The 61403-nt window shown below is 35.9% G+C and overlaps 7 protein-coding genes and 1 pseudogene across 7 annotated transcripts; 6 read left to right on the top strand and 2 right to left on the bottom strand.

The window, feature by feature from the left end:
* The first annotated feature begins 1460 nt into the window (after window positions 1-1460).
* On the top strand, window positions 1461-10473 carry LOC106388159 (F-box/kelch-repeat protein At2g43445). The gene is made up of 3 exons (XM_013828165.3): window positions 1461-2275; window positions 2358-9453; window positions 9521-10473. Exons 1-2 carry the CDS (start codon window positions 1816-1818, stop codon window positions 3206-3208), a joined length of 1311 nt encoding a protein of 436 aa, XP_013683619.1. The 5' UTR covers window positions 1461-1815; the 3' UTR covers window positions 3209-9453; window positions 9521-10473.
* Window positions 8994-9514, top strand: LOC106388158 (F-box/kelch-repeat protein At2g43270-like). Its single transcript, XM_048752619.1, has one exon. The coding sequence runs from the start codon at window positions 8994-8996 to the stop codon at window positions 9468-9470; it is 477 nt and encodes a 158-aa protein (XP_048608576.1). The 3' UTR covers window positions 9471-9514.
* LOC125582933 (F-box/LRR-repeat protein At2g43260-like) lies at window positions 9552-10229 on the top strand. Its single transcript, XM_048749396.1, has one exon. The coding sequence runs from the start codon at window positions 9552-9554 to the stop codon at window positions 10227-10229; it is 678 nt and encodes a 225-aa protein (XP_048605353.1).
* A 10405-nt stretch (window positions 10474-20878) lies between the features above and the next one.
* Window positions 20879-22104, top strand: LOC106388157 (abscisic acid receptor PYL6). Its single transcript, XM_013828161.3, has one exon. It carries the CDS (start codon window positions 21142-21144, stop codon window positions 21781-21783), a length of 642 nt encoding a protein of 213 aa, XP_013683615.2. The 5' UTR covers window positions 20879-21141; the 3' UTR covers window positions 21784-22104.
* A 2822-nt stretch (window positions 22105-24926) lies between these two features.
* LOC125584306 (exopolygalacturonase-like) lies at window positions 24927-28390 on the bottom strand. The gene has a single exon (XM_048752617.1). It carries the CDS (start codon window positions 26579-26581, stop codon window positions 26030-26032), a length of 552 nt encoding a protein of 183 aa, XP_048608574.1. The 5' UTR covers window positions 26582-28390; the 3' UTR covers window positions 24927-26029.
* On the bottom strand, window positions 26714-27359 carry LOC106386224 (exopolygalacturonase-like). Its single transcript, XM_048749395.1, has 3 exons — window positions 27213-27359; window positions 26818-27129; window positions 26714-26719 (listed from the first exon to the last, which is right to left on the bottom strand). Exons 1-3 carry the CDS (start codon window positions 27357-27359, stop codon window positions 26714-26716), a joined length of 465 nt encoding a protein of 154 aa, XP_048605352.1.
* A 5001-nt stretch (window positions 28391-33391) lies between the features above and the next one.
* On the top strand, window positions 33392-36360 carry LOC106356695 (annotated as a pseudogene).
* A 2023-nt stretch (window positions 36361-38383) lies between these two features.
* LOC106388155 (probable methyltransferase PMT23) lies at window positions 38384-42051 on the top strand. Its single transcript, XM_013828160.3, has 8 exons — window positions 38384-38945; window positions 40039-40188; window positions 40279-40549; window positions 40618-40728; window positions 40804-40972; window positions 41054-41293; window positions 41388-41582; window positions 41723-42051. Exons 1-8 carry the CDS (start codon window positions 38517-38519, stop codon window positions 41919-41921), a joined length of 1764 nt encoding a protein of 587 aa, XP_013683614.1. The 5' UTR covers window positions 38384-38516; the 3' UTR covers window positions 41922-42051.
* The last annotated feature ends 19352 nt before the right edge of the window (window positions 42052-61403 follow it).

Below are 61403 nucleotides of genomic sequence, written 5' to 3'. Positions count from 1 at the left end.
TTAAAGTATTTTGAATAAAAAATATTTTGGTAATTCAATTTTTTCGAGTAATTTGGTTTATAAATAGTAGACTTAGGATATTTGTTTTTTTTTGTCAACAGGATATTTGGTTACTTATAAATTAAATAAAATTCCTATTTGTAGGTATTTAATTTGTATTTTAAAATTTATGTACCTATTTGGTTCTCGGTTTCAGTTTTTTACTCTAAAGAATAAAGATATAGGATTTACTCAGATATTTATGAAATTTATTTAAAATTTGATTTTATGTTTTTCAGTTTGATATGGTTTCCGTTCACAGTTCTAGATAAATGGGCATAGACCTATACACTATTTTATATAGAAATTAAATTAAAAGATTTTATTTAATTTCAATCTAGTTGTCTAATTAGAGCAAGCCTTTAATGTTCATACGTATCTCAGTTGTCTAAGACGTACGTTGATATCTGCTTCCTGTCCAAAGAGGCGCAGTTGTCTACACAAACCAATAAGCTTCTGCCTTGCCTCTTTCTCCTATTGATTTTTTCACATCAAGAAAACGATTATAGCTAGTACTAAAAACACATTGCTAAGAAATTTAAAAAAAACTTGTAAAATATAGTCAGGGCCTGCCCTGAAGCAAGTGTTTTTAGGAACCACATTAGATTAACAATTTAAGATAGGTTTGGGCATTCTAATCCTCGGGTCGGATTCGGATCGGATCTTGTCGAGTTCGGATCTTTCGGGTCTTAGATATTCAGATCCAATAGGATAATTAGAATTTGTCAATTCGAGTTCGGTTTGGGTCGTGTCGGGTCCCCGATCGGTTCGGATCTTAGATAGTTGGCTCCAATAGGATAATTAGAATGTTTTGGTTCGGATTTGGTTCAAATATAGGTTGGGTTCGGTTCGGGTCCAGTCCAAAAAATATCCAAAAACACCAAAAATACCTGAAAATATTTAAATACCCGAAAAATATCCGAAAATTTACCCAAAATCTGACCGAAAACTCAAAACCATACCCGAAAAATGTCCAAAATTTTATTAGATTATCGGAATTATATTTTTGAAATTCTTAAAGTTTACCCGAAACCCAAAACTATACTCAAATCCGAAACTTAAAAGAAAATACATGTAATACCGAAAATATACTGAAACACTCATATATCCCTAATATATACAAGAAGTTTCGGGTATTCTAGGTACTCATTGGATTTCGGGTTCAGGTCGGGTTGGATCCAAGATCTGCGGGTCCTCCACAACAAGATCCAATAGGGTAAAAAGATCGGTTTGGTTCCTATCCACACCGAGATTTTCTGGTCGGGTCTTCGTGTTTGGGTAAAATGTCCAGCCCTAATTTATGGGGCATCGAAATTGTCAAAAGTTGTATATAGTCCGGTGATTCTGCTGTAGAATATTTGGTTAAAAGAGAACAGTTCGAGCTATTAGGAGCGCTAATTATTTATTTTGCTTTCGACAGTGCAAAGTACTGGAACAGGCCTGAATTTAGTCTATGTTCAAAAACGCGGGTGCCACCCTGCTAATCACTGTTCGGACACCTTTCGACGAGAGGATTTTGACATAATCGGCCAATATCTTTTACAACACAATAGCTTTACTGATCTTTACTTTTTGCAACGGAAAAGAAAAGATGTTATAGGCGGCGTGGCGTGATGGGCTTATTTGGGTAGATTCTGATTTTTCTTCTTTTTTTTTCTGGGAGTAGGCGATATGTGTATAATTCAATTTAAATACATAACTCTAAAAGAAATCATAGATCAAGAAAAAAGAGAGAGAGAAATTTAGGAAAAAAGAAAAAAAACCCTCGGCCTATCGATGAAAGAGCTAGGTTTGGATCTGGAGGAAGAAGTTCTTCTTCGACTGCCGCTGAAATCCATCCTCAAATTCAAAAGCGTCTCAAAGCAGTGGAGATCATTACTTGAGTCGAGGAGCTTCTCGGAGAGGAGGAGGCATATCACTATCCAAAAAAATCAAAAGAAGATGCAATTCGTGGCCGCTTTGCTCTTAAATTATCCAAAGTTGGTAGTGGACGACGACGAAGAGGTCGAGATGATCTATCTAGACTGTAATTTCCCCAAATCACTATCGTCGAAGGAGCGCGAAGGGCTCTATATGTACAGTGATTTCTCCAGACGACCGTCGCTGTCCTGTGACGGTCTGGTTTGCATGCCCGTGCCAGGCTGGATCAACGTTTTGAATCCTTCCACCGGAGAGTTCCTTAGATTCCCTTCCGGCAGAGATCCAAAGATGACCGACGTCCTCGTAGATGGATCCAGTAAGTGTCTATTTATAACTAAAACAAACTCTGATAATTGACTTATATCAAAGTAATTTGGGGGGAAAAATTGAAATTGCAGGAAGGGGTTTTGAAGTGTTTCCTGGATACTGGAGGATGGGATTCGGTAGGGACATAGTTAATGGGAACTATAAGGTAGTGAGGATGTGCTTCCAGCGTAACTATAGTTACTGCGAGATTCTTGAAATAAACATTGGGGTATGGAGGAAACTGAAGCGTAAGCCTCTTTTCTATGTGGGAGAGAGACTGAAGTCGGCGTTTGTGAATGGATCCATCTACTGGTTAGAAGTAGATAGTTATTACCAGACTCAGAAGATACTTGCTTTGGATCTACACACAGAAGAGTTTCGTAGCGTAAAGACACCACCTAGATTCTGCAAGTCAGGGCAGATAGCTAACCTTGAAGACCGTCTAGTCATAGCCGTAGCGCATACTGGGAATCCTGACTTTAAGTTTGGCATATGGAGCATGGATGCACAAGAAGAAACATGGAGCATCACTTACTCATTTCCTCTATCCTCTTCCACCTGTAGCAGTTACGTATCTAGATGTAGTGCCTGGTGGCATTGGTGCATGCCACTGGCGGTTTCCAAGCGAGGTAATCTCTACTTTTACGATAATGAGAAGAAGTTGCATAAATATTGTTCGGATACCGGCTTAGTCTGTGGCATAGGTACTTATAGTGGCATCCGTATTGTTGCTCCTTTTGTCGAAAATTTACTCCCAATTCGAGGTTCAGTTTCTTCTGGACAGGAAATTAGGACATTTGGATTTCGGAATCTAGACAAGCCCGAAACTTCCAATTGTTTTAGGCAAATCAAATTGTCAGTCTCGGATGTTTTGCGAGAGGAATGGCTTGGTATCACCACAACTATTGTGGCTGTTGTGGCCCTCGTAGTCCTTCTCAAGTAATGTTTGTACTCTTTTTTTTGTAAAACTATTTCTATTGACATTTAGAGGCTTGCATGATTGCATCTATGTTTAAAACAATGATTTAAATTTTATTATTTATTTGATTATTGTGTAGTTGTAGGTAATAGCCTTGATTGCTTACATCTCAACTTAATGCGTGTTTCTTTCAAAGTAATTCGACTTAAAACCCAAACGGATCATTTTTTGAGTACTTATTTAATCCTAAAAGATGCGTCCATTGCAAAGTAATTTCGCAAAGTGAAATGGTATACAACTAGAGTTGGTTTTAGGAAGCAGTTGTTCCGAGAAGCTGTTCTGGGTCGGATAGTAGTAGTGTCTTATACCGATGCCTAAAGCATACAAATAGTGTAAGTTTGGAGAAAGCTCTCGGTGTCCAATGTACAGCTATAATCCTCGAGAGACACCATCCCCTTGCGAAGAAAGCTTACCAGCCTTCGTTGTTGAGATGAACAACCAATAAAAGAGCTCCTTTGTACGCTTGATGGCAGCATATGTACCCCCTCCATTATCCATGATAAACAGTTCCAAAGAGGTACTAGAACCTAATTCCTTGAGTTCTTTTTCCTAGTCGTCAATTTTAATCAATTTTAATGGCCTGATACAATTTGTTTCATCTTTACTCCAGTATGCTATTTTTACAAAATTCATTCAACAAATACCAAATAAAAACAAAAACCGAGAACATCTAAAAAAGGATATTGAACTGAAAGTCATAACTTGGTTATCAGAACATAATATAATCCTTCTGGTACAGTGATAGAACAATAATTTGTTTTACGGAAGTCATCTCTTAGAATCCCCGGAACACTAAGGGCAGCCCCATCGCTAAAAACCTGCCAAAGGTTCTAAAAAAATAAAAGAATTAATATTTTAATAAAAAATTTAAATTTAAATTTTCTGTAAATACAAAATCCAACAAACAGACGACAGTTGTAGAACTTAGTATCTAAACACCTCTCTGCACCTCTCTGCAGACAACTCCTCTTTCTTCTCTCACCTGCTTTTAATTTTTTACCGATTTTTTTTAATAAGACATATTCTCCTTAGAGCATCCATTGGTGGGACCATAAATAATGATAAATCTGTATATATTTTGCTTTTCCATTGGTGAACCTAAAGATACGGTTTATAGAAATAAAATAAAATATTTTTTTTTAAGTTTTTATTCAATACAATTAAAATTCATGAACATACAAAGTTTTATATATTTTTTTGAGCAAATAACATATTCAGAGTTAAAACATACAAAATTTTTTTTTTGTTTTTTTGAGAAAATAACATATTCAGAGTTAAAACATACAAACATACAATTAAAATATTTTTTTTAGAACAAATTAAAACATACAAAGATTTTTTTTTCTTTTCAGAACAAATAAACATGGAAAGATTTTTTTTAATTTTTTTTGAACATATAACATACAAAGGTTTTTTTTTTTTGAATAAATAACATACAAAGATTATTCATCATGATTACCATGTTTTTTCCATACATTTTCAACTAAATCAGCTTTCAAACGACCATGTATCTGTGGATCACGAATTTGATTCTGAATCCCAAGCATATTAGGGATATTCACACTTTCTCTCCTTTTCACCTTCGAACTTCTGCTTGACTCTCCTGCTTCGAAGTCAGATGTATCATACTGAGTGTATCCGTCGCGTTCGTTCTCTACTACCATATTGTGCAGTATGACACAAGTTCTCATAATCCTTCCTATCCCGTTCTCTTTCGATATAAGCTCGTCTCTTCGGTTTGTTGGCTTGACCATCAATTATTGAGTTGAAGGTATGATCAAATTGTTGGTCGAGCATTTCTTCTAAAGCTTCGTTTAACATTTCAACTACGGCATCAGACGATGAGGAAGACATTTTTGAGTTGGCTTGACCATCAATTATTGAGTTGAAGGTATGATCAAATTGTTGGTCGAACATTTCTTCTAAAGCTTCGTTTAACATTTCATCTACGGCATCAGACGATGAGGAAGACATTTTTTTTTTTCAGAAGAGAAATGAATGTTGTTCACGAAAAAAAAATTATATATATAGAGACACAATTTGGAAATTTGGTTACGTGTTTTGGAAATTTGGTTAAGTGTAAAAGGTAAAGTGTTTGGAAATTTGGTTGTGTTTTGGAAAGAAAGGTAGAGATAGAACAAGTTTGTAGACTCAAGAGAGACAATTTGAAGAGGTAGAGAGACAATTTGAAGAAGTAGAGAGACAATTTTTAAGAGAAGAAGTTGAGTTTGTTGCACATTTGAGCAATAAAAGAAATACATAGTTTATATAGAGCATCCCATTACATAACCATGAATGAAAAAAAAACAAAGTGTAGAAACAAACAAAATTCTACACTTTGCCCGTGAAACAAAGATACAGAAACATAAGTTCAGAACAATACAAGAGGACATAGCAACCCGTGACCAAGTACACAAGTAGACAGAAACATAAAGACAGTAGTTAGGTAGAACCTGTGACCTGCAGAACCAACTAGTAGACAAGTACAACCCGTGACCTGCAAAACAAAACAGATCAAAGCATTTCATGTTAGTAAAAAAGTGTAGAAACAAACATAAGTAAACCAGTAAACAAGTAAACAAGTACTCAAGTAAACAAGTAAAGAATCAACTAAACAAGTTAACAAGCAAAAGAAGCAAGAAAACAAGTTAACAAGCAACTAAACATTGTCTCGCACAAGTTAAACAAGTTGTAAATTCAAAAAAATAAAGCCACTGACCAGATCAAAGCATTTGAGAAACTAGTTTGTTTTTCAGTGACACTTCTATATCATATAAAGTATCTTTTTTGGCAAGGAGACGATCAAGGAGTTTCTTCTGTTTGGATATGTTCTCTTTCACAACTAGCAAGCTCTGTAATTGATCATAAACTACTTCTTTCCCATGCTTATTGCATTTCGCTGCTTTGCAAGCCTTAACACCAGGAGGCCTAACCTCTTCCAAGTCAGGCACCATCTCCGCAGGTTCCTTCCTTTTGTCCTTTGCACCATCTTTGCAAGCCAATTTGATCTCCATTTTTGATCAAACCTAAGTTCCCTCCACGCATGTTCAAGGGTGAACTTGGCCTGGTTGTCATTGAAGAAGATGTCATGGGCAGTCTTCATGACATCATTATCATTTTCTCCACTAGCTTGCGCCTTCAAAGCGGCCTCATAGCTTCCGACAAACTTGCACACCTGCTCATTCACTCTTCCCCACTTCTGCTTACAGTGACTTGCCTCTCTCGGAGGGAAGCCACTGAGCTGAGGGCTTGAGTTGAAATACTCTTCTATTCTCTTCCAAAACGCAACTGCCTTCTGCTGATTACTCACTATGGGATCCTTGCTGGTGTTCAACCAAGCACTGATGAGCACAATGTCTTCTTTTTGTGTCCACTTTCTCCTTTTCACTGGTTTGGGAGATTCAGAGCTCTGGCTACTAAACCTAGGAACCTCAGAAGACTCTACCTCTATTGTTTGACAGCTCTGGGAAGTTAATAGGTTAACAAACCCGAGAGAGTTTAGGGAAAAATGATCCATTTTGGTTTTGGTTGGTGTTTTTAAGTTGGTTTGTGTTTTCAGAAGTGGATTTCCTATGTTTTTAAACTAGTTTTTGCGTTGATAGGAGAGAAAAATTAAACATACTCTAATTTATACAAGTATGCCAATTCAGACTTACCTCGTAGTTTTTGCAGGTGAAGAAGCGCTTCCCAGGAAGAGTGTCATAGTCCTCCTTTCCCCGAACCTCGTCAATGATTCTCTCACCACACAGACACCTTGTCGGAATCCCGTATTGTGAATCGGCCACATATCCTAGCATGTTGATGTACTCCTTATGCCTTTTTCTCTCTGTTCTCTCTTCTGCGGGATCCATCTGTACCAGAAATCGACATGGTTAGAACATAAAGACGAAACAAATAACATGCAACGAACCCTAAATCGAACCCGCATGACGAATTACAACCGAAAATCGAAACCCCCAAATCGATTTAGAACCCTACTTCGAAACCCCCAAATCGATTTCGAATCGAATCCCCGAGACCGTGAATCTACTCGATTTCGAATCCCCTAAACCGTGAATCTACTCGATACTGACCTGAGCTCGTGGATGAGACAGTCCGTCGTCGATTAGATGGAGAAAATCTCCGGCAGTCGGCATCGTTAGAGAAATCGCCTCTCTCTGTGAGAAACCCTAACTTTTTCGGAGAGGAGAGAAAATGAAGTGAAACACGCTCAACCCGTGTTTCTTCCTCGTCTATCTGAAATGGCGTGGCTAATGGGTGATTGACACATGGCTTGAACCCCTATCATACGGGTTCAGAGCTGGTTCAACGAAATTAACCCATTTTCTCTTTTTTTCTTCGTTTCGGGCCTAAAAACCCGAGTCCATGAACCCCTTTACAACCGCTAATGCGGATGCTCTTAGAACTCCTCGTTGGACTTGCTCTAAGGCCCTTTGATGTGAGTTCAGCAATGGCGGTGGCTCAAAAGTTAAACATACTATCTGCTTAAAAATAAGGTAAAATAAACATGCAAGAGCTGACAATTGCATTTTATCTGCAGAGACCTGACGCCACTGTCCGCAGCCTCAAAGTCAAATACATGTGTGTGTGTTTCTTTTTTAAATGCCAGTTGTGAATCCCTGTTAGCTCTGAATCAATTTTTTTAATGGCTTTTTGGACTTGGATAGGACAAGACTGTAAAACGCATAACCGGTCATCATGATGGGTTGTACAAACTCATACCAGGATTCAAAGTCACAACCTCTTTGGGTCTAACAAAATAAAAAAAATTCTTACAAAATCGGAAAGCTGGAGAACTAATTACAAACTAGATAGTCCTCCGGTCGGATTCGGACCGGATCTTGTCGGGTTCGGGTTTTAGATATTCAGATCCAATAGGATAATTAGAATTTGTCAATTCGAGTTCGGTTCGGGTCATGTCGGGTCTCCAATTGGTTCGGATCTTAGATAGTTGGCTCCAATAGGATAATTAGAATGTTTTGGTTCGGATTTGGTTCAAATCTAGGTCGGGTTCGGTTCAGGTCCAGTCCAAAAAATATCTAAAAACACCAAAAATACTTGAAAATATTTAAATACCCATAAAATATCCGAAAATTTACCCAAAATCTGAACGGAAACTCAAAACCATACCCGAAAAATGTCCAAAATTTTATTAGATTATCGGAATTATATTTTTGAAATTCTTAAAGTTTACCCGAAACCCAAACCATACCCAAATCCGAAACTTAAAAGAAAATACTTGTGATACCGAAAATATACTGAAACACTCATATATCCCTAATAATATATACAAAAAGTTTCGGGAATTCTAGATACTCATCGGATTTCTGGTTCAGGTCGGGTTGGATCCAAGATCTATGGGTCCTCCACAACAAGACTCAATAGGGTAAAAATATCGGTTTGGTTCCTATCGAGAACATAGATTTTTCCTGAATTTAGTCTATGTTCGAAAACGGTGCCTATGCTAATCACTGTTCGGACACCTTCCGACAGAGAGGATTTTGACATAATCGGCCAATATCTTTACAACACAATAGCTTTACTTTTTGCAACGGAAAAAAAAAGATGTTATAGGCGGCGTGGCCTGATGGGCTTATTTGGGTAGATTCTGATTTTTCTTCTTTTTTTTTTCTGGGAGTAGGCGACATGTGTATAATTCAATTTAAATACATAACTCTAAAATAAACCATAGATCAAGAAAAGAGAGAGAGGAAAAAAGAAAAAAAAAAAAAAAACCCTCGGCCTATCGATGAAAGAGCTAGGTTTGGATCTGGAGGAAGAAGTTCTTCTTCGACTGCCGCTGAAATCCATCCTCAAATTCAAAAGCGTCTCAAAACAGTGGAGATCATTACTTGAGTCGAGGAGCTTCTCGGAGAGGAGGCGTTTCACTATCCAAAAAAATCAAAAGAAGATGCAATTCGTGTCCGCTGGCGCTTTGCTCTTAAACTATCCAAAAGGTTCCTTAGTGGACGACGACGAAGAGGTCGAGATGATCTATCTAAACTGTGATTTCCCCAACGTGCTAACGCCGAAGGAGGTTGAAGGGCCCTATATCGACAGTGATTTTTCCAGACGACCGTCGCTGTCCTGTAACGGTCTGGTTTGCATGCCCGTGCCAGGCTGGATCATGAATCCTTCCACCGGAGAGTTCCTCAGATTCCCTTCCGGCAGAGATCCAAAGATGACCGACATCATCGGCGATGTATCCAGTAAGTCTAAAATTTGAAAATTGACTAATATCAAAGTAATTATTATATATATGTATTGAAATTGCAGGAAGTTTGAAGTGTTTCCTGGATACTGGAGGATGGGATTCGGTAGGGACATAGTTAATGGGAACTATAAGGTAGTGAGGATGTGCTTCCAGCGTAACTATAGTTACTGCGAGATTCTTGAAATAAACATTGGGGTATGGAGGAAACTGAAGCGTAAGCCTCTTTTCTATGTGGGAGAGAGACTGAAGTCGGCGTTTGTGAATGGATCCATCTACTGGTTAGTAGTAGATAGTTATTACCAGACTCAGAAGATACTTGCTTTGGATCTACACACAGAAGAGTTTCGTAGCGTAAAGACACCACCTAGATTCTGCAAGTCAGGGCAGATAGCTAACCTTGAAGACCGTCTAGTCATAGCCGTAGCGCATACTGGGAATCCTGACTTTAAGTTTGGCATATGGAGCATGGATGCACAAGAAGAAACATGGAGCATAACTTACTCTTTTCCTCTATCCTCTTCCACCCGTAGCAGTTACGTATCTAGATGTAGTGACTGGTGGCATTGGTGCATGCCACTGGCGGTTTCCAAGCGAGGGAATATCTACTTTTACGATAATGAGAAGAAGTTGCATAAATACTGTTCGGATACAGGCTTAGTCCGTGGCGTAACTTTTGGCTGCATTGTAGCTCCTTTTGTCGAAAATTTACTCCGATTCGAGGTTCAGCTTCTTCTGGACAGGAGATTAGGACATTTGGATTTCGGAATCTAGACAAGCCCGACACTTCCAGTTTTAGACAAATCAAATTGTCAGTCTCGGATGTTTTGCGAGAGGAATGGCCTAGTATCAGCATAACTGTTGTGGCTGTTGTGGCCCTTTTAGTCTTTCTCAAGTGATTTGTAGTTCTTTTTTGTAAAACTGTTTCTATTGACATTTAGAGGCTTGCATCTAGGGATGTTATGTAGGGTTTTTAATGCTAAAAGCGTCCATTGCAATGTTAAGACTTTTGCCTAAATGGTTCCGAGGAGCTGTTCTGGGGTCGGATAGAATTAGTGTCTTCTGTCCAGTACCTAAAGAAAAGACAAATAATGGAAGTTTGGAGAACGACTCGGTGTCCAATGTACACCTATATTCCTCAAGACACCATCCCATTCCCTTGCCAAAGAAAGCTTACCAATATTCCTTATACAGATGAACAACCAATAACACAGCTCCTTTGTTCGCTTGATCGCAACATCTTTACTAAGTTTTTATGAGCAGAAAGGTTTGAGGGCAAAGTGATAACACACGCGGATGAATCACAATTTCAACATCATCAGAAAGAAACAAAAGTTGCCATGACTGTTTTATTTTTTGAGTAATCAGTAGGAAAAAGGTAACACTCTACCATAAATAATCGTTCTTACACATGTTGCCACTCATAAATTTAGATAATTGGTAGGAATGAATTTAACGTATTTTACACACACACACAAAGAAATGAGGGTTCCTTGAAAATCTCTCAGTGTATGGCGCTATTTAAGTCTCAAATGCATATGGACTAGGTAGACGAGATGGCCTTCCTTTGAAGCTAAATGATACTTGCTGATGTTAACAGTTCGTAGAATTGGGTAGTTAATGTGGGACACGTACGTTCGAATATAATCCATTTTTCTCTTTGTGTTAATACATACAAAGTTTCAGTCTTTGGATACATATGAAGTTTCTAACTTTGGTTGTAGAAAAACTTTGATCCGTGTTTTCATCTTCGGATACAAATAACCTTTGAAATATAAAGTTTTTATTTTAGTACCTTCTGTAACTATGTTCACTTTGAAAGTTTGCTTTTCAAAAATTAAATCTCTGCGGTCGATTGCTTGGCTTAATTTAATTCTTTACTAGTATTTATTTATTGACGTAACTGTTGTCTTATAAGATTGGATCAAGAGTGGAGTATATCGTCTGCAGGATTTCCTCAGGTTGTCTTAGATTGCACAAGCAATGAGGTAAGAAAACAAGTGTGAATATATTATATCTATCTATATTTTACTATTTTCTACAAAAGCAAATGGGATATTTGAAAATGCCATTGGGACATCGTTTCTATATTATAAAAAGGGGTTTAACTAATCTTTTATGGTTTACAAAATCGTTTTTCTTGCCCAAGTCTTGAAGATCTTAAAAGCATGTTGGAAAATAAAGAAAACAAGTTGGCAAACTGTTCATTAATTATCCAAAAACAATTGGTGGGTATGGGATTTGGCTATTGCTCCTCCACAATTTTCTCTTTGACAATGCGCCCTTCTGCAGAAGAATGAGATGCAACTCTTTTGGACAGTTTCTCTTTTCACTTTTGGTTCATATGTTTTGTTATATCTTGTATATCACGTTGTATTGTGCTTCACTCCTTATTGAAGTTGAGTTTCTTTGAATTAAAAGTATTTTCATGATTATTTTCTACAATTTTTGATAAACAAACAAAAGACCGGTTTTAACATCAACGATATATGTGTAACTTAAGTTTGTAGTAATTTTTTTGAGAAAAATACCACAATGTAAAATAACAAATAAATAACTACGTTCCAAAAGCATCATATAGAAATTCCATAAGTTTGTACTATGAACGGTAATCTTCATATATTTCTTATAGAAGAGTGGCTACAGCATGATTATATACAGATACGACTAATACCCTAGGAGCTCTGTATTTATATATGTTACCATAAGTGTATTATGAGAATATTACAGACTTGATAGAGAGGGATCTAGTATCCTTAACACGCCCCCTCAAGATGGAGAGGGTTCAGCCACTCCAATCTTGTTTCGTAGTTCAGTATATCTTTGACGAGGAAGCGGCTTTGTTAGTGCATCAGCCAACTGGTCTTTTGTATTGACGTGAGACACTCTGAGCATTCCATGTTGTATCTGGCCGCGGATGAAGTGGTAATCAAGAGCAACATGTTTCATACGAGAATGAAACACCGGATTGGCACAAAGAAAAGTAGCACCGAGATTGTCACAGTATATGACTGGAGGAGAGATTAAGACGATACCCAGTTCAGTGAGCAAGTTGCAAATCCATCTGATCTCTGCTGATGTGTTTGCCACCGATCTGTATTCCGCTTCTGTACTTGAACGGGCAACTCCAGATTGCTTCTTTGCAGTCCACGAAACAGGTGACTTTCCGAGATAGACAATGTGAGCATTTGTAGAGATGAAATCATCGGCATCGCCTGCCCAGTCAGCATCAGAAAAGGCATGGAGACTGAGAACATTCCGAGCTGAGAAGTAAATGCCATGAGAGGGAGTAGCTGCAAGATATCTCAGAATTCTTTTTGCTGCCTGCCAGTGAAGATCAGTGGGTCGATGCATGAACTGAGAAAGTCGGTTAACAGCATAAGCGATGTCAAGGCGTGTAAACTGTAGGTACTGAAGACTTCCAATGAGTTTCCTATACTCCTTTGGATCATCAATGACAGTGCCAGACCTCAATGTTAGCTTGGGAGCAGAAGCCATGGGCGTACAGACAGGGTTGGCATCTTCCATCTTGTACTGATGTAGGAGATCAAGGATGTACTTCCGTTGAGATAGGTGAAGGCCACTGCTGGTTCGACGAGCTTCAATGCCAAGAAAATAATTGAGTTCCTCCGGGTCTTTAACTGAAAAACGTGAGGCAAGAAGGGTCAGAATCCGCGTGATGGCCGCCTTGTTATTCCCAGTTATGAGAATATCATCAACATAAACTAGCAAATACACTAGTTCTTTCCCATTGTTATAGATGAAGAGAGACGTGTCCGCTAGTGAGTTTTTGAAGCCAAGACTGAGGAGAAAGGTTTGAAGTTCTTCGTACCAAGCACGGGGTGCTTGTTTGAGTCCATAGACAGCTTTCCGAAGACGACAAACATGGGATGGTTTGTCTCGATCAATGAAGCCGGGTGGTTGCTCCATGTAAACTTCCTCTTTCAGAGTTCCTTGAAGGAAGGCATTATTGACATCTAGTTGTTGGATAGGCCATGATCGAGAGACTGCAATATCCAGGATAAGACGGATTGTGGTCGCCTTTATGACCGGACTGAATGTAGAAGTATAATCACGCCCAAACTGCTGTGTGTAGCCTTTGGCAACGAGGCGGGATTTACAGCACTTATGACTCCCATCTGCAAAGAACTTATTAGTATAAATCCAGCGACAACCAATGATATTTTGATGTGCTTGACGAGGAACGAGCTCATAGGTCTGGTTGCGAGCAAACGCATCCAGTTCAGTTGACATAGAGCCTCTCCACCTCTTATCAAGTAACGCTTGGTTCACCGTCCTTGGTTCAAGAGGGTAGTTGTTGGTGTATCTAGCTGAGAGGTTGACTTTGGTTTTTGGTTTGGAGATGTTATTCTTTTGACGGGTGGTCATGGGATGTTTATTTGCTATTATCGGGGCTGGTTCTGGAGGAAGGGAGGAAGACGACGAGGGTTGAGAAGATGGATTTGTGGTTGGGCCTAAAGGGTTTGTGGTTAGGTTTTCAGGTTGGGCCTGAGATGGTTGTGGGCTTCGTTGGTTTGGATTTGGAGAAGAATTATTTTGGGTGTATGGGCTTGGGTTGGTTTGGTTTAAAGGAAGAGGGCCGGTTTGATTTGAAAGATTAGAGTTAGGGATCATACCTGATTGTGTTTCACGAACAACGCCACCGTCTGAGTTCTCCGATGTCACCGGCGGTGGAGAAGCTATCCTCGGGGTCCCCAGAGATGGCACAGTAGAGTCAGCGAGTGGCGGTCTGAGGGGAATAAGAGAGTGCAAAGGTTCATTTTGCTGAGGTGAGTTGGGTTCGGAGGAAGCTCGGGGTTTTGAAGATCGTGGAAAGGGGAAGACTTGTTCATCGAACTGAACGTGTCTGGAGACATAGATTCTCCCTGTTGTCGGCTGGAGACATAAATAGGCACTCTGAGATGTGGAGTATCCCAAGAAGACACACGGAGTAGAACGGTTGTCAAGTTTATGAGTGCTATAAGGGCGAAGCCAGGGAAAGCATAAACAACCAAAGATCTTCTGCTTGTCATAGTTAGGAGTGGTTCCAAACAGCTTTGCAAATGGAGATGTCATGTTTAAAACCGGAGTTGGGAGACGATTTATGAGATAAACGGCGGTGGAGAACGCATACGTCCAGTAGCTGCGAGGCATTCCTGCGTGAGATAAGAGAGAGAGTCCGGTCTCAACGATGTGGCGGTGCTTGCGTTCAGACACTCCATTGTGTTCAGGGGTATGGGGGGGGAGAAGTGAGATGAGATATGCCGGCTGCAGAGAGGAAGGACTTGAGAGCCAGGTACTCTCCACCATTGTCTGAGTATAAAGTACCGATTTTGAGGTTGAACTTATTCTCCACAAGAGGTTTAAAAGCAGTGAAAACCTCACGGACTTGGGACTTGGTTTTCAAGGGGTAGAGCCACGAGTACCGTGTAAAATGATCAACAAAGACTACATAATATTTGTAGTTGTCGACAGAGATCATAGGAGACATCCAGACATCAGTGAAAATATATTCAAGAGGTTTGTTTGAGGAGATTGAGGTTTGAGAAAAAGGTAGTTTATGGGATTTATTAATAGAACAATCTGGGCACAACGAAGGCTGTGAAGAAGAATGCAACACTGGAATAGAAAACTTTGAAACAATAGTTTTTAAAGTAGATAAAGAGGGGTGGCCCAAGCGATCATGCCAGTCTTTAAGAGTAGGTGTAGGTTTGGTGGAGACGAAAAAGGATTCAAGGGTGGAAGGGGAAGCTGGCCACTCGTATAACTCATTCTTGGTTCTGCCGTGGAGCAATGGGGCACCCGAGGATAGATCCTTCACCTGAAAGTGAGCAGGGAAAAATTCAACGGAGACTTTGTTAGTGTTACACAACCGATATACTGAGATAAGGTTCTTGTGAATGTTAGGAACACAGAGAACATTAGTTAAAGACAAGGGTTTAGAGGAAGAGGGAAAAGATAGTGAACCAGTGTGCGTTATTGGCAGAGGAGAGCCATCGCCTATGAGCACAGCATCGTTGCCATTGTACGGTGAGTGCAGAGCAAGGTTGTCAAGATCGTTCGTCATATGGTGAGTGGCCCCACTGTCGAGAAGCCAGGAGTTGTTCAGAGTGGTTGCACCAAGAGCAAGGTTCGCACGTGGTTGCCATGGTGGATAGGCGTTGTTGACGGAGACGCTACCAGTAGAAGAACCATGACCATGAAGCTGAGGACACCTGCGTGCGCTATGGCCCTGAACTCCACAGATTTGACAACGCCCCTAGTATCCTCCTTGTGAACCTTTTTGATACTTGTTGTTGTTGTTGCCATGCTTGTGTTGTTGATTGCGGTTCCACTGTTGATTGTTCTGAGGCATGTGCGGCTGATTGTAACGAGAGTTTGGCGGCTGTGTGGAAGCAACATTAGCAGTGACAGGAATAGCTGCAGGTTCCTTCAAGGAGGTGAGGAGCTTAGCTTCCTTGTTGAGAAGCTTCTCATGAATTTCCGTCACAATAGGTGTGATGCACGTCCTTCTAACTGATCCACAATTGACTTGTATTCTTCAGGAAGACCACCAAGGATGTATTCAACTTGATCTTCATGCTCAATAGGTTTCCCAAGGAGTGCAAGTTGATCAAATCTCGTAACAAACCCTTGCAGGTACTCATCAATAGTCTTTGTACCTTTTGTTCAGCCCTTGATTTGGAGTTTGATCTGCTGGATATGACCCCTTGTAGGTTTGGCATATGTGGAGGAGAGAGTGGACCAGATCTCAGCAGCTGTCTTCGCAGTGGATACAATAGGTTGGATAGTGGGCGTAATGGCACCTATTAGACCACTGAAAATAAGACGATCTTGACGGGTCCAAGTAGTGAACTTGGGATTCGGTGTGGTGACTCCGTCGTTGACAACAGTGGGCGCTGGCGGTGGAGCGGAGCCATCAAGGTGACCAGAAAGTCCATAGCCATCCAGAAGAGCCTGAATCTGGATACTCCACATGAGAAAGTTGTTTGAGGAAAGTTTGGTAACATTGGACATGTTAATGTGAAGAAGCGCTTTGGGTGTGATCTCAACGGTTTCAGCAGTTGTGGTGGACATGGTTGAATTGAGAAAGAAGAAGAAGAAGCAAAGAAGAGGGGGATCGAATAGATCGAGCAAAAGAAGAGAAGCGGAGAGATTTTAAGAAGAAAAACTTTAAGAAGGCTCTGATACCATATGAACGGTAATCTTCATATATTTCTTATAGAAGAGTGGCTACAGCATGATTATATACAGATACGACTAATACCCTAGGAGCTCTGTATTTATATATGTTACCATAAGTGTATTATGAGAATATTACAGACTTGATAGAGAGGGATCTAGTATCCTTAACATGTACATCCCGACGACCACTCGCATCTGTACATCCCGACGACCACAACGACCAACGGCTCAGCTTTGGTGCCTGTAAGTCTCCATGGTTTCATCACGGTAATGGTGAAGTCCTCAGGTTATGCTTGGAATCAATGCTTGTTCCTTCGGAAATTGAAGTCAAGCACATCTTACTGTCCGCCGGTGTGGAGGAGTCCATTCCTTTAATGTCTGATTTACTTCAGGGGATGATCCTTTCAGCTCTACCATGGGGTGAGCATGGCATTATATCCAGGAGCTACGTTTCAGATTTTGCTAAACTTGAATGCTCTAGTTGCTCTGCACATGTTGCTCAATTCTCCTGGTGGTCAAGGCGCATGTTGTTAAATTGCAGTGCCCGCTTCATACATGGTTGGCTGTCTTTGGTATATGCTTTATGGGAAATTCAGAATCCTCAAACGACAGTGGAAGCATATATGCTAACAGATTTTGGCCTGATATTTCAATGTTTATATGTGGATCAAAGTTAGCTACTTCAACCTCAAGGCATTGCTCAGTTTCATCTACAAATTTGAGACTGCTAAAGCTTGTCACAATCAGTCCGTTAAGACTATCCTTTGTGTATAAGCTTAATCAACTTTCCTCTTGACAGGGCCGAGAGAGATCTTCTTCCACCTCCTCTTTCTCAAATGAGAGACTCATTCCACCAACATCCCTCTTTGTAAGAGGTGACATTATCCCGGTATGTAAAACTGGGAATAATTACAAATTTCCTAGCCGTTTGCTACTTTGTGTAAAGGCTCGTTTGGGGCCGGTAGGTGCAACGACTCTCATTCAGATGAGGGTCGAGGTTTTGGATGGTGTTGCGACGTCACATACTATTGTGACTAATCGTTTGTTATTTGAAGATTTTGAAATGCGGTGTAAATCTTTCATAGATTGGATCGTAAGTGGCAATTTCGATATCTTAATTTCGATATCTTGCATAAAGTCTTATTAAACTTTTATCAGTTTGTATCTCTATCTTTGTTTTATGCTGAATTATGTATCTGGGATTTATCCCATCGTTTTGCACATCATGTTATGTATGATGTTGCTTCTACTCTTGTAATCGTTTAATCATAGTACTTTGGTGCACAAAAAAAAAAAATTCCATAAGTTAATAGGAATTACTAGTCCAATATTAAAGTGCAGGCATATTTTTGATTAATTTTATTTTTCTTAAGTTTCTTGTCAACCAATCTTTCATTCATCATACTACAAGAGATGCAATTTCTTCACGAAAATTGGATCATAGTGTTTGAAGTCTTCTTGCCAGAATGGCGAATCTTGAGTTTTATCAAATACATCAAACATTTATTCACATTGAGCTGAGTATATACATTGCACAAGATCCATGTTTCGTTTCTCTCCAACGATCGACGCTTGCAAGATTCGTCTGAGGCATTAATTTGAGATTGATTGTAGAAGTCAAACTTTATCATCCTTATCTTTCTCTGCTTCATGCCCATCTTTCAACACTCATCATTATACCATCCCTACTCTTGGATCTCAACAAAGAAATTTTGATCTTGTACCATATGTTGTTTGTAAAGAACAAACAAACAAGATGGAAAACTTGAATTTATTTCCGTGAACTTTGCTGTTATAATATACCTTTTCAAATGATTTTTTATATGGATCTTTAAAACTTTTAAGAGACATAATTGTCGTATAAATTGATAGAATCTCCCCAGTGACACATTTTTCACATCCTGCCATTTATGAAGTATGTTAGATTCGATTAGTAATGCTAATACTGTAATAAGTGTACTAATCTATCAACTAGGACTAGTTGGGAATATGTATAGTTGTATTTGTGTAGTTGTTGGAAAAACCAATGCATTAAGGAACCCTTTATTATTTTCCAAATTGTATTTTGTTATTATTCCCGCCACACAAATTCAAGAGCCCAATATTCATTACATTCAGTTTTGAATATAAGTTTGTGGAAGGAGACACACCAAAGAAATATTGTCCAATTCCAAAAATTTCCTCACTTCAAGTTGGTTACTTTTGGCAACTGCTTAGTTGATTTTCGTCTGAGAGCATCTCCAATGTACACTTCTACATTTTCTTCTAAAATAGAGATCTCTATTATAGAGGTGAAAATGCTCCAATGTATGCTTCTATAATAGAGTTCCTCTATTTTAGAGAAAAATATAGAGGAAAATTACTTTTTACCTCTATATTTTCCTCTATAAATAGAACTCTATTATAGAGGCATACATTGAAGCATTTTCACCTCTATAATAGAGTATCTATTTTAGAAAAAAAATATAGAGATATAAATAGAGGTGGGTTGGAGATGGTCTAACTCGTCAAATATTCTGTTATTTCTTTGTTGAAAAAAAATTTGATTATTACAATTCTTTAGTACTATCAAAACGCTCAAGTTGATTACAAGACGGGGCAAGATTTAATCATGATGGACCCATGACATGCTATTTTCACCAACTTGAATATTCAACGTGCTATAGTTATCGTTGGCTAGGTAAAAACTTTACCGGTACAGTCAGGAAGGTTCTAAACTTCCAACGAAATCCAAAATCTACCAAGGCATCCAATAATTGTACCAATAATAAATAGTGCTTAACTAACTCGAGCCATAGTGATGTTCTAGTGTGTCACATCCCATATCCAGATCATTAAATACTTCTACATTTAATTTGTAAATTCTTGGGCTATTTTGAAAAAGGAGGCGGTATATATCGTACCTGTGGATTTTGGACAACAGTTTCAAAATGACTCAGTTTGGTATTAAAATGTTACTAACGTTATATTGATATAGGAGGTGTTAGAAACGCAACATAAATTTTAAATTTACTGCGAAAATAATAACCATAACATCAATGGCGAAATAGAGGAATTGTTATTCTTATGTACCTTGAATCTACAGAAAGGATGTGTTAGAAATTTTAAATGTACTGCAAATATAATATTCAAAGTCCAAATATAAAGTTTATTTGGAAGCAAAGGAACTCTGTCCTCTATTAACAACAATCATGTCCTCCTGGGGTTATCTTCAAATGCATCGACAGAGATGTCCGTCACTTAATCGCGGCAATAAGGCAGAGGCGCAAGTTCAGCTGCCTCATGTCAGTGTGTATACGCTAGTTAGCTATCTTCATCACTACATTGCTCTTGTGCTCTCCTTGTTTTTTTATTTCTTTTCTGCCAAGGAAGCACAGCTTTAGGCTGTTTTATTGTAACCCCTAAACATTTCATTATGTAATAATAATCTCATTTAGCAACAACAAAATAATAATCTCATTTAGCAACAACAAAAAAAAATTGTTTTTTTCTAATGTTCAAAGTTATTTATTGTAATATAAGTGGCGAAAGAGTTGTTTTTTTCAAATGAACCTCGAATCGGGGAGGGGGGGGACCGCCTAAAGATCCGATTTTTAAAAACAAATATTATTAAAAATAACAAAAAGGGTCCAAATTCTTTTATATGAAACCATTTTTTATTTTCATAGGTTTATTTTTAAAAATACTTCTGGTATTTTGAAAAAAAAACATATATCTATTAAATTTTTTTAAGAAAAATAATAGTTTGGAAATAAATAAAAAATTTACCCCGGGGCCCATGACCCCATTGAGCCGGTCATGCCTCGAATGTTATTGATTTCATTTCTTCTTAATTTTTTTTCTAAGAGTGCTTGGGCTGTATCATGAAAACAGTAGTAAAGTATATTTTAAGCGTTAGATAGATTTTATTTGACTTACAACATCTGCAATGGGAGTCCTTAAGTGGAAGTCCTTAGAAAAAAATAATTAAATAATCAGTGGATCCCACCAAAAGTTAAGGATTCAATCTTTAAAATTCTTAAATAAATACTCATTTTTAGTGAATTTTTGCACTATTTGTGGGTCTCCACGACATGGCATTCCTTGTGATACTGATAACAAGTACTAATGACAGCAAAGAACCAAGTTAAAACAAAACTCAAATAGAGAACCGGTTAAGCTATCAAGAACCAATCCATAGATTTTCATGGGGAACCCGGCCGGTCCTTCGTATAAAGTGAGAATTTCTTCGTCGAAAATACACCCCAAAACAAATCCCAAGTGGACAACCGACGAACCCACAAAACTGACTTCTCTCTCTCTTTCTCTATCCATCTATTGTCCACATATACTTGCATTTTTTATATTTCCATATCCTCCTTATGTATCGCTAATACCTTATTACATCATAGGACCTTACGAAGCAAACAATCTCTCTTTTGTTTGGAAGAGAGAGAGAGCCAGAGCAGAATAAGAGAGAAAAGAGAGAGGTTTGCTTTATTACACACACATCCGTTTAAAAATGCCAACGTCGATACAGTTTCGGAGATATTCCACCGCCGTAGAAGCAGCCAACGCCACCGTCAGCACCTATCATCGACACCACCACCACAAACAGCTTCAGAAAGTGAGCCTCACGCGTGGGATGGCTGATGTGCCGGATCACGTGGAGCTTTCCCATACGCACGTGGTGGGTTCGTCCCAGTGCTTCTCCGTCGTGGTGCAGGACGTGGACGCTCCGTCTTCCGCCGTGTGGTCGATACTTAGTCGCTTCGAACACCCTCAAGCGTACAAACACTTTGTTAGGAGCTGCGACGTAGCTGTCGGAGACGGTCGAGAGGCTGGCTCCGTGAGGGAGGTCCGAGTCGTCTCTGGTCTCCCCGCAACGTTCAGCTTAGAGCGACTTGAAATCATGGACGAGGATCACCACATCATGAGTTTCAGCGTCGTGGGTGGAGACCACAGGCTTCAGAACTACAGATCGGTGACGACGGTGCACGAGTTGGCGGACGATAATAAGAAGACACGTGTCGTTGAATCATACGTCGTTGACGTACCAGCGGGTAACGATAAGGAAGAGACTTGTAGCTTCGCCGATACCATCGTTCGTTGCAACTTGCAATCGTTGGCTAAACTCGCCGAGAAGCCATCTAAATTCTCGTGATTACAGTTTTATTTATTTATTTATCAATTCTCCTTTTTTACCAACCTACAAAAAAGTGAAGATGGTTTTGTTTTTTCGAAGTTAGGGTTTTAAGGTTTGCTAAACGTTTGTTTCGATGATACTTTAGTTTACCTTTAAAATCATTTCTTCTTGAACTCTTTCTGTATATATAAATCTCGTAGCTTTAAAATAAACAGGACATTGTTTGTTTAGGTTCTTAATTTCCATAATATTCCTCGTGCGCAGTTACGCTACATATGTATGATCGTTGGTTGATCATGAAACAGTATAATGAATCAGCTAATGAGTGTTGTTTCTATATTTCTAAGACTGTGATCTCTTTTAACGTACGTAATAATGTATATTACCGACATTTTTATTAGGATAGTACTCATTGAAATAATTACTGATATCCATACTAAATGAGGAGATATGAACATTTCTGGGCAACCATAAAACCCATGTGCTGATCCATATGATTCGTCTTTCCTATATACTCTCTCCATATCACTTTAAATGGTGTTTTAAGAGAGAAAAAATGTTTCATTCTACAAACGAGAAAAATTGAATAAAATTTTGTAATTTTTTATATTTTGATACAGGGGGAGTATATTATTAGAGATACAAGTATATATAAATTTGTAACTATATATATCATTTGCATTCTCCTAAAATGTACAAACAATAGAATTACTTGGTCTTTAATCATTGTTACGCAATCAGAATGTTCGATCCTTAAACATAAACTTAATCCAGTCAGTTAGTAATTTCTATTCTTTAATTGTAATTGTATTTTTGATAAAATTTAGTTACGGTATATTGATATATAATTATATAAATATAATGATATAGTGCTAGGCCAAGATAAATGGTGACGGGTGATCCTGAAACTTGGTAGACTGAAAAGGAGATTACAGCATTATTAGAATTATCTTCCTTATTTCGAAACTACAATTTTTCAAATGCTGTCATTTCATCAACCAACTTTCCAGTAATACATATAGGATTTTGTTTTTATTCACCAAAATAAATTAAAATTAATCCTACAGAACTACTATTACTGCCAATGATAAAATTCATCGGGTCTATTTTATTTTTGAGATGTGTGAACCGTTACAATGATTCAGATGCCAAAACTATTGCTTTTCCAGATTTTCTTAGGATGTGATTGGCGACAACTTGCGGCGTAACTGAGTGAAAAAATAAAAGAGAAAATGAAATGTGGAGAAAATGTGTTACGCTCGTTTCCACTTCATTTTAGTAGAGAGATGATTGACCAAAACCAATGCACTTTTATCTTATTGGTATTTTCCCTTGATTAGTGAAAAAAAGTTGGAATGAGAGAAAGTCAAATTCAGAATAAAGTTTTACTCTATTAAATACATACAGTCACATCAATCTATACAAGAGTTATTGGTATTGATGAGAGTAACCAGGCGTAATACATTAAAAAAAAATTGAGAGTAACAATAAATAGAATAAATAATGTAACACAAAAAGAAAAAAATAAATAAATCCAGCACAGCACACTTTTTTTTTCCACCCGAAAGAAAAAAATAATCACTTTTACTCTATTTAAATAGTAACCAGCAGAAAAGTAAGTGAATTTTTTTTTTAACCTTATTGGTTGTATACTGGCTGAAGCGAGAGTAACTATATTTTTTTTTGAAACTGAGAGTAACTATATTTCCCATCAAATATGTATCGCCATTTGTGACGTTCAATCGGAGCCTATATATATCACGCATAAAATGTAAAATATCGAAATTATATATAATATTATTTCTTATTTGAAATAGAGAACCCATTGAGCATGATGAAAAGACCTTCATTCTTTCAAAGTTTCCAAAAGCAAGATTTCGAGACTTGTGAAATCAAATTCAAGATTGAATAGATGATGCATAGAAATGTATATGATCGTACGTAAAAATGCAAGTGGGGGTGTAATAAAATCCAACTTGTTATAGAAAAAAAAACAAAGCATGCAAGTTGCAAAGAAAAAAACGAAAGTCGTTTCTACGTACTATTATTCTTTAACACCTTTTAATATAGAATGTAAATCTTTCTTTAATATATTCCATAAATAAATGCATATGTTAGTAAAAAACAAATTGATTTATATGATTATTAGTTGTATTATCATATTACGAATTATATATAAACTTTGTAGTGGAAGGAAAGAATTGCAAGTTGAGATGCAAGTTGGCAAGGAGGCTGCTATTAATGTTCTCACTCTTTTGGTCGTTTGTAAAATGACGTTAAAATCTACCCTTCTTATTTTCATGTGTTTTTTTTTTTGCAGCACTATTTTACATTTACTTATTTTTTCTTTCATATTTTATTTATAAACCCCATAAGGTTTTTACATATTGTTAAGCCCTTTTGTCAAAAAAAAAAGGTTTTTACATATTGTTTCATTTTACTTTAAATATAATAACATATGCATTTCCGCGTGAACATGAAATTCTGACGAGTCCAAAGAGAGAGAGAGACGCTTTTTGGCATGTGACATGTTGCAATAAAGTACTAGTATTTAACTATTTTCCTTATATTCCAATCTATATAAACATGGATAAAAGATCGTGATAACGTACATAGTTGTGATATAATAAATTCTTTGAAAAAGCAACGGTAGTTCATATTTTCATAGTCTTAGCTGGACTATTCGAAAACAAAATAAACCTATACAAATTAATAATTTTTATAAATTAATAAATTTTGCCAGTCCAAACTTGGGCCGGTTCAAAATTTGACACAAATCGATAAAATAATAAGATAATAATTTTTTAGAAAATTTTATGTAAATATATAGTCCCATTAAAATTATAAATTAATAATTTATATGTATAGATATTTTATATAAATAGTAACATATTATTATATTGTTTGCTTTATATTTACAATGGAATTATCTTTATATTTTCTTAATACTTAATATATTTTTGATGAGATTTTTTAATATTATATCTAAAACCACATTTAAGTTCTATGCAATATACATTATATATACCATATAATATTATAAAATTAGTATAAATGTCAAATTTCAAAAAAATAACAATTAATGTTTATACACCAAAATTAAATATTTTTCTTATTTTAAAATAAATATATCTTAAAATAAAAATCTAAATAAGAAAACTTTTTAAAATTAATATCTCTATAAATTAATAAAATTTCAAAGTCCCAATATTATTAATCTATAGAAGTTTTATTGTATTAAATTAAAAAGATGTAGCTATCTATATCTTTAGTCATTTCTGATATAGACAATTAATATCCATCCATATGAGTGTGAAAAAGACAAACTAAACTCAACATCTAGCATGAAGAATACTCCGATCGAGGACTAACATTTTCAATGTACTATATTAGCTTCTAGTGCAATTTGATTTAGCTTAAGAAGCTAATATAGTATGGAGACCACTATATTTGAACATATATGTTTATCTGATTTCTATTTGCTCTCTCATTTAAAACAGAATCTTAACTTTGGTGAAAATTCAATTAGGTATTTACCAGTAAAATTTTTTTTGGTAATGCTTGGTTTTAAAATAATTATATTAATATGATTTGTAAACAACTCTAAATCATCACCAAAAGAACTAAATCTATACTATTATTATTAGAGAAGTGATTTCGACTATTTGTCACATTTTCCATAATTATAAAATAAATCACTACTCTAATTAATTTATATCATAAAAAGTTATTTTAATAAATATTTATTGGGACCTAATATTTATTTATCATAATATTTAAGAAAATGAATTAATAAACATATATTGGCAAATTCTACCGATCTCTATATACTATTATTTAAAATATTATTTAAGTATGTATATTTATCATGGTATTTGGGGGTACAACACAGCAACTAGAAATTATACAAAAAACATAAGGAAATATAAAATAGTACAACACACGGCCATTGTTCCCATGGGTCGTTGAATCAGTTCAGGCAATGCTGAGGAACCATCTTGCCACGTGTAGAACCATCAACATTCTCACATACCGCAGTGGAAGGACCACCCTCGACTCCCTTATGCTCTAGGTTAATGTCAATTAGCTCAACCTTCTTGCACGGAAAGCTCTTGCTACACTGTAGATTCACCGCCACTTTGTTTGTCGATGTTCCATATATGTTCTTTAATTTAAGGTCTTGGATTTGAACGTGTGACTCTCCCTGAAAAAATTAATGAAAACACAACTTTCTTTTTTCTTTTGTTGTAATAAGAGAAAAGAATTATCTAAGTTTGTATCTTGCACATAGAGATTTCACCTTGTTTTCACAAGGTGGGTGAGGACAATACTTCTGGTCGATGTTGATAGGGTTTCCAACGTTAATCATCTGAATATTCTCGTACACAAAGTTAGAAACCAAGATCTTCGAAGCTGAAGACTCCCAAGTCTTGATCCGAATACCGTCGCTAGTGCCGTTAAAGACTATGTCTCTTACGGTTAAGCCATTAACGTCCTTCTCTTCTTTGTTCTTCCCTAAGCTTCCGACACTGATCCCATGTCCGGGACCACAGTTGACATTAGAGATATCCATGTTGGTGGTTCCGGAAAGGATGGCGATACAGTCGTCTCCTGTACCAATGTGTGTCCTGGAGATGTTAATGTTGCTACAGAACCCAAACTTTAGCCCATCGGTGTTTGGGCTGTCGCCGGGAGCTGTTACAGTGACGTCAGTGATGTTGAAGTGATGGACAGAGAAGAAGTTGAAGTGTCCCATTTTGCTGTTGAGTGATGTTATCCCATTGATTCTTGAGTTGTTCACGAATGCAAATCCCATGGTCTGTGAGAATAATCAAGTTTAGTAAGACACTAGCAGACTAGAATATAAGATATAGACATATTATTATGTGGATATTGCCCCCTTCAAAACTATATATACTCGTTTTAATGACGTTTTCTATCTAGATAATTAAATCTATGAATTGAAGGGGTAATAGAAAATAATTGAATTGCACAATTTTCATTGTAAAATCATATAATAAAGCAATATGTAAAACGATTAAGAAGTGGTACCATAGCTAGCTTAGGACAATTGGGGTTTTTGTGGCAGTCATTTAGTGGCCAAGACTCTTTCCCTTGGCCGTCGAGTGTACCGGCACCGGAGATAATAAGATTGTTAATGTACCTGAATTGGATCCATGTGTCATTCTTAATGTCCCTGGGGTTTGAAGGAGCCAGTAAAGTTCCATCGATAACAAATTCAATCTGATTCGCGCATGGCCCTACGAACTCTACACCACCGAGATAAAACGTTCCTTTCGGTACGTAGATTTTACTATTACCACCTTTCCTTGTGCATGCGCTTTTCCATATGTTTGTGAACGCCTAATTTTGGACAAATAAAACAAAACAGAATCGATAAAATGTTTATTTTTGCGTGTTTCTATACATATTGGTCATGTACATACCTTGGTGTTATCAGTTTTTCCGTTAGCTTTGGCACCATAGCGTTGGACGTTAAAAACCTTTGGCCTGTTGGTCGGACGACTTGCAACGGCGGCGACGAACAAGAGAGACAAACACAAAGCCTTAAACGCAGAAGCAATGCAAGTCATCTTCTTATTTTGTTCAGGGTATATAAAAGTGAGGATTTTGTGTTATTAATAAATGTGTTTAAGACACGATGAGAAGTGTCGATCTACTGTATTTGCTTATATAGACTTAATTAATGTGTTTCCATGAACTGTTAGTATAATTCTATTTTTTAAACACAAGAACTTGATTCTTGTTACTAGTAAGTAATCATCGGCTAATATTGGGCTGTTTCTTTTGCATTGCTTTTGGTTGATTATTTATGGTTATGGAAGTGTTCATATATGGTTATCTGATTTCTCTTTGCTCTCCCATTTAAAACAGAATCTTAACTTTGGTGAAAATTCAATTGGGTATTTACCAGTAAATTGTTTTTGGGTAATACTTGGTTTTAAATAATTATATTAATATGATTTGTAAACAACTCTAAATCATTACCAAGATACTAAATTATACACATATACAAATTATTTTTCATGTAATAATGATACGTACTAACTACTACTAAGTTAAAAATGTAAGGATAGTTTCAACCATACCAAAGATAATGGTTAGTTTCCTAATTAACACCTAAGAACATTGGTAGTTATTTATTACACTATATTTTTTATGAGGTCTAACGTATATTTTTGGTCAGTACAATGGATTAATATCTTTTGCTATATCTGGATGTATAGAGGATCGGCTTAAGCAACAGCTTGGTTTCATTTGAAGCTGAGATCATCCAAGGTTCCAAACATCTCTTATTCAGTGGGTGCTAGGATAACACTTGCGCCTTGCGCAAGGTAAATTAATATGAAAATTATTTAAGAAATATTGTATGGAAAAATAAATTTATATTCTTGATCGAATTAATATTTTGACCCTTAAATTTTTTTTGTAACTTTTTTTAATTACATAATTTATTTACAGATGAGCTGATCCCATTTTTAAAAATGTTTTAGGTCAAAAAATCACTTATCGCATAAGAACGTTCTTAACGTTAAGGCCGAAGAATTTCAGGTCTACTATTTGGTTACAATGAAACTATGTCAGCTCAGTTTTATATCATGATTTAGAAATTTAAAAGTTAATTATGGTCGTGAGAAGTTTACGTTCACATGTCAATCCTATGTATCTTCAATATATTTTTCTTTTTGTGTCTTTTTTTTCATTTTGGTTATTGCTCGATATAAATATTGATTTTGGAGTTTATTCTCATTTCGTTTGTTTGTTTTGGTCTGAGATTTAGAAAATGTTTAAGATTTAAAATTATTAATGAGATACAGACTTAGGTTAAGATCCGAACCTTTTGTAGAATAAATATTTTATATTTATTACTTTTTTTTTATGTTTTCTGCATATTTTGAAATAATAAAATAATAAGTATATATGCTAAATAACTAAGAAATCAGTTCTACTGTGTAATAAATTAGCGTGTGCATATAAATCAAATATCATTTTTGTTTATTCGCAATTATTTTAGGGTAAATAAATCAAAACAATCAATCTTATCTATCGTATATGATATATAATTAAATTTAAATGATATTAATATAGATAATAGTATATTTTTAATATGGATATTTATTAAAACAGGTTTCTACTTATATGATTTTATGATTATTTGCATATTTGTGTAACAAAATTTTACACCAATGATTTTTTTTTTAATGTGGGATGTTTAGTAGTTTCAATAATTTATAATCATTTTAAAAAAACAATGAAAATTTCAAAACTAAAATATTAACTTTTCAATTTATGTTTAATGCAAATATTAAAATATAAGTATGTATTTTCATATGATGTATAGTTTAATTTAAATGATATGAAATATATATATATATATATATATATATATATATATATATATTAACATAAAAACATATTAAAATAAAGTCATTTATTCATATGGTCTTATAATCATTATATCTTACTATAGAAAAAAAATCCAAACCTTGATCACAAAAGTTTATGTGAGAATTTTAACAGTTTTAGTAATTTATATTCGTTTCGAAAAATTCAAAGTACAACATATACAAAAATATCTAGGTTTTTTTATTTGATTAATGTAACTGTGTTTTTTATTTTAATAATAAAGAAATAAACAAAAATGATAAAAAGTATACAGATTTTTATCAAATCTTTATTATTTAAAATCATTAATTGTCATATATATTTTAATTACATTAGGTAATTCCATAGGTTTTATTTAAAAAAAGAATAGATAATAAATTTCAATTTGATAAATGAGTGGTCCATAATGGACATACTATATAATATAATATTCTCTAGCAATTTAATTTTGGACCAACAAAATTCTCAATTGATTATAAATTCACCACGTAAGCAAAATTTCATTCCAATTATGTGGCAATTCAGTATTACACTTTTTAATTAGCACAAATTACAGATTATAGTTTTTTAAATGTTTCTCTATTAATATATAGGGGATTGAGATTTCTTGGTACGGTGCTTCGGTATTGTTAGTGTTGAGGTTAAAAACTAATCTAAAAATAAAATATAATTTGGAAAAAAGTTAACCATTCAATTGAAACTTATACACGTTAATACTATACCTTATTAGGATTTAAGAATCTGCTTTGTTTGAACTCGTGTCTGGTAAATAAATATATTGCTTTCATTTAGTAAATAAGTTACACTTTCTCAAAATACAATTATGTAAATATATAGCGGTTAAACTCCGGCTCGAACTCGATAGAACCCGAGCCGGTCTCAAACCAAACTTTTATTTAACCCGAATTAGGCTAATTTTGATAAACCCGAAGAATCGAAACTCGATTGGACAAAATCGAAACCCGATTGGGTCCCGAATACTCAGGTCTAGTTTATATAAGACTGATAGTTAGGTTTACGTGATACGTTCATTATTATTAACTTTTACGAAAGAACATTATTAGCATTTTCCTTAACTACCAAAACAAATTTAGGCAATTCATTCCTTAGTTTTGAAGTCATATTTAGTCTTCAATATAAATTTCCATATTTACCTAATGAAGAATTGTGTACCAAGCATAAATATTTGATATATATGATCGTTTGGTGACCTTATAGTTAGAATATAAATAAATATTTTGTATTTATTTGTTTCTCTTAATAGCGAAAAATATAAATTATACTTACCAAAATTCTATTATTCTATATTGTACGTATATCACTGACATAAAAAAAAATTATGCATTCTAACCGAAACCACCAAAAGTATTTGATTGATTATGGTTTGGCTCAGTTTGAATTAAAATGACTTAACAAACATTAATAATAGACAAACCGTATATTAATTATGTTTTATACTGATATGGTTTTGAAATATTTTTGTATACAATATAAAAGGATTTTTTGATTAGTTAAATACGTACTCGTTCTTACTATATGGTATACTGTATAGGAGATTGAATGTCCACTCGAGTATATTTTATAGAGTTCCAATTATATTGTTGTCTTCAACATAGAATAACAAAAATTCAACTAATGTAGAGATTCCAGTTTACTCAACTTATATGTGATGAACCTAATAATAATGAACAGTTTGTACGATTCTTTTTTGTTTACTACTGGGTTTTTAATTGATTTAGACTGATTGTACATAATGTATATTTTTATCCAAAAAGAGTCACATTTGCAACAGTCTTCTTTGATTTGTTTAATAATCATGTGATTTGTTCTTCATTTATCTTTGGTGTAGGTGCAGCTTTTGGAAGAAACGTTTAACATGCAAGAACCTTACTCATAATATACAAAGAACTGATATATAAGGCACTCGTTGGTCATAATACGAATAAGACGAAAAAAATTAAAAGCGACTTTTGATATAGTTATGGAAATATGTGACAATGTTATATTAAACTATGGTTTATATTAGGTGTTCTAGAATTCTTAGAAATAGGATTTTGAAGGCATTTAGAAGTGCAATATAGGATAAAGTTTTTTTTTAATTAATACAAAATTAAGGTTCTAATTTTTTTAAAGATTTTCAATTAATATATAGGAGATGTGAATATGACTTGAGAATAGGTCAATGAAAGTTTTTTCAAAGTATAATAGAATCTATCTATATATATATATATATATATATATATGTTTGCTTCTCTCCTATGCTGCCACCTATGATGCCACGTCAGAAAGTCATGCGTTCTGGAGCTGACACGTGTTCAGATAAGTAAAACTATGCGTTTCATTTAATCGAGTTATGTTTCGTTTGTTCACATGTTAATGGGCTTCTAAACATTTAATTGGCCCAACGGAGAGAGGTTGTCTTTCCCGATGGCGTGACCAAAAATTAAGGCTCGTGTCCTCTTCGATCTACACCAGCTATGGAGGAGATATGATGAATTGAGTGAATCAAATCGACGTGAAAAACCTATGTGTCAAGCTTTAATTGCGTCTTTTCGTCTTCTGTTGTAATCTTCCGAAGCGTTACGTAACAACCTTCATAAATGCTTCCACGATTTCTCATTCATTGTATCTCGCTTTATTCCTTTTTCCTAGCAATGAATCTCCACCTATAAAAAGGTAAAGCTTCATCTCTTGAAAATCATCCTCACAAATCCAATAGCATTCGATATTTTCTCATTATAATAGTTAACTCCTCTGTTCGACTTGCTGATCTGAATTATGGGTTGTTCTTCCACCTTAGAGGTGAGGTTGCTCAGTTTCTGGAAAATTGACATGGTTTTTTATTGATTCTAAGATATTTTGTTTTTAAAACATATCTTAGCTAGTATTGAAATAATTTGTTTTTACGAAGAAGGTTGTATAATCTCAAAAAAAATTGAAAAATTGTATCCTAATGAGGGATTCTTTGATAACAATAAAGTGTCTTTACGAAGTCAAAAATAGAAGGAAATACATATCTCTCAGTTATGTCATCGATATGGTAAATGTGCTGAAGGAACCATGACAGAGGAAGATGTTGTCTTGAGAGAAAATTCAAACAAAAAATATGGCATGAAAAAGTATAAAAGTTTTCCGTTTCCTAAATCTGAGGAACATGTCCTCATGAACCAAAGTGGTCATCAGAAGAGTTAAAAGTTTTTTTTCTGGTTTCTTAATCTGAGATGTGTTATTTGTTTTGGTTTTTGGAACTGTAGAATGCTATATCTTATGTGGAAGGGGAAAATAAATACTATGGAACTAAAGTAACTATAAATGTGTGGGAGCCAAAGATGCCGCATCAGTACGAGTTCACCTTCTCGCATATATGACTTCTCAGTGACTTATTCAGAAAATATCTTGACAGCATAGAAGTTGGTTGGCAGGTACACTCAGTTAACTTCTAGGGAGCGTGAATTTGATTTTCATTATCTTTTCTGTATAATGATTTGTGTGTTTTATTACAGATTAGCCGGATTTATATGGTGACAAACTGACAACAATACAAAGGCTCTTTATTTACTGAACTGTAGGTTCTTTAGAAAAAAAAAATTATGTTAATGTTTTTAAAAATTTGAAGCTTCTTAAAATAAATATAGTATTATTTGTATAAACTTTATATTTTTACTATGTTAAATTGAAATAGAAATAATAAGAATATTTCTATTATTACATTTTCTTAATTATTTTTGTTAATATTGTATTATTTAACGATAGAAAATAATGAAAGTTGTTGTCATTTTAATTCAAATCAAAAATATTTATTAACAATAACAATATGATCTCAGAATTATTTCCATTATTTTTTGTTTATAATATTATTTTCAATACATAATAATTTTAAATGTTTCATAAGTTAATATAAATTCATGTAAAATAATTTTTATAATAACTTCCCGCCCGTAGGGCGGGCCGATCCTAGTATAAATATATTATTGTGTTGTGCTTAATGAGTTACAAGAGAGTTGTATATATACACAAGAGTTAGATCTTTTTTTTGGTCAATCTATTTAACTATTATATTAAAACCAGCATATTACATAGTTTTGTATATTACATCTGGCTTTCTTAGCTAATTCATCAACCAAACTTAGTCTACTTCTTGGAACACAAGAAAAAGTGAACTCATTTGCTTTGGAAGCTTCCACGATATCCTGTATCATGGAGAAACACTCCGTGTTACGGACTGTAGTGATGGTTGCTGCAGGAGTGTACTGGTTCAACTCATCCACAAGTGATTTACAATCACTCATAAAGTTAACTCGCTTAAAAGCAAGTCTTCTCATTTGCTGTACTGCCACTGTTTCTGCTTCTCTTGGTGTGTTTGTTGGGTTGATTGAGGAGGATCCTTGTAGGTGTCGAGTGCCTTCATTGCCGTATAAGGAGCAGCCAACACCTGCAACCTCCTTATCATCTTTCCAAGAAGCATCTACATGGCAAAAACATTGATACTCTGCTGGTACAGCTTCTGGTTCTTCATGTGGGTGCATGCATGATCTCCCTACTCTGTCTTCCTGCTTTGATTGGTTATTTGCCTCTTCCCATTGACCTGAGTCTCTCAATGCATCATGCATATGGTTGAGCAGCATCTCTTCAGCTCTACTGACATTTCTCTGCTTTCCTGCCCTTCTGATCGATATTGTTAATGCATTTGTTTGTACAGGTGGTATCCTGATCTGAGCAGTGTACTACTCGCCCATGGTTGTGTAATTCCAAATAGGAGTATCTTGTCCTGTTGAGCTTGGGTTTATATTAAGTATGTATCTTGCGTCCTCCGGCCTGATGATGCTGTTAACGAGATGCACATTCCATTCGTTGGTACCTTCAAGCAGTAGATCATGAACCATTAAGTTCGGGTGAGTGATCTCCTAGAGGTGGACTGGCAGGATGAGATTTATATAATATTCTTCGATTTATGAAATGGGTTTCACTTCATATGGGATTTTAACAGCTGTACAAACAATTGGAGCACAAGATACACATCTTATTGCTCTCCAATATATCAGTAATAGTTTTAGACTTTTAGTGTATGTGATAGTCTCCAGAATCATGGCATTTCAAACAGATGCTTTGCTCAAGCCCAATCATATGATCCGCAAAACGACACCGTTTAGGCTGGCCTCTCTGACGTTTAGTCGTCTTCCTCGTCTCTCTTATCCGCCTGAACCCTAATTCTCCATCTCCAATCATGGCGACTCCGAATCTAGACATGGCGGTGATGATCCAGGTCAAAAACATCGCCGACATGGGAGCCTACGTGTCGCTCCTCGAGTACAACAACATCGAAGGCATGATCCTCTTCTCCGAGCTCTCCCGCCGTCGGATCCGAAGTGTGAGCAGCTTGATTAAGGTCGGGAGGATCGAGCCCGTCATGGTTCTGCGCGTGGACAAGGAGAAGGGGTTACATTGATCTGAGCAAGCGTAGGGTTAGCGAGGAGGATATACAGACTTGTGAAGCAAGCTTGTTCATTCTATCATGCGCCATGTTGCTGAGACTCTTTCTATTGATTTGGAGGTAAATCAAAATCCAATCTTTTGATTGTGTAGATTCTTCTGCATTTAGTGTAAAGTACGCTACCTTTGTGTGGTGATGCTGAGATTTGGAATTGTTATGTCTTGGTGATTAGATCTCTTCATCTGCAGCTATTATAGTTTACTGATGTAACCCTTGCTTATACATTGATTTGAGTTTTACTTTTGCAGGAGTTGTATGTGAACATTGGTTGGCCTTTGTACCGTAAACATGGTCATGCTTTTGAGGTAAAAATACTTGGTTTGTTTAGCCTTTTGTTGCATCCATGTAGATAGCTATCTCTCAAATGTTTTTTTTTTTATTTTATTGTTCAGGCCTTCAAGGTCTTAGTAACTGATCCTGATTCTGTGTTGGGTTCCCTCACCCGTGAAATCAAAGAAGTTGGGCCTGATGGGCAGGAGGTATATACTTTTCTCGCGTTTTCTTTTATTTGTTAGTACTTAGTACAAACTTCCTTTGATGCTAATGTTACTAGTATTCTATTTGCAGGTGACTAAAGTTGTACCCTGCTGTTACGGAAGAAGTGAAAGATGCGCTTGTGAAGAACATCAGGAGGAGAATGACACCACAACCTATGAAAATCCGTGCTGATATCGAATTGAAATGTTTTCAGTTTGACGGAGTTGTTCACATTAAGGTCGTAAACCCTTTGTGTATTATCTAATAACATATGAAATTAATCAATGATTCTCACACTTACTTGCGTTTTTTTTTTCAGGAAGCCATGAGAAAAGCTGAAGCTGCTGGAAACGAAGACTGTCCTGTTAAGATTAAACTGGTTGCTCCACCTCTGTATGTCCTTACTACTCAGACTCTTGACAAGGTTAGGCAATCTTCTACCTTGAAAATCATGATTTGCCTTATTACACGCGAACACCCGTCATGTATACTTTGTTAGACACTTATGTAGCTTTGCGAGAGCGAATGTGTAAACGCTATGTTCTGTGACTTGTGTCCCATTTTTTTCCTAATCTTCTCAGGCTTTCTATAATATAATCACAGGACCAAGGGATTGAAATTCTAGAGAAGGCCATAGCAATTTGCACGGAGACAATTGAGGAACACAAAGGCAAGCTCGTCATTAAGGAGGCACCTAGAGCTGTTAGTATCTTTTCTTATTTAATAATTGAACCATCCCAAGTTGCATGTCACAAGAAGTAGCTCTCCTTTATTTCTTGAGTTTTAATTCTCTTGTCTATCTATGTTGTGACAGGTGAGTGAAAGAGATGATAAGATGCTGACAGAACACATGGCTAAGCTAAGAATGGACAATGAAGAAATTAGCGGGGATGAAGAAAGTGGCGAAGAGGAAGAAGACACGGGGATGGGTGAAGTTGATATCGATGGTGGAGCAGGAATCATTGAGTAGTCTTTTCTCTTAAAGTAGAACCTCCCAGAGGAGATTTCTTTTTTTTGATACAAATGTTATTTCAGCCGTTGAGAGGTTAAAGTATCAAACATTACATTCATGATCGGCTTCCTGATCATGTGTTCTTTAGGAGTTAGCCGTCGTCGTCGATATTGCTCTCTCTCTCGTTTACACAAGTTGGTAATATATTCACGTATCTCTTCACCCACAACAATCAATTTAATGAGGCCGTTTGGTTTTGTTTTAGTAATCATCATTTCATTGTTACGGAGTTATCTGTGCATGATTATGCTATCTCCCAAATATGTTCTCGATGTTAAAGTTGAGAAGGCAGAAGATGTTCTCACACATCAGACTGTTCTAATCATCTTCATTGCAAAAACTTTTCTGTTTAGATTTTGAAACTGAACTTTTTGCAGAATTGTTTCATTTGAAGTTTTGAGTATGGTTACAAGAGTTTCTATTTAGCTTTCCACACATAGATTCCTAGACTTTCCTTCCTTTCTCGCTGATTCATTTCTTAAAACTTTCTAGTTCTCTGCTGAGTGTTTTGTTTATTTATTCTAATAACTCCAAAGGAATTTTATTTTGACGGAGCTAGAGAGTGAGAAAAGAGGATGAACGCAGTATGTGATGGCATCAGTGGAGAATGATAAAAAAATTTGTCGACTTTTGTTAGAGACATATAATTGTATTTGTTTGTCGACTTTGTCGAAACAACTGGAATTTTATTTGGGTTTAAAATTTAAAATTGAAGCTTTTAGTAAATAAAAATATCTGTTAATGCATATTCCCTTTATCTCACAAAAAACGTCATTCTAACATTATTCTTTTTTTTTTTAAATGTCATTTTATATTTTCAATGTTATATATGATTTTTTTCTTAATTTTTCAAGCAACCAATAGATTTTTGTTTTAATTATTTTTATTTAGATAATCTATACTATTAAAGCAGGATCCTATTGTCATAATTACCTTAGGGGCATGTTTCCTTCACTAACATTGCATGTTTCATTAAGGGCAATTAAGTAATATTAATAACAAATCTATATTGGGTCATTATTTTTGGATCCAGCCCAAATCAAATCTCTCTTGGGCCATTTGGGCCTATTAAAAAATCAGATTCAATTCTCACCTTTTTTTTTCCTTTGGACCATTGAATCCAAGTTCAAATAATTTTTTTTCTACTATTCTTAATTATTATTTTTTTCTTTTCTTAATATAATTTAAGCATTCATAAAAATAATTGAATTTTTTTATTGAAAAGTATAAATCTTTATTAAAAGTATATAATTTTTTAGTGAAGGTATTAATCCCATAATAAAATTAATTTATCAGAGTTATACCAACTTAATTCATTAAAAAATAAAGTTTAATTTTTTTAACATAAATAGTCATTTAAAATGAAATACGATAAATAAAGATAAAATTTTTAAGTCTTTTATAAAATAAAACACAAATATATGAAAATGTGACATTTACTAAATATTTGTCAATTGAAAAAAAAAACAAAAATAAACCCGCGGGTCAAAATCTAGTTATACATTAAATGAGAATACATTAGTACATTTTATCATTTTCTTAATCCACGTAAAATGTGTTCAGGTGATACTCTTTTCAAAACAGTATGAATGATGGTTTGAAAATTGTATAATCTGATCTATTCTGTATTCTGGATGCTCGAATGAATATCCGACGAAGTAAAACCATCTCAATAAAGCTGACAGATCCCTCCTCCTAGTATTAAGTATTATTTTTTAAGTTTTAATGATGTTTTAGCACTCTTTTTATTCCACAAAAATGTCATTTAACATTTTATGTTATACAAAAAATGTTATTTTAAAATTATAATGCAATTTAAGTTTAATATTAATTGCAAATTCATTGATCTTATAAATAATTGTATTTATTTCAAATATTATTATTTAAATATGTGCCATTTAATTAAAAACATAATACATTTTAATAATTTTTAATTTGTGTTAATTAATAAAAAATATAATACATTTTAAACATAAGAGTTTTTGTGTTTAATTGAAAAGTGAAAATTAAGACAGCTGGTTTGTGAATTAGGTTATTGGCTAAATTTGAATATTGAGAATTTTTTTATCAAATTTCTTATATTTAATTAATTTAAACTAAAACTTAAAAGACATAAATTAAACATAAATTTCTTTTGTAAAAAGATTCATTGTCAAAAAAGGAAAATGGAAAACAAAAAAAAAAAGTATTCGGACACAAATTCCTTCTTTTTTAAACTCTTGTCGGTGCATTAAGAATTTACACTTTTACGGACAAAATCGAAATCGAAATGTGAAAGCTGCGACTTTTGAAGCTCTCAGCTCAGCTTCTTCTCCCCTGAGAGACACGATCTCGTTACCGTCTCTCGTTAATGATCCCTCTTCAATGGCGATGATCTCCGTACAACACGTCGTCGTTTTACTCCTCACCTCTTTCCTCATCGCCATCACCTTCTTCCTCTTCACCTCCGATAACATCAGATTCCCTCTCCCTTCTCTCTCCTCCGACTACACACCACTCCCCAATTCCTCAAACCTCGGCGTCTCTTCCGACCAAACTCCACAGAAGATGAAGATGAAGCTCAACGCTTCCCACGACCAGGAGGAGGAGGTGGTGAAGTGGGATCTCTGTAAAGGTGCTGAATCTGTCGACTACATTCCTTGTCTGGACAATCGCGACGCCATTAAGCAGCTCAAGTCGAGGAGGCATATGGAACATCGTGAGCGGCATTGCCCTGAACCAACACCTAAGTGTCTCGTGCCCTTGCCGGATAATTACAAGCCGCCGGTTCCGTGGCCTAAGAGCCGTGACATGGTGAGAGACAGATCATCTTCTTGTTTTTGTAGGTTGCTGTCTTTTACTGGAGTTAAATGTTCAGTGAAAAAATCTAGTTTTAGTTAGTTATGCTGTTTTAGTTAAGTCCTACAAGTAAAACCCACTTAAGTATATATTCAGTTTAGTGTTTTTGTAAAAGGAAATGAGAGAGAGAGAGAGAGAGAGAGATCCACTTTCAGAGTCTGATTGATTCAAATGTTAAAGCTTTATCACCTGAAAACGCAGAGAAGAAGTTGTATTAGTTCAACATGAGTTCAGTAATTTTATTGAAGATGTAATTATTTTATAGCTTTGATCTGAAGATAGCTGATTTAGTTCAGTTCTGCAAGTAACCGTTTGAGTTTGTCTTCAGTTTAGAGCATTTTCCACTCCAAAATGGAGTAGGGTTGGAGTAAACTCTACTCCATTTTGAAGTTAAAAAATGGAGTGGTATATTGGAGATGCTCTTAGTGCTTAAAGCATAGAAGAGTATTCTTTTTTTTAGAGTCTGATGGATTCAGAGTTTTAAGGCTTATGAACAAATTTACTTTTAGTACCAAGAAAGGACTTGTGTTAGTTAACATGAATTAAGTAATTTACTGCATGATCTTGTGCTATTAGAACATTAATATAGTTGCTTTTTTTGTAAGATATTGAAAAGTTATAGCTTTTGATATGCTTGTTCTCAAGATAAATGATGTAGTTCAGTCCTGCAAGTAACCTAGTTTGAGTGTATCTTCAGTTTACTGCTTAAAGTATAGCTATGGAACTTTCTGTGAAAGGAAACAAGAGATATCTGTGTTTCAGAGTGATGGATTCAAAGTTCAAGGCTTATAAACAAACTTAACTTTAATACCAAGAGAATAAGTTGTATTAGTTCACATCAATTGTCCTCAGAGTATAACTATGGAACTTTCTGTGAAAGGAAACAAGAGAGATCTGTTTTCAGAGTCTGATGTTCAAGACTTATGAACAAACTTATTTTTAGTACCAAGCGAAGAAGTCGTATTAGTTCAACATGAATTGAGTAGTTTATTGCATGATCTTGTGCTAGTAAATCATTTTATTTAACTGTTTCCTCTTTAATTTGTAGGTATGGTATAACAATGTTCCTCACCCCAAGCTTGTTGAATACAAGAAGGAACAAAACTGGGTTAAAAAAGAGGGCGAGTTTCTAGTTTTTCCCGGAGGAGGTACTCAGTTCAAATACGGTGTTACTCACTACGTTGAGTTCATCGAAAAGGTCATCTCTTTTCTTCCTCTTCTTTCCCCTCTTTGTCTAAATCAAAAAAGCATATACATACTTGTGTTAAATCCATTTCACACTCCTCAGGCGTTACCTGTTATCAAATGGGGCAAAAACATAAGGGTAGTATTAGATGTAGGCTGTGGCGTGGCTAGCTTTGGCGGGTTCTTACTAGACAAAGATGTCATTACAATGTCGTTTGCTCCTAAAGACGAACACGAAGCTCAGATTCAGTTTGCGTTAGAACGAGGGATACCTGCTACACTTTCTGTCATTGGAACACAACAGCTTACTTTCCCGGCCAATGCGTTTGATCTTATCCATTGTGCACGGTGCAGAGTCCATTGGGATGCTGATGGTACGTTTTCTCTCTCTTTTAGCGCTTAAGGTTTAAGGTTTCATGATGTTTTATGTTTGATTTGTTAGGTGGGAAACCATTGTTGGAGCTGAACAGGGTACTCAGGCCAGGAGGTTTCTTCATATGGTCCGCAACACCGGTGTATCGAGACAATGACAGAGATAGCAAGATATGGACAGGTTGGTAACAATCATGTTCTTGATTTGGTTATTACAACATTTAGGTCTTGATCTTTTATGTTTCTGTTTTTGCAGCAATGGTTTCTCTGACTAAATCCATTTGCTGGAAGGTCGTGGCAAAGATGGTTGACTCCTCAGGAATCGGACTCGTGATATATCAAAAGCCAACTTCAGAATCTTGCTATAAGAAACGCAGCACGCAAGAACCACCTCTTTGCCCTAAAGAGGAAGCTAATGCTTCTTGGTATAAAAACTCATATCACATTCTCATAAAAAGTATATGTGTAGGTTCACTCTTTCATATCCTTTTGATTTTTAATCTTAGGTATGCTCCTCTCCGCCAATGCATCTCCAAGCTACCGAGTGGAGCTGTCCAGAAGTGGCCTGAGCTATGGCCTAAACGGCTTGGGAGTGTAAAGCCTCAAAGCGTGTTGGTTGACTCGAAAACATTCAAGAAAGATACAGAGAAGTGGTCAGAGATTGTCTCTGACGTCTATCTTGAACGTCTAGCTGTAAACTGGTCGAGTGTGAGGAATGTTATGGACATGAATGCTGGTTTTGGCGGGTAAAGTTTACAGTTGTCTTAAACTTAAAACCAGATTCCTGCTTTTATTACAAAACCAGAACTTTGACAGAGTTATATGTATTTGGTGTGATAGGTTTGCTGCTGCACTTGTAAACCGACCTCTCTGGGTGATGAATGTTGTTCCTGTGGATAAACCTGACACTCTCTCAGTTGTTTTTGATCGAGGCTTGATCGGAGTTTACCACGATTGGTGCGAGTCCTTGAACACTTACCCTAGAACATACGACCTGCTACATTCCAGTTTTTACCTTGGAGATGTCACACAAAGGTAAGCATTTACTAGTTTGGTTCGGTTTGAAATATGATTTGTCACTGTGGAGCTTAATCAGAGTCAAGTTTGTCCCAAGATATATCAGGTTTGATATATATTAGCCCTAACACACAGACAATTTTTTGATGATTTTTCAGGTGTGAAATTGTACAAGTGGTAGCTGAGATTGATAGGGTGTTGAGACCAGGTGGATACCTTGTGGTGCAAGACACCATGGAAACAATAAAGGAGCTTGAATCAATACTTGGTTCGCTTCATTGGTCAACCAAAATACACCAGGATCGGTTTTTGGTTGGTCGGAAGGGATTTTGGCGTCCCATTAAACCGGAGCTCTGATTAGTAGACGAGAAAAAGAATCAAAAACAAAAGAAAATTAATTTCATTTTGTACACTATGACGCAACCATATTATATACATGTCAAATACCCATTATGAAAGAACATCGTTAAGGGGATTTTGTTTTAAATTTCTGGTTGCATCGTCAGATCTATTCTATTAAAACACAAATACTTTTTATAAATAATAATTTTTCATCTTAGAGAATCTTGAATTCAACTCCATATTTTACTCTAAAAATAGGAGAAATAGAGTAATGAACAAAAAAAAAAGTTACTTCATTTATAGAGTAATGGTTTAACTTTTACTAATTACAAACTGTATCATTAAATTAATAACTGTTAATTAAATATCTAAAAATCATTTATTTTGTTAGATTATTCTCTAACCAATTTTTACAATAAATTAAACAGATTTATTTAAAATGAGACATACAAACTTTAAATGTTATATCTTTATATATTTATTATTTCATTTTACATACAAAATATGAACTATCAATGTTTTATTAAAATACTAGGATCGACCCGTCCTACGGACGGAAAGTTAATAATAAAAACTGTTTTGTATAAATTTATATTAATTTTATGAAGCATTTAAAAATCATGGTGGATTAAAAACTATATTATAAAAAACAATAATGAATAGAATTCTGAGATCACATTGTTAGGGCATCATTAGTGGTAAAATAGCAAGTAGAGTATCTCACTAATATTTTTATTATTATTTTTATACATAATTTAGTTATTAATAATTTTAAAATTTAAAATAAAAAAACATGTAAAATGATACCACATGTATTCACCGATTCTTTAGAAATGTATGAAAGCTCTTCCCACATGTACCACTCTTGCTCTTTTTTTTTATCATTTCTCTTTCTTTTTTTTCAGCTTTTAATATTTTTAAATTTGTTAGAAACTGATGAATTTCAACCGGTGCGAGTGCCCTTATTTTTAATAAACATTTTTGGTTTGAAATTAAAATGACAATATCCTTCATTATTCTATTTTTTCAGAGAATACAAAATTAGCAAAAAACAATTCAGAATAATATGATAATATATGTATGTCTTCTTATTATTCTTAGTTCAATTTGACATAATAAAAGAAAATATTAACTTTAAATAGATAATAGGTGAAATTTCATGTTTACCACATTCATGGTACCATTATTGATCTTTACCATCACTAAAGGGGCATTTTTAAAAATATATTTTCAATAAGTGGCAAAAGACTCTTATATCCTTGTTCTTGATATATATATAACAAATAATTATTTAAATAAAAAACATATTTTTTTTTTCGAATTATACTTTTTTAAAATTCAAAATTTTTTATAATTATTTTTTTTTGGAATTGTTTTGGTTTATTTTATTTTATTTTTTAATTCTATAAGATATGTTCGGTTATTTATAAAATTTGATTCAATTCTCCTTCAGATATTTTGTTTTTTTGGTTCACTTTGGACAACAAAGTGGGGAACCAGCTAATATCAAAAAAAAAAATCGGGTCTCTTTCGGTTACGGACGTTTCAGATTATTTTGGTTAATTTGAGAAAAATTTATTGATAAATTGTTTTTTGCGAGGAAAAAAACAGGTGATTTAAGTTTTTTGGATAAATTATCAGGTAGTTTATATAATTTTAAATAATTTAGGGAAATGGTATTCATATAATTCATTTTGGATAGTTCAGTTTATAAATAATAAGTTTATGATATTTCACTACAAGAAAACATATTTTTTACTAGGGCAGTATTCGTTGTATATTCGTCGTAAACGGGGTGTTACGACGAATTAACCTCGAAAGACGTTTCGTTGTTAAACGTCCATAGTAACGGAGGTTTCGTCGTAAATGACTCGTTACGTTTACGACGGAATATATTCCTCGAAAAGCGCATGGAAAGAATTCGTCGTAAACGACACGTAAGATTTCGTGGTAAAGCCCACGTGATGATTTCGATGTAAAGCACCCGTAAATACTTCCGTTGTAAATCACTCATAAACATTTCGATGTAACACCCTCGTAAATCTTTCGATGTTAATCACTCGTAAACATTCGATGTAAACTCCATGTACTGTTTACGAGGAGTTTACATCAATTCTTATTATATTATTATTAATTAGTATATAATAAATTTTAATTTATATTTAATATTCAGAATCTAGAATAATTTAAATTTTAAAACGAAATATGAAATTGAAAAACATATTTTAAAAAGGTATTTAAAAGTAATACAATAATATTTAAATTCATAATACAAACATAAATATAAAAAAAACTACATATCCTCGAAGTAGTTGGTGGGGTTGCTCGGCTGTTGACGGGTTGGATCGGACTCTTGGGGATCTCGGACTGGCAACCCAAGAGGGGCTCGTCTCTCACTCAACATTCTCTGCATAACCGGGTTTCCCACGGCCATTACGTCTAGCAAATCCTCAAGAGAGTCTAAATGAACCTGCTGGCTATCCATTCGAGCCTTCATCTGAGCAGTCTCTTCATCCCGTATCGAAGTGTATGACGAAGTTGCCCTTGCAACTTCGTTAACAGAGCCTATACCGACTATCCGTCCCTTCTTTTTAGGAGCCACCTATAAAATCAAAACATATATTAAAATAGTTAATTATGTTAAAATATTCAAAATAATGTAAACAAAAATTTTAAGTTGTACCTCTTCGAAGATTCTGTCGGCCTCTTCGGTGGACAATGTGACTGGTAATCCATCGGGAGACTCCTGGGTTAGTTGCGTCTTCCGTTCTTCAATCCGACCAGCCACTGCTTGGAAGAGTTTCTCAGATGCAGGATCCACAAAAACTCCGTCGGATGTGGCGTGAGTCATCTTGAATAGGTCAGACAGAGATGGTAAGACTCCCGTCTTCACGAACTACAAAAAAAAAATTATATTAAATATTAAAAATTATATTAATTGAATATTTTAAAATATATATTTAAAACAAAACTTACAGCTTCTAGACGAATTCCTGCATGAGATTTTTGTCTGGTTCTGTGAAGCCTGGGCAAATGACCATCTTTATCCTTCGTCCTTCGAGAAGCCGAGCACGAATTGGCCTTTTTGATCGAAGAGGGGTGCTCCCAATAGGCGATGAGGCCATCCCATACATCCGTCATGAGCGCAATGGGCTTTCCCTCATACCCGTAGATCTCCCACTTGTCTTTCCAATCGGAGATTGTGTTGCAGAGGCGGATCTTTGCCTTTGCAACGAATTCCACCTTCACCCTCTCGGTGATTCCCAAAGACCAATGCACTTTTGCTGAAACACAAAAATTTTGAAAAAATTACAATTAATAATAAATATTAAAAATATATATATATATATATATTTAAAAGTGAAAATTTAATTAAATTTAAAAATCTTACCGCAAAACATTTAAACCACGTGATCTTAACATGATTTGGTGTCTTGCTCCAGTTTGGATATGCCCCGTCGTAGTAACCCTTAATCGTCGCCGAAACGCTCCGGCTAACACGGTTGTTAGCCCCAAACCTGAAAAAAAATAATTTAACCGTTAGAAAATAAAAATAATTTAAATTTTAATGTAATAAAAATTAATAACTTACCAATAAGTTCCTCAGGGTCTATCGGGGTCTAGAACATCCAAACCCTCCCGTCCAGGCTGGGCAAACAAATCATCCACCGTATATCTCGCGAATGGAGCAAATGAAGGCACACGCAAATCCGGATGAACTGCACCTTCTAGGACAGGCTGAGGTGCAGCCGCTGGAGGAGGAGGTGGAGGCATCTGCGGTGGAAGAGGAGGACTCGAAAAAACTCTCTGAGAAGTTTGAGAGTCTGGAACTGCATCGGAAGACGATGGACCAGAAGAAGATGTACAGGAACCATCGCCAAACAACTGGGCATAAGTAGGTGATGTTGGTTTCATTCTAGGAACCATCTAAAAAAAATTAAAAAAAATTTAATCAATTATGACGACATAATTAAAAAATTATTCCGTTACCTAACTAATAACCTAAACTATAGTATTCCGTCATCTAACTAATCACTTAAACTAATTACCTAACTAATCACCTGAACTAATTACCTAACTAATTAATCGCCTAAACTAACTTTAAAAAAAAAGAGGAAAGGGAGTGTACCTTAGAGGGAGAGCAGAGGAGTTTGGGAGGAATGAACGAGGCAGCCTCGTTCTCGGCGTCTCAATATATAGAAAACGTTTCGTCGTAAACGCGACGTAATATTACGACGAATTTACCTGACCCGCGTTTTTTCATTTACAACGAAGTTACCAGCTCCGCATTTTTCGGTTTACGACAAAATTACGTCGAAACGTCCGTTTACGACGAAATTACGTGGAATAGATTTAACCATTTACAACAATTTTACAACGCTTAACCCTAAACACCGAGAATGAAATCCCTAAACCCCAAAGTCACATATCATCTAACATTATATCTTCTTCTCTACTACTTCTTGCTCTTTCTCCAACTTAAACTCTAAAACCCTAAAACTCCAAATATTTTTTTAAAAACTAAAGAAATACATATTATATAAAACAACATTTGTTACACATACATTAAGATGGTAAAAAAACAATATTTCTTTAAACATACGTTACAATAGAGAAATACAACATTTGTTACATATATTACAACACTCTAAATCGTTTTCGTTCTCATCAATATTACATCACTCTAAATCGTTTTCGTTCTCATCACTATCATTACAATCATCATCGTCGCTTCTCTCGAACTCGTCTTCACGTGCTTCATCTGTCGCATCTTCGGGAATATCTTCATATTGAAAGTTTTGCGGGTCGATCAAAAGGATTTCATCAGTTGATTGTTCTGGTACCTCAACTTCATTGATAGCGTCTTCTTCTTGCAATGGCGGTTCTTCTTCAGCGACAATGCATCCACGAGGTGTAATTTTGATAGCAGCTAACCAGTTTATCCCGGAAGTTCGAAGCCGAGGATAAGGAAGGAAGCTAACTTGCTCGGCTTGTGAAGCTAAAATGAAAGGCTCAAATTTGTTGTTTCTTCTCCCAAAATTGACATCCACAACACCAAATTTGTTATACCAAATCCCTCGGTTCACAATAGGATCGAACCATTCACATTTGAAGAGGACGCATTTTAGCTTCAATAACCCCAAAAATTCCACTTCAATAATCTCCTGCAAGATCCCGTAAAAGTCTGTTTCACCTTTCACACATATTCCGTAGTTACTCGTTGCCCGATGTCTCCCATACTCGTGTGTTTGAAAGGTAAATCCTCGTATGAAATACATAGGTGATGTGGTGACCTTTGCAACTGGACCTTGAACCAATTCGTGAAACCATACGGGATAATAAGGATCGTCATAATCAACCTGCAAAAATCAGATATTCTTAATTAATATTGAAGTATCAAAACACTTACTTAATTAATCAATGTATGAGATATATTACGTACCTGTGATTTTAACCACTTGACAAGTACTTATCTTTACGTGTGTCCACATCAGTTGCAGATATTCCTGGTATTGCTTCTTCAACCTGAGATACAAACATGCTGCAAATTAAACAAATAATCAAGTCATACATAATTAACTTCAATTCATATAATTAAAATTCACAAAAATATTTACCTTTCAAAGTAACGGGTCACTGCATCCTCGCAGTTGAACATAATATAAGTGTGGGCACTATGTTTATCCTCTTCACATGACCACCATACTTCTTTCATTTTACCACCAAACCGTCCAATTTCGCAGAAAATGTCAGGAACACTATCAATTGGATAAGATGTCGATACTCCACCATCATCATATCTTCTAGGAACTCTTTTTCTCGTACGAACAGTTGGAGCAAAGTAGTATGATGTGAAGTTAGATGTTTCAGCTGTCAAACTCACCGCAACTATTGAACCTTCCACCTTTACAAGATTTCTTGCTTTCCCCTTCAAATGTTTCATCTGTCGCTCATACGGATACATCATTCCGTTGTGAACAGGTCCACGAAGCAATGCTTCATACAGTAGGTGGACAACTAGATGCTCCATGACGTCAAAAAATGAAGGAGGAAATATCTTCTCCAGGTTGCACAATATAATCAGAATGTTCTGATGAAGTTGTTTGATGACTTCTTCCTTGAACGTACGTGTGCTAAGATCTCCGAAAAATGCTCTGATGGCTGTATATTGCAAAAGTAATCAAATTAATATTTAATAACATATGTATATATATTATAAAATTATAATTACCTGCAAGTGCTTCATGGACATTTGCTGGAAGGAGCTCGGAAAAAGCAAATGGAAGTAGTCGTTGCATAAACACATGACAATCATGACTCTTCATTCCGGAGAAATTTTGACCTCGTTCAACACATCTTGACAGATTTGAAACATAACCATCAGGAAACTTAACTTCTGATGCAACCCAGTCAAACAAGGTTGTTTTGGCTTCTGATGACAACCGGAAGATGAGAACAAGAACGTTTCCATTGCTCTTGATATGTAACTCACTTCTTGAGCAAATATCAGGTAAGTCCATCCTTGACTTTTTGTTATCTTTTGTCTTCCCATAGACGTTAAGTAATGTATTCATGATGTTCTCAAAAAAGTCTTTCTCAATATGCATGACATCCAGATTGTGGCGTAAGAGAAGATCCTTCCAATAGGGTAGCTCCCAAAATATAATCTTCTTATGCCAATTGTGAGAGACACCATACCCATCAGGCATATTTCCAGGAACATGCCAATTACCTCCAACCTTAACTGTTTCCTGAGCTCCGTAATAATCAATGTCTGCTTCGATCTGCTGGCCGGTGAGATATGGAGGAGGACCGTCTCTGACAATTTTTTTGTGCCGAAACAATGTCTTATTTCTTCTGTACGGATGGGCAAGTGGAAGAAAGCGACGATGACAATCAAACCAACAACTCTTCCTACCATTCTTCAGTTGAAAAGTATCCGTTGATCCAAGACAATATGGACAAGATAATCTTCCATGTGTTGTCCAGCCAGACAACATCCCATAAGCAGGGAAATCACTTATCGTCCACAGCAGAACTGCTCGCATCGTAAAATTGTTTTTCAAGGAACAATCGTACGTCCTCACCCTTTCTGGCCACAATTGCTTTAGCTCTTCTATCAACGGTTGAAGAAAAACATCAAGAGACCGTTTCGGATGCTTCGGCCCAGGGATTAATATGGTCAAAAATAGAAATTCTTGTTCCATGCACATATCCGGCGGTAAATTGTACGGCGTAAGAATGACTGGCAACAAAGAATATTGTCTACCAGACATTCCAAATGGACTAAATCCATCGATGCATAACCCAAGATAGACATTCCGAATATTTGTAACAAAATCTGCGTGTACCTTGTTGAAATGTTTCCATGCTCTTGCGTCTGATGGATGTGCAACCTCACCATTTCTCTGGACATGTTCCACATGCTACCTCATCGACGCAGCAGTCCTCTCAGATTGATATAATCTTTTCAATCTGTCTGTAATTGGTAGGTACCACATCCTTTGGTACGGTACCCTATTCCTCCCACGGCCTTGCGGTTTGAATCGTGGTTTTTTGCAGAATCGACACTCTTCTAACTTGTCATCTTCTTTCCAGTAGATCATGCAGTTGTCGATGCAAACATCAATCATCTCTGAAGGCAACCCAAGACTATAAACCAATTTCTGAATCTCATAATAAGATTCAGCAGACTCGTTGTCTTCTGGCAAATACTCTTTAAACAACTCCGCCCATGCATCCATGCAATTCTCAGGTAAATTATGATCCGTTTTAATATTCATCATCCTAGCTGCTAGAGATAATTTAGAGAGACCTTCTCTACAACTAGTGTAGATTGGTTGATTTGCAGCATCTAGCATTTCATAAAACCTTTTTGCATCCAAATTAGGTTCTTCTACATTTTCAGTTCCATCAGCTATTGTTGTAGTTGTTTCTAAAAATGCATCACTAATCATATCTTTAACCCTATCATGATCTACCATCTGCTCCTGATCTTGATGATAATTATATTCATTAAGCAAATAATTCGGTTCTTCACTATGATGAGCATCCTCAAAATTATTATTACTACTACTAGCTTCATTTCCCCCATAATCCTCTCTATGTTGATACCAAATGTAGTACTGTGGTGTAAATCCTCTATTTACTAAATGCTTCCATACAGTTTCAATACGTGCAAATTTTGAATTCTTGCATTTCCGACAGGGGCAGAACATCTTACCGGTTTCCTGCGTGATCGGTGTAAGGCCCGCCTGGTGCATGAATGTCTCTAGCCCGCTCAGAAATGCGTTCGTCACCCTCCCGTCGGAATATTTGTGCAAATACATCCAACTCCGTAACTCGTAAATACTACCGCCACCGGCCATTTTTTCTTAGAATTTTTTTTTGAAATCTTTTTTTTTTTATTTTTTCGGATTTTTTTTTTCCGTTTGTGTGTTGTGAGGAAGAGAGTTGTGGGAAATGACATATATATAGAAAAATTTTCGAGTTGGGTAGTTGAAATATAACAACGATTTTACAAGGAATGTTTTACATGGATTTTACATGGTTTTAACATAATATTTACAACGGCTTTACGACGAAATTAGGTAAGTTAAAGCACATTGAATACACGTTTTCACCTAATTATAACGGTAACATGTTTCGTTGTAATGTCGATGTAACGATTACGACGTATTTCTCATTCCACGTGCTTTCGTCGTAAACTTACATGGATTTTGCGACGAAAATATTTCATCGTAAATTTACATGGCATTTACGACGAAAGTTAGTCTCCTCGTAACTGCGTTGTAAACACCATGTAAATTTACGACGAAATATTTTTGTCGTAAATCTTCGTTGTTATGGAAACGTTTTTTTGTAGTGTTTGTTACTGTAAAACTAAGTTTATTTAATATTTTAGATTTGTAAATTATATTTCAAATTGAGATACTTATTGATTTTGGTTCGGTTCTCGTTTGTTTTTGATATTTTAGTTTCAGAAAAATATAGAATACATGATATATAGAAATATACCTGATTTATGAAATTTGATTTAGTTTCGATTTTGTTTTTTATTTGGTAAGGTTCGATTCTTCAGTTATGGGTAAACACATGGCTAATTTCATGTGTGCAGAGCTTTGTAGTACTGGTTAACGGCACATCGATTTTAATGTTTGATCTCAAACCTCTCGTCATTCTATTTATTTATAAATTAAAATTGGGATACAATTATTGACCATATATTAACTTAGAAAAATAAATTGGCGGATGAATCAAATCTATTTTTCATTTGCTAGTTGACTATAGTAAGAATAATATTATTGTATAGACCCAAATCAAAGTTTAGAGTCATAAATAATAAAGCCTAAAGAGACCGACAAATAATTTAAGTGGTAAAGTAGTTTACGATGACATGGATTTTTTTTGTTATCTATCTATATATAATTGATTACGGCTGCTGGTTCAGAAGTGGACTTTATGGGTTACCGGACTTGAAAAATTAGAGTTGTATAAGGCCCAAAATTTATAAGTCTGAAGCCCAAATAATGTTGTGACAGACACGTGTCGCCTCTGCAGCGAACGACTTTCCACGTGGCAAAGCAGGAGAGATACCAACATATTTATATATATATAATTATTATTCAAATATATGTTTAATAATTTTATGATTAATATAATTCACACCGATATATTTGAATTATAAGAAGAATACAACAAATAAATTTTAATTTAATATATTCCTCAAAAATAAACATAAAACTGGAATTCATTTGGCTATATAAAAAACTTATAGACATATCTATCTATCTTTTTAATATAAAATACATTTTATTTGATAAAAAAAATATTTTGAAAAGATAGTTTTATTAATATACATAAACATATTAATTGGTGTTTTAATTTATAAATAAATTCATCAAAATGGTTTTTGTAGTTGAAAGTTATTAATTTACGAATGGGTTATATAACATATTATTTTAATTATTATAATATCGAATCACAATATGAGCAACCAACAAATTACAGACAACTAAAAACTGTCGATCTATCATAAATGTTATATATTATAAATCGAATAAATACCTATATAATGTTCGTTTGTACAACCATTACATTTTTTTTGTTGTGAAAAATTGCATATATCTATTCAGTTAAAACAAACACCCACCCATGTTGATGCATATATCAAATACTAGTTATTTTTAAAGATGCCTAGAATCTACATTATCAATGCATCAGAAAATGATAAATCTGAAAATTGTTTAGATGCGACATAAGAGTTACATTTTAGAGCCATAGTATGTGGAGTGGAGATAGATGTTGCTTCCCTTGCTACTGCTTGTGCTAAAGACTGGAAGGACAGTACAGAAACCCACTTCAGGAATAAGGTATGGTAGTTCTCCCGTTTCTTCATATTTGTTACGGTTGTTGTACTTGTGACCATTAGTAAACCTCATCATTTTTGTTAAATTCCCACTACAAGAAAACAGCTATATTCTGACGGACATTCCGACGGAAAATGAAATCCTCGGAATATACCGAGGAATTTCCGAGGAAATTCCGAGGAAACACAAAATTGGGTTTCCTCGGAATTTCCTCGGAATATACCGACGGAATTCCGAAGAAACTACAGTCCGTCGGAATATTCCGAGGAAATTCCGAGGAAAACTCTGTTCCTCGGAAAACACCGATGAATTCCGAGGAAATATTATAGCCGTTGGAGAGCCGTTGGGGGATTTTACAAAATTCCGAGGAAATTCCGACGAACTAGTTTTGTCCGTCGGAATTCCGTCGGAATTTCCTCGGTATGTCGGCAGGATTTAAACTATAAATACAAGCACTCCTCTTCCTCTTCATTCACTTCATATCTTCATCCTCCCTCTTACTCTATTTACACACGAATTTGATTCATAAAAAATATGTCTTCTTCAAATTATTTTCGTTCTTGGATCGATCGACCTCATTTGGATCCGAACACGAGATTGCTTACGGAAGAATACCAACGAGGTATAACTGAATTCATGGGGTTAGTTCACCGACAACCGGAAGCAAAAACAGGTATGTTAAGATGTCCTTGCTCTAATTGTAAAAATAGAAAGGTTATTAAAGAGTGGGATGTTTGGACTCATCTATATTTGAGTGGGTTTACACGAAGTTACAAAATTTGGTATCATCATGGGGAAACTGATTATGAACATGGTAGTACTAGTGAACCTCAGCCAGCGGTTAGATTAGAAGAACCAATTAGAACAGATGTAGATTATGGTGTAGGTACTGAGCAGATGGTAAATGATCATTTTAGAGGGGAAGATTTACCCAATGCAGAACCTAGGAGATTTTATGATATGTTGGATGCTGGAAAGCAACCATTGTACGAAGGTTGCAGAGATGGTCATTCAGCTTTATCATCTGCTACAAGATTGATGGGTATTAAAACAGATTATAATTTGGCTGAAGACTGTGTGAATGCGATTGCTGATTTTGTAAAAGGTATTCTACCCGAGGATAATGTAGCTCCTGGTTCATACTACGAGGTTCAGAAACTCGTAGCTGGTCTTGGTTTATCGTATCAGGTAATAGATGTATGCAGCGACAACTGCATGATTTATTGGAGGGTGGATGAACAGCGGGTTACATGCAAATTTTGTGGAAAGCCTCGTTATAAAGATACAATTGGAAGAGTTTCAGTGCCATATAAAAGGATGTGGTATTTACCTTTGACGGAAAGGTTGCAGAGGTTGTATCTGTCTGAACGCACAGCGCAACCAATGAGATGGCATGCGGAGCACTCAACAGATGGTGAGATCAGACATCCTTCAGATGCAAAAGCGTGGAAGCATTTCCAATCAAAGTATCCCGACTTTGCGTATGAGAGAAGAAATGTCTACCTTGGATTATGTACTGATGGTTTCAGTCCGTTTGGCAAGAGTGGAAGACAGTATTCTCTATGGCCCGTCATTCTTACACCATACAACCTCCCCCCAAACTTGTGCTTGCGACGAGAGTTTTTGTTTCTCTCGATTCTCGTTCCCGGACCAGAGCATCCTAAGAGATCACTTGATGTGTTTCTTCAGCCACTAATATATGAGTTGCAACAACTATGGGCTCAAGGTGCTGAAACATACGATGTTTCGTGTAAAGAAAACTTTCAAATGCGGGCAGTACTAATGTGGACAATAAGTGATTTTCCAGCATATGGTATGTTGTCTGGATGGACAACGCATGGAAGGCTATCATGTCCATATTGTCAAGATAACACTGATGCTTTCCAACTAAAGCACGGAAGGAAAACGTGTTGGTTTGACTGTCACAGGAGATTCCTACCACCTGATCATCCATATCGTAGGAGTAGGAATTTGTTTACGAAGAACAAGAGGGTGTTTGACAGTCCACCTCCGGAAATTTGTGGGAAAGATTTGAAGATACAACTAAGAGATTTTGGTGCAGAAAGGACGCCAGAAGTCGGTGGACATGAGCGTTTTCCGGTAGATGCTGTTGGAGAACTACATAACTGGCACAAAAAAAAGTATTTTCTGGGATCTGCCATACTGGGAGGATCATCTGCTAAGGCATAATTTAGATGTCATGCATATTGAGAAGAACTTTTTTGACAATCTCATGAACACGATCCTTAATGTTCAAGGTAAAACAAAGGATAATTTGAAGTCAAGACTGGATTTAGTCGATATATGTGCTCGTTCAGAACTTCATGTTGATGAGAATGGTAGGGCTCCTTTTCCCATATACCGACTTGATGCAGCGGGAAAAGATGCGTTCTTTGATTGGATTTCAAACGATGTGGAATTTTCAGACGGTTACGCATCAAATTTGCGTAACTGTATCGACAGAAAGGAAGGAAAGTTTACTGGCTTGAAAAGCCACGATTGCCATGTAATGATGCAGCGCCTCCTTCCGTTCGCCTTCAAGGAAATATTACCACGAAATGTTCATGAAGCAATTGCAGGGATAAGTGGTTTCTTCCGCGATTTATGCACGAGATCAGTGACTCTTGAAGGTATTGAAAATTTGAAGACTAACATAGCCGTGATTCAGTGCAACCTTGAGAAGATATTTCCTCCCTCATTTTTTGATGTTATGGAGCATCTTGTTATTCACCTGGCAAGAGAATTGGAACTTGGTGGTCCTGTGCAGTATAGATGGATGTATCTGTATGAGCGGTATAGGTTCCATTTGAAGAAGATGGTGAAAAATTTAAGTAGGGTGGAAGGTTCTATAGTCGCACAGATGATCAATGAAGAAACTTCAAACTTTGCCGAGTACTACTTTCCAGCAGAAGTTCAGACCAAAAACAGAAGACCTGCTCGGCATAATGATAGAGGCGAACGGGCAACATATCATGTTACGGTTCCAGACATTTTCACAGACGTTGGACGACTTAGCGGAAAACCAAAGGACCGTCGACTTACTGAGCAGGAGCGCAGTCATTTGCAAACATATTTGCTCACCAACTGCGAAGACGTTCTTCAATATGAGAGGTAAATAAATGAGCTTACAAATTTTTATTTTAACAAGTTGAAATTTAAATCTTAATTAATTACATTATTGTCATCATATACAGGATTTTCATGGCAGAAAAGCGGTTCGAGTATAGATACGCCACAGAGGACGAACTAGAAGAAATGAAGCAGAGAGAATTTACTGGATGGATGTTTACTTATGTGAGTGCTTTAAACAAATTAAAATATATTTTATCACATATTTATACTAATTCACATTTATTGATATAATATATATATATGTGCTATTAATAGGTGTCTGCTGGTTTGGCCAGAGGTGAAACATTTGACGATTGGATACGTGAGATGGTCGTTGGACCAAACTTTGTTGTGAAGTCATATCCGAGATTTTGTACTCGAGGATATGCATTCACAACTCAGAAGAGGAGACGTTCGAGTACGACTTATGATGCTGGCGTTTGTTCTGCATCAGGAGATGATGTATACTACGGACACATACATGAGATTTTGGAAATCAAGTATTTGGGCATGGTTGGATTGCGCTGTACTGTTTTCTATTGTGATTGGCACGACAACACCCCAGATCGAGGTGTGAGAACAGATGCATTTGGTGTTACATCAGTAAATTCGAGGCGAAAGCTGCAATATTATGATTCTTTCATTCTTGCTTCCCAGGCCGATCAGGTAATTAAATGTTAATTATTCAGAATGATTCATCATCATGTGTATTAATTTATAATTTTTCTAAATGTTACAAGTTTGTTATATCAAGTACCCCCGGATAAGGAACAGAGATGATCCATGGGTTACTGTTACAAGACTCAACCCGAGAGGCCGAGTTCAGGGAAGTTCTGAGCTGGAAGACCCACTACAACCAAGCACATCTGGCAACTGTAGTGCAGCAGAAGATTTAGCTGGAGTTGGCCTTGTAGTCGATTTAACCGACTTTGGAGAGGAAGTCGTCGTTCACGTAGAGGATGAACCAGTAATTGGAGAGTTTCACCAAGATCCAAATTCAAATTCATCTGGTGATGATGACTCGGAAACAGACTACCATTGAACTTATTATTTTTTTTTTTTAAGAAATACCGAGGAAATTCCGAGGAACACTTGATATAACCTCTTTCCTCGGATAATAGTTATTTGGTTTATCTAGCAAGGCAAAGCTGAATACGAATTAAAAGCTACCCAAAACACAACCAAATAAAACAAAGAAACCATGTAAAAGAAATACGAACTCATAATTAAGAAACCTAAAAAAAAACTCAGTTCAAAATTAACAGAAAATAAGACCATAAAACGTTAGAATAGAAAAGAAAATAAAATAGCCGGTGATAGCTCCTACTCCTCGTCTCCTGCTCCAGATGTTCCTGCATCGTTGGGTCTCTTGGACCTCTTTCTTACCCTGTGTGTACCACTCGAACCCGAACCAGAGCTGGATGGAGAGTTTTCCCGATGAACTACATCATCCTTTTGGCAACGACACGGCCTGATACGTGAAATGGCAGCCCAGATCTTGTGTAGCATGTCGTTGTTTGTCTTTATGCTCTGATCTCTCCAATGTTGTTGCTGGCGCGAAGTGGCGTTCGGTGGAAGCTCTTGCAGCTTGTACTGGCTGGAGTCTGATGGGAGTAGCTGATGGGGTTGTGATCGATCGATGCGTTTTTGTTCTATAACGCATCGATCGATGCATTTTTAAAAAAACATACAAGATTTTCCGAGGAAATTCCGAGGAACAATTCAGATTGTTGATAGATCGATGGGTTACTCTCATCGATCGATCACAATCTTACGGCCCCGTCCATCCTAGTAATCGATCAATGCGTTTTTGTTCTATAACGCATCGATCGATGCATTTTTAAAAAAACATACAAGATTTTCCGATGAAATTCCGAGGAACAATTCAGATTGTCGATAGATCGATGGGTTAATCTCATCGATCGATCACAATCTTACGGCTCGGTCCATCCTAGTAATCGATCGATGCGTTTTTGTTCTATAACGCATCGATCGATGCATTTTTAAAAAAACATACAAGATTTTCCGAGGAAATTCCGAGGAACAATTCAGATTGTCGATAGATCGATGGGATACTCTCATCGATCGATCACAATCTTACGGCCCGGGCCATCTTAGTAATCGATCGATTTGTTTTTGTTCAAAAACGCATCGATCGATGCGTTTTTTTAAAAAAATTACGTTTTGAAACCCCAAACACTAGTTCGTCGGAATTTCCTCGGAATATTCCGAGGAAATTTCGAGGAAGAAGAGGGTTTCGTCGGAGTTCCCTCGGAATAATCCGAGGAAATTCCGAGGAAATAGGGTTTTTAAACCGAAAACAACGTTTTGCCGTTTGAATAACACCTATATAACCCTTATTAAGTGTCTTACGTTCATTATGAAGTCAAAAATTTGTTCCTTACCGTATAATTAACACTTTTCCGATTGTATGAACGAAATCTCGCAACATAAGAGAAACACTTATACCTTTTAACGAACGGTAAAGGGAATACTTTCAATTAGTTTTGAAATTTGTTATTTCATGGTTTATGCTCATGTATACAAAGAATCCTCAATGGTATGCATTACAATTGTATAAGAAATGAAATACAGCAAAAAAAATTGATGTTTTGAAACCCCAAACACTAGTTCCTCGGTATTTCCTCGGAATATTCCGAGGAAATTCCGACGGATATTTTACTATCTGTCGGAATTTCCTCAGAATATTTTCATTTTACCGGGCAAATATTTCGCGAAAATTGAAATTAGAATTCTGACGGAATTCCGACGGATAATGTCCGTCGGACCCTAGGTTTTATAACCACGAGCCCCTTCTTCTTCCCCATTTCTCTCTTCTTCCTCTGCGCGACTCCTCTCTTTCTCTCCGGCGATTTCCCCCTGAAATCCGACGATATCTCCGGCGATCTCCCTCTTCTCTTACACAAATCATGTAAGGACCCTATCCCACTCTCTTAGGTTCTATTTGCTAGGTTTTTGTGTAGTTTTGATAGATTTTTGTTAGGGTGATTGGTTAGGATTGTGATTTGGTTGTATAATAGGTTTAGAATTGTGATTTGGTTGAATAATTTGTTTTGTTGAATTGATTTAGAATTTTTTTATAATTTTTTTATTTTTTGTATTTATAAAATCGATTTTTGTATATAAAATCGATTTTTGTATTTTACAAAACGATTTTTCTATATAAATTCGATTTTTTGGATTTTACAAAAAAAAATTTCTATATAAATTCGATTTTTTGGATTTTACAAAACATTTTAATTATTAAACAATTTTTATTTATTAAAACTATTTTTTGTTTATTAGAACTATTTTTATATATTTATTAAAAAAATTTAATATATATAAATCTTTTTCTGTGATTAAATTATTTGGGATTTTTTTTAATAAAAAAATTAATTTATATATTTCTGTATTTATTACATATATTTTTTTAATTTACAGGTCTCATGATGATCAGACCCGGCCTCGACAGCGTCGTGGTCGTGGTGGTACGGGGAGCCAGTCTCGGGATTCCAGCCATTTTCAGGATTCCCCTTCGCCCCACAGCTCCAACCATACATCTCCCTCTGCTGCACCCGCTCATGCTCCTCTCGCTCCCGCTGCTGCATCCGCTCCTGTTCCTCCGGGTCCTCCGGGAGTGATGAGGGTTGCGGAGTTGGTTCAACAGCCTGGTCGTGACCATCTTCCGTATCTCACTCCGTATCCACATGGACGGGGTCAAACATGGTAATTAAACATTTTTTTTTCTTTAAATTTGGATTCATTATTAACCGTTTGTTCTTTTAATAAGGTTCAACCGATCCGGGAACGGGATCAGCGCATGGATCAACCGTATGATGTACTCGGTCCTCGACAGTGGACATCCGACTTTCACTCACTTCCCAACCGACAAGCAGGTTCTGTGGTTTCGTCAGTTTGCGGTAAGTATTCTAATTTTTTACTTATATTTTTAATCTTTAATATAAATTTTCTACTAATTGTGTTTTTTTTTCAGCAAGAGTTCAACTGGAATTCCGATGAGACGCTCTTTATCTATCACCACTTCGTCCATAAAGTAATGGACAACTATGGGAAGCAGATCCACGAGTGGAAGAAGAAGTGGGAAATCAATAAGGTTCGATTTAATTTATTAAACAATTTTTTAATTTATTAAACTATTTTTTAATTTATTAAACTTTTTCTTTTTTTTTAATTAAAAGGTCCCAAAGTCGATGAACGACACGGTCTGGAAGGAGTTGTGTGCGCATTGGGATAAGGAGGAGACGAAAGAAACTTCTTCCACCAACTCCACCAACCGCAGGAGCGACCGTAAAGGGAAGGGCATCTACAAGCATAACTTGGGTGCTCAATCTATTGCCACTCTCGGAGATCGCATGGTAAGTTCAACCGCTTTTTCTTCAATTATTTGAGTTTCAGAATTTAAATTTATTGTGCATTTCTTCTAATTTCTAATGTTTCTTTAATATTATGTTTTTTTTCAAGGCGGAAGAAAATGATGGCGAGCCGGTCGATGATCTCGCCCTAATGAGAAGGGCGTATACCAACAAGAAGACCGGCCAGATTGATGACGGTCTTGTGAGGGACGTGGTCGACCTGGTCCAAACTCAGGTGGTAGACGAAGTGTCTCAGCTTCAAACCGAGGATGACGCTTCGACGGCTTCGACCAACTTGTCCCGGTTTCGAATCAACGAAATCGTTGAATCCGTAAGTTCTTTTTTTTTTAAAGTTCAATTCATTTATTTCTTGGTTTAAATTTCTAAATTTGGCTTTTTTCTATTCAGTCGGTTCCAAAGAAGAAGGGACGTTTGTTCGGTTTGGGTCGTCGCACCCGGTCGGTTCCTCCTTCTTCTGCACCACCGCCCTTTGTTGATCCAGAAGTACTTACGGCTCAGTTGAAGGACAAAGATGATCGAATATCTTTGTTGGAGACCCAGATGGCGGCTCAACAGGCGGGCTATGAGGCACAGAGGAGGCTGAACCAGCAAATGATGGAGATGATGCAGAGGATGTACCCGAACGAGGTGTTCCCGGACGTGCCAGACCGGTAGTTTTTTTTTTTCCCCAATCTCGGAATGTTTTATTTTTATTTGTGAAACTTTGAATATTAATTAGTATGATTTCAATTTTACTTTTAATTTCATATTTTCGAATTTAAATTTCAGAAATTTTATTTTTTCAAAAAAATTAATATTTTTTACATTCCGAGGAAATTAATTATATTTTTCACTAGATCGATCGATGCGTTTTTGAACAAAAACGCATCGATCGATCCGTTTTTTTAAAAAAATATAGCGAGGGACATTTCCCTCGGAATTTTCCGAGGGACAACTCCCTCGGAAAATTCCTAGGAACGGATCCCTCGGAATATACCGAGGGAACAGTTCCTCGGAATAAACCGAGGAAAAAGTCCGTCGGTATACTCCTATCGATCGATGTATATATGTCCAAACACGCATCGATCGATGAACTTCCGAGGAATTATCCCGACGAAGTTCTACCTCGGTATATTCCGAGGACTTTTCCGACAAACAAGGGATCCTCGGAATTTCCTCGGAAATTTATTTCCTCGGAATTCCGTCGGAAAATTCCGAGGGATTTCAGAGGAAAAAAGAAATTCCGAGGAATTATTTCCGACGACGTGTTTCGTCGGAATTTCGTCGGAATAACGATATTCCGACGAAATTCCGACGATTTTTTCCCTCAGAATCCTTGATGTTTTCTTGTAGTGTCCTGCTTATCATTATCATGGACTTCCAATTTAAAATCAATTGCCGATAAATTGATTGGTCATATCCCTTTATATATTAGCTAATTATTTCTTCAACTACAAATGTGTGACTTCATTCATTAACATTTTTCGGTTCCCAACATTTTTAGATTGAAATGATGTCAAAGATCAACAACAAGAACTTTGTAAACCTTCTTAGCTACTGTGAAGATAATTAATGAGCCTTTCACCATGATCTTGATCTTCTAATATGTTCCAAACGGATCACTCTTTGAACATTTACAC

The sequence above is a fragment of the Brassica napus genome, chromosome C3 (assembly GCF_020379485.1).
Source record: "Brassica napus cultivar Da-Ae chromosome C3, Da-Ae, whole genome shotgun sequence".
Lineage (NCBI taxonomy): Eukaryota > Viridiplantae > Streptophyta > Magnoliopsida > Brassicales > Brassicaceae > Brassica > Brassica napus.
This window is presented reverse-complemented; position numbering and strand designations above follow the sequence as displayed.

Excerpts from the sequence above, each read along its gene's own strand:
- LOC106388159 (XM_013828165.3), top strand. The coding sequence starts at position 1,816 with ATGAAAGAGCTAGGTTTGGATCTGGAGGAAGAAGTTCTTCTTCGACTG. Across the intron at positions 2,276-2,357 it reads CGTCCTCGTAGATGGATCCA|GAAGGGGTTTTGAAGTGTTT; the intron begins GTAAGTGTCTAT and ends TTGAAATTGCAG.
- LOC106388158 (XM_048752619.1), top strand. The coding sequence starts at position 8,994 with ATGAAAGAGCTAGGTTTGGATCTGGAGGAAGAAGTTCTTCTTCGACTG.
- LOC125582933 (XM_048749396.1), top strand. The coding sequence starts at position 9,552 with ATGGGATTCGGTAGGGACATAGTTAATGGGAACTATAAGGTAGTGAGG.
- LOC106388157 (XM_013828161.3), top strand. The coding sequence starts at position 21,142 with ATGCCAACGTCGATACAGTTTCGGAGATATTCCACCGCCGTAGAAGCA.
- LOC125584306 (XM_048752617.1), bottom strand. The coding sequence starts at position 26,581 with ATGGGATTTGCATTCGTGAACAACTCAAGAATCAATGGGATAACATCA.
- LOC106386224 (XM_048749395.1), bottom strand. The coding sequence starts at position 27,359 with ATGACTTGCATTGCTTCTGCGTTTAAGGCTTTGTGTTTGTCTCTCTTG. Across the intron at positions 27,130-27,212 it reads GAAAAACTGATAACACCAAG|GCGTTCACAAACATATGGAA; the intron begins GTATGTACATGA and ends GTCCAAAATTAG.
- LOC106388155 (XM_013828160.3), top strand. The coding sequence starts at position 38,517 with ATGGCGATGATCTCCGTACAACACGTCGTCGTTTTACTCCTCACCTCT. Across the intron at positions 40,550-40,617 it reads AGTCCATTGGGATGCTGATG|GTGGGAAACCATTGTTGGAG; the intron begins GTACGTTTTCTC and ends TTGATTTGTTAG. Across the intron at positions 40,729-40,803 it reads AGATAGCAAGATATGGACAG|CAATGGTTTCTCTGACTAAA; the intron begins GTTGGTAACAAT and ends CTGTTTTTGCAG.